We start from the raw sequence: 72089 nt of genomic DNA, 5'->3' as shown, positions 1-72089 counted from the left end.
ATGAACAAAAGGAAAGACAAAAAAAAAAGAAAGAAACATGGTCATCTCAAAAGATGCAGAAGAAGCATTTGACAAAATTAAATATTCATTCATGATAAAGACTTTCACCGAAGTGGGTATAGAAGGAACATATCTCAACATAATAAAAGACATTTACAACAAACCCATAGCCCACATAATATTTGACAGTGAAAAGCTGAAAGCCTTCTCGCTGAATTCAGGAACAAGACAAGGATGCCTGCTCTCACCATTTCTTTTCAACATAGTATTGGAAGTCCTAGCCACAGCAATCAGAGAAGAAACAGAAAGGTATCCAAACTGGAAAGGGAGACGTTAAACTGTCACTATTTGCAGATGACTCTAGAGAACACTAAAGTCTCCACACAAAATTATTAGAACTAATAAATTAATTTAGCGATGTAGCAGGATACAAAATTAATATATAGAAATCTGTTGCATTTCTTTACACTAACAATGCAATATCAGAAAGTTAAAAAAAGTGCCATTTTAAATTGAGTCAAAAACAAAATAAAACAAAACACCCTAGGAATAAACTTAACCAAGGAAGTGAAAGACCTATATGCTGAAACCTATAAAACGTTGATAAAGAAAACTGAAGATGATTCAAAGAAATGGAAAGACATCTCACGCTCTTGGACTGGAAGAATTAATACTGTTAAAATGGCCATGCTACCCAAAGGAATCTACAGAGTTAATGCCATCCCTATCAAAATACCCATGATATTTTAATCAGAACTAGAACAAATAATCCTAAAATGTATACGGAAACAAAAAAAAACCCCAGAATTTTCAAGACAATCCTGAGGAAGAAGAACAAAGTTGGAGGCATAACTCTTCCAGACTGCAGGCTATACTACAAAGCTACAGTAATCAGAACAGCATGGTATTGGCACAAAAATAGACATATAGATCAATGGAACAGAATAGAGAGCCCAGAAATAAACTCACACACCTAAGGTCAAATAATCTATGGCAAAGGAGGCAAGGATATACAATGGAGAAAAGACAGTCTCTTCAACAAGTAGTGTAGGGAAAGCTGCACAGCTACATGTAAATCAATGAAATTAGAACACTCCCTCACACCAAATACAAAAATAAACTCAAAATGGTTTTAAGACCTAAATATGGGCTTCCCTGGTGGCACAGTGGTTAAGAGTCCTCCTGCCAATGCAGGGGACGTGGGTTCAAGCTCTGGTCCGGGAGGATCCTGCATGCCACAGAGCAACTAAGCCTGTGTACCACAACTACTGAGGCTGCGTTCTAGAGCCCGTGAGCCACAACTACTGAGCCCGCGAACCACAACTACTGAAGCCCATGGCCCTAGAGCCTGTGCTCTGCAACAAGAGAAGCCACTGCAATGAGAAGCCCGTGCACCGCAACGAAGCGTACCCCCCACTCGCCACAACTAGAGAAAAGTCCTCGAGCAGCAATGAAGACACAACACAGCCAAATAAATAAATAAAAAGAAAAAAAAGACCTAAATATAAGACATAACACTATAAAACCCCTATAAGAAATAAATAAATAAATAAATAAAATAAAAAATAAAACCCCTAGAAGAGAACATAGGCAAAACATTCTTGTATGTAAATCATAGCAGTATTTTCTTACATCAGTCTCCCAAAGCAAAAGAAATTAAAGCAAAAATTAAAAAATGGGATCTAATCAAACTTATAAGCTTTTGTACAGCAAAGGAAACCATCAACAAAAGAAAAAGACAACCTACAGAATGGGAGAAAATATTTGCAAACAATGTAACTGACAAGGGTTTAATATCCAAAATATACAAACAGCTCATACAACTCAATATCAAAAAAACAAACGACCCAATCAAAATATGTGCAGAAGACTGAAATAGACATTTCTCCGAAGAAGACATACAGGTGGCCAAAAGGCACATGAAAAGATGTTCAACTTTGCTAATTATCAGAGAAATGCAAATCAAAATCACAATGAAGTATCACTTCACACTGGTCAGAATGGCCATCATCAAAATGTCTACAGATAATAAATGCTGGAGAGGTTGTGGAAAAAGTGAAACATCCTACACTGTTGGTAGGAATGTAAATTGGTATAGTCACTAGGGAAAAAAAATCTAGAGGTTCCTTAAAAAAAACTAAAAATTGAGTTATCATAAGATTCAGCAATCTCACTCCTGAGCATATATCCAGAAAAGATGAAAAATCTAATTTGGTAAGATACACACACACCAATTCTCATAGCAGCACTATTTACAATTGCCAAGACATGGAAACAACCCTAGTGCCCAACAACAGATGATTGGCTTATGAAGATATGGTGTATATATATATATATATATATACACAATGGAATATTACTCAGCCATAAAAATAATGAAATATTGCCATTTTCAGCAACATGGATGAACCTAGAGATGATCATACTCAGTGAAGTAAGTCAGACAGAAAAAGACAAATATTATATGATATCAGTTATGTGTGGAATATAAAAAATAATACAAATGAATCTACATACAAAGCAGAAACAGACTCTGGACATAGAAGGGTAAAGGAACCAGGGGGAAGGGATAAATTAGGGATATGAGAGTAACAGATACAAACTACTACACATAAAATAGATAAGCATCAAGGAATTACTGTACAGCACAGCGAATTATACCCAATATCTTGTAATAACCTATAATGGAAAATAATCTGAAATATACATATATATATGTATATATGTATTTGTGTATTATGAATGGAATCATTTTGCTGTATACCTGAAACTAACACAATATTGTAAATCAACTATACCTCAATTAAAAAAAAGAAAGGCTACCAGTCTACTTTGAGCTTATTAATCAAGAGAGCAAGAGAGACTGTTAGATCAGGCTATAGAAAGACACGGGGGCCAGATCTTGACCAGACTCTGTTGGAGGCCTTGAAAAAGTATTTTTGTTTACTTCTTATATTCATGGGAAGTCATTAGTTTTTAAGTGCCAGAGTGATATGATGTAATTCTTAGTATGTAAGATCATTTTGACTTTTGTGTGGAAAATGAATTATATGAAGGAAAAAGTGGAGGCGGGGTGACCAATTAGTAGTTGCTTGCAGGTTTTCAGGTGAGAGTTGACGACAGCTTTGATTGGGGTGATAATCATGGAGGTGGTGAGAAATGGACAGATCCAACATGTATCTTGATGGTGGAATTTACAAGATTTGCTGACAGAATGGAAGCTGAAGAAAAGAGAGCAAATCAAGAATGACTCTCAGGTCTTGATCTGAACAACTGGAGGAATTGTGACACCATTTATCAAGATGGGGTATGCTGTGGGAGGAACAGATTTGGGGGAAAAATATCAAGAGTTCTGTTTTGGTCGTGTTCTACTTGAGGGTCCCATAAGACCTAAGTGGAGACATTGAATTGGCAATCAGGTAAATGAATCTGGAGTCCCAGGGAGACATCAGGGCTGGATATGTACATTTAGGAGTCAGAATATAGATGGTAAATAAAACCATGGAGCTGGATGAGATCACTTAGGGAAAGAGTCTGTTAATTGTGTCTTTTGCCTGCTCCAGCCCCACACTGGAATGTAAGCTCCATGAGGGCAGGTATTTCTATTTACTGGCAATTCTTTAGTGCCTATATTTGTTCACTTATTAAAAGTTCATTGAATGTGTAGAATGAATGATTTTAAGTTTCTCATTAAATACCTCTCAATAGATGGCACTTGGGCCCACCCTAGCCTCCTATCATTTGTTTCTTATTTTTTTTAACTATATAAATTTCAGGTAACAACACTATAATTTGACATCTGTATACACTAATCTGTTTTGAGTTTGTTTTTGTTTATTTGTTTTGTTTTGTTTTAGATTCCACATATGTGTGAAATCATACAGTATTTGTGTTTCTTCATTTGACTTATTTCACTTAGCATAATACCTTCAAGGTCCATCCATGTTGTCAGAAATGGCAGGAATTGATTCTTTTTTATGACTGAGTAGTACTTCACTGTGTATTTATACTGCATCTTCTTTATCCATTCATCCATTGATGGACACTTAGATTGTTTCCATATCTTGGCTATTGTGAATAATGCTGCAATGAACATAGGGGTACATATCTTTTCGAATTAGTGTTTTTGTGTTCTTTGGGTAAATACTCAGAAGTAGAATAGCTGGGTCGTATGACAGTTCTAGTCTTACTTTTTTGAGGAATCTCCATACTGTTTTCCATAGTGGCTGCAGCAATTTACGTTCCCACAAAAAGTGCACAGGGTTCCTTTTTCTCCACATCATTTCCAACATGTTATTTCTTGTCTTTTTGATAATAGCCATTCTGACAGGGGTGAGGTGATATCTCTTTGTGGTTTTGATTTGCATTTCCCTGATAATTAACAATGTTGAGCATCTTTTCATGTACCTGTTGGCCATCTGCATGTCTTCTTTGGGAAAATGTCTATTCAGGTCCTCTGCCCATTTTTTAATCAGGTAGTTTGATTTCTTTGTTGTTGAGTTGTATGAGTTCTTTATATATTTTGGACATTAACTCCTTATCAAATATATGATTTGCAAATATCTTCTCCCACTCAGTATGTTTCTTTATTCTTTCTTGTTTCTCTCATAAGGAGTCATATTCAGTCATGGTAATAACAGCCATCACATCTCCAAGTTTCAGGGAAAGTTATTGTCTGGTCACATCTGCCTCTCGTGATGTGTTCTTCTCTGTGAGTTTCCTTTGCCTAGGCCTTGTGACTTTTTTACTTGCCACCACTCCCAATTCTTTGCCCTATTACCCAAACGTAGAGGGAACTTGAAAATTGAACTCCTCACGGGGCTATCTGAATCGAGGTCAGGTTGAGAATTGGCAAAGTTTGCCTGGAGAGGCAAAATAGGATAAATGCACTAATGCTTGATTTTATCACACTCCTCTAGGCAAATCCAGCTCACTGCTTGTGCATAGACTGGGCTGCTTAAGTTTATTATCTAGAACTTGTAACTCCAGTAAACATTCCCAGGATCCTTGTAATGCAATTGCACTGTATAATTTTCTTCAGATACTTTAAAAACAAATCCTCATTGCATGTCCAATCTGAGTGCCACCAAGCATGATGTGACATTAAGAATGCTTCAAAGCAGACCTATGTTGGTTCAAGACAGTACTCAGTGACAGTGCTGTTAGAAGCTGCCTTCCCTGGGCTATTTCTCTTCATAAGAAACTCACTGAAGAACCTAAAACAGTCAGATGGCTGGTTTTACTGTGGACTAAGAAAGTTATTTGCTTTAAAAATGGATAGCAGGGGCTTCCCTGGTGGCGCAATGGTTGAGAGTCTGCCTGCCGATGCAGGGGACACGGGTTCGTGCCCCGGTCTGGGAAGATCCCACATGCCGCGGAGCGGCTGGGCCCGTGAGCCATGGCCGCTGAGCCTGTGCGTCTGGAGCCTGTGCTCCGCAACGGGAGAGGCCACAACAGTGAGAGGCCCGCGTACCGCAAAAAAAAAAAAAAAAAAAAGAAAGAAAAATGGATAGCAGTTTAAGAGGCCATACAGCCTGCAGTGGAGTGCAAATAGTCATTTTCTAGATTGGTTGGTCCGACCCAACTCAACAGGGACTAAGTCACATTAAATAGAAAAAGGAAGAGAGACATGCCTCTGACCTGGGTTAATGCAATAACTTCTTATATGGACTTGTGGACTCTCATCTCTTCCATGTGTGTGTTCTCTAGGTCACTGTCAGATAAATTTCTTACTGGGCTATTCACATGAGTAAAAACCTCTAGTGGCTTCCCCACAGCCTACCAGCTCCTGAATTCCTCTGACAGCCTTTCAAGACCAGCATCATCTGACTCCACCTTGCTGCCTAGTAAAATCCTATCCCTCTCAACACCACCATCACTCACACACACATGCGCGCGTGCGCGCGCGCGCGCGCGCACACACACACACACACACACACACACACACACACACACACACACACACACCCCTCTTCTGTTTACATAGTCAGGCTGCTCCACTACCAGTCCCTTTCCTCCATCCTGGTGCCAATGCTATGCTCATTCCCACTTCTGTGACTTTGCTTACCCTGTAGCCTCAATCTGGAGCACTTTCTCCTCTTTGTGTCAGCTGAAATCTTGCATTTCTTTTAAGACCTACGTTAAAGCCAACCTTTTCTGCGGAATCCAGCCCATTTTCCTTCCTCATGGTTCCCTGGTTCTCTCATATATCTTTCATGTATACATTTTATTGCCCATCTTAAACTCTGATCTACCCATAATAAAGCTTTCTACTCCTTTTAAATCTTCCAGAATGCATATGAGACTGGGCAAGCCACAGATACTTAATGAATCCTCACTGCCAGAATCTTAGCATTCTTGACTCTTTCCCATAGGAAATAGTGAAGGGAAGACAGAGGCATAGCTCTGCCCCCCTCCCCCAGCGCCAGTATAATTAGCATGGTTCTCCTTTTATCCATTCTGTATATTGAGTTTCAGAGTAAGATAATATTTGGAAAAAAAGGGTTCTGTCAATTTTTTAAGTATGAAAACCACCAATATAGACCATTCATTGAATGTGTCGAATGAATGCAAATGTGGCCAGCACTGTGCTAAGCATTCCTATGTGCAGTTAGGAAAGGGTTGGAGTTATTAATGAATTCTACACACCAAGGATTTGGAAATGTAGAGGCAATGGGGAAGGACTTTCTGGGAACTAGAGTAACTCATTACCTAGTGTTTGATGTACTGAGAAGGTGCAGGTGTTGGCTGTCCATCCCTGGACATCCCTGCTTAAGTTTATTATCTAGAACTTGTAACTCCAGTAAACATTCCCAGGATCCTTGTAATGCAATTGCACTGTATAATTTTCTTCAGATACTTTAAAAACAAATCCTATTTCTATTGTTTAATCTCGGAATCAAGCCAGACATATTGTGGTGCCGAGTTGGTTGTTTTATGTTTTAAGCACCCGGCTCCCCTGCGGGCACTGGCATTTTTGCGTCTGCTCACATAGCAGGCTGCCTCTTGACCCTCCAGGTCTACTGGGAAACTGAGTTGGCATCAGCAAACTGCTTTACCCATAATTCATTTCTGTAATACTGCACGCCAGGCACCTGAAGCAAAGTGTCCTGCTGCCACCACCACCAGGCAAAACTGAATCATGTGCAGACACCAACGCCCCAGGCTGCTGGCTAAGAATAAGATAAGCTCAAAATAACCTTCACTATCCCCAGCGGACCTTGTTGCCTGCCAGCCTCCTCTTTATCACTGCCTACGATTGGCTGAAGAGTCAGGTAGACAACTAGTTCCTGAGCCCTGAAATAACATTGACAACAGAGATAAATCTCCTGCCTGGGTTAGAGGCTCATCAAAGCTGAAGGAAAAGATGTTCAATCATTCTGGCACTTTCTCAGCTGCACTCAGGATTTCTAGTATGGGCTTCAGATTTTGGACCTCCCCAGTTCAGATGGGTGGTGTGTGGATGTGAGTAGTGGAGGTTCGAACAGGGTGGGAGAGGTAATAGGCTTAGTGGCAGGGAAGAACCAGGAGGTCTGTGCCCATGAGCTCAGAGCTGCATTCTTGTACCCAGGTCCCTGGTCTCTGTGAATAGACCTATATTCAGGCTGTCTGAATGACAACTACAGCTAAGACATGCCTGGTTAGTGGGAAGCAAAGGTTGCTAAGGATGGGGGGCACCTCTCTGCCCATGAGAAGTCACACTACTCTATACCACCTCCTTCAGATCTGGGGGTACCTTTTCTAAGAGTGAACATAAAGCAGGAGGTGAAGGCTTTGGTGTTTCCTGAGTCCCACATATTGAACAATCTGACAGCTGAGAGCTCCCAGGGCCCTGACTCACCACTCTCATGGTTCCCCTCAACTTTCACCTCAGAAGAGGTATTTTCCTCTCTCGTAGCAGCTAATGGTGGTACCATAGGATGGATTAAGTACTTGACTCTACCCAGCTAAAAGGAAGCTGTTACTGGTTCTTCTAGGATTAGAAGACTTATCAATAACAAGAAGTAGGGATGTATGGGTAGGGATGTATGGGTAAGACAGCAGACCTTACTGACCTTAAATGACCTGTGATATCAAAACCAGGGATTCTCAATAGGAACAGGGAGCAAAGCAGTAGAGCATGAATATTATGAAAAATATGCCAAGGTTATTATGATCCTTACCTTTAACTTTATATCCATGCATTAGCAAGTTACTCTTATTAATTTCCTAATTCACTAAAGAGACAAAAATGGCCCAGATAAGTAACATGACCTACAAAAGGTCACCTAGCTAAGAGCCGTGCCAGAACCTGCCTGTATTCTCAAGTTCTTACGTACCTATCACTGTTGACCCACTTAAACCTTTGACCATGAGAATAAGTGACTTAGAGCAACCATCATCCAGCACTGAGAACCAGGGCTTGCAAGCAATCTTCCTTGACATGAGTATTAATCAGCTCAGGCTACCATAACAAAATACCACAGACTGGGTGGCTTAAACAATAGAAATTTATTTTCTCACAGTTATGGAGGTTAGAAGTCCAAGATTAAGGTGTCAGCAGGATTGATTTCTCCTGAGGCCCCTTTCCTTAGCTTGCAGATGACTACCTTCTTGCTCTGCTTACGTGGTCTATTCTTTTATGCACATGCCTCCTGGTGTCTCTTCCTTTTTTTTGTAAGGACACTAGTCCTATTGGATTAGGGCCCTACCCCATGATCTCATTTATCCTTAATTACCTCTCTTAAGGCCCTATCTCCAGATAGAGTCACATTGGGAGTTAGGGCTTAAACATATGAATTTTGGGGGGACACAAGGTCAGTCCAAAACAACATGAAAACTCTGTGAAAACTGGGTACAAAGAATATTTATCCCCACTCACCCTGCATCTATGCAACTGCATTTCAATCTTCCTTCCTAACCGCATGCCACAAAGAACCTTCCTCCACACCTCTATAACCATCACTGCTGCTTCCACAAGTCACATTCCTTCCACTCTTCTCCAGCCCCAAAACACACTGTCCCCAGTTCTTCTGTCTGGTCCTGGAGCTATGTCTTCTCATGTATTTTTCATATATGGGTTCTGTGCTCCCCAGAAACCCTATTAGCTCCTTAAGGGCATAGCCCAAATGTCCTGTTTCTTTTGGAGCTCAGGTAGCAAATATCTGGGCACACAAAGGGCACATGTACTAAAACCATGTTATGCCCTGTTTAATGACATTACATGAAATGACAGTAAATGTCACAGCACTCCAGAAATGTTGACTAAGTGACTGCCGAGGGACAGGAACAGGGTCACCTCATCCTCCTTTCTGCTCCCTTTTTTAGTCTTTTCCAAACACCATGGAAAAGGTCTTGCTCTCTGCTTCTGTTAGACAGTTCTATTTTCTGCCCTTACACTCTAGGCAGTGAGAAACTCAAATAAGAATAAAGGGCATTTATCTCACTCTGAGAGGCTGAGGTTTTTTTTTTTTTTTGCTGCTGCAGCTCTGGGGCTCTTACCCTCCCAAACCAAACAGCTAAATAACAAAAAATGAAATTAGGAATAGGAAGCAGGGGAAGGGAAGGAAGAAGGAAGGGAAGGAAGGAGTAAGAAAGGGAAGGAATGGAGGTAGAAGGGAAAGCCAAGCCAACATTCCAGCGCCATGCTGCCCTGTCTGCTGAGAACAGGAAGGGAGCTACATTTTACAAAGCACCTGTAAATAGAGCCTTTGTCTGGACGAAGATCCTAATGAGACCTGAAAGAGGAGTGAGCCCTTTTCCATTCTCATGATCATGTTAAAAGTGTAACTTCATCATCTGACTTCTCATCAACCCAAGAATGAGGGCAGCAAGTGCCTAGTGGTTTATTTTTATCTCTGATATCACAGCCCAGATCCCAGAGGGAGCCCAGCCTGGCTTATTTAAGACCACACAATGTTGCTATTAAACTCGTGTGTGCCTGAGGGACCCTTCCTATCTGCTGTAGGGGAAGAGAGAACCAAAGCTGAACCTTGGCTGTCTGGCCCTTGTCTTCCAGCCAGTAGTTTAATAGTAGCACTGAACCAGAGAAGAGGCTCAGTGACACTCCGAGTCTGGTGAGCACATTGAGCAATTGCACCTGGCCCAGTGAGCTGATCTGTCACCAGTTAACAGGTCTGGAGTACTTACTGGACACGAGACTTTGCATTAGGGACAGTGGGCCTTTTCCACGGAGATGACATGATCTATGCCTTCAGCAGCTCCATGATCCTGGGACAAAATGAATTCATTAATATATTAGTTTTTATTGCTGCCTAACAAATTACCATTACTTTGTGGCTTAAAATAATACCCATTTATTAGTTCACAGTTCTGCAGGTCAGAAGTGCAGCATGGTGTGACGGGAACCTCTGCTCAGGGTCTTACACGCTGTCAGCTGAGCTGCATTCTCAGCTGGAAGCCCCAGGCTCTCTTGCAGAGTTGAGTTCCTTGCAGTTGCAGGACTGAGGTCCCTGTCTCTGTGCCGACTGTCAACCAGGGGGCCACTCTCTGCTCCCAGAGGCCCCTTCCATATTCAAACTGGCAACAGCATTTCACATCCTTCTCATGGATGTGAATATCTCTAACTTCCCCTTCTGCCTTTCCTTTCTGCCACCAGCTGAAAAAAGTTTTCTGCCTTTATGGGCTCATGTGAGTAGATGAGGCTCACCGGGCTAATCGCCCTAATTGAAGGTCAGCTGTGCCATATAATAATATAATCACAGGAGTGATATCTCATTATACTAGAAGCTCAAACTGGATGTATTTTTAGAATTCTTCCTACCACAAGTAATAAAAGGACACTTGTATATGTGTGTGCACCCACATACACTCTTTTCCCTTCCCTCTTCACCATTCACAGTTTTGCAGACCTGTGAGTCCATAAGTCAATACATTTCCAGGATCTAGCAATAGTCAGAATTTTCCCCAACCTCTCCTTTCTTTTTGGTATGATTTTGGAAATAGATCCTACTGTTCCCATCACTTCAGATACTAGTGCAGTCCTTGACTTTAGACCACAAAAGGGTGAGTTTACAGTTATGGTAGAGCACTGCCTTGAGAGCAAATTCTCCCTCATGGTTGGTCAGAAGAATGGAAACTGTTTTGTTGTTGTTGGTTTTACAGAAGTGCTCAATGGTGTGTAGCAGTGGGTGGTGACCATTTACATTTCACAAGTTCCCTGAAACCCCAAATCTCTTTGAGCTGCTGATTTTGAAAGTACTTCCATTTATCTAAATGCTCATGATTTTTCTATTATTTAGAAATAAAATAGGTTTCTGGCTATTGTCACATTTGATAGTCTAAAATACAAATTCAAAGAGAAAACTGTGCACAAGTGAAGACGTGAAAGCAGGATATGTTAAAGTTATGGTGCAGCTGGGAATCAGGTTGAACAGAGGGCTACTGCCCATGCATTGCTGTGATTTCCAGAAGAAAAGGGACGTGCATTATTCTTCAGAACCCAACCCAATAGAAATATGATTATGTTTGAATGGTAGTATGCCAGCCCTGCAAATGATAATAGTCCTTGAAACTTAAGGTGTAAGAAGATTCTAGCCTAAAAGCAACCAGGGAAAGATCAATTACTGAGGATGGCCCTCATATATACCTTCAACCTATATCTGAGTTATTCTTTATACTTATGCATATATACCACGGATATTTACATGGATTCTTTTGAGCTTCCCAACTACCCTGTAAAAGGAATGGCTATGCAAAAAACGGGGAAAGAAAACCTCTTTCTAAATGTGCTAATTGAAAACAACCTTAGTCTGGCAAGAGTTTAGAGTTAGGAAAGGCAATTTTGTTGTTAATGAGTTAATATTCTACACTACTGCTGACTCAGACCTAAAAGTATGGTGTGGAGATGTGCTCGTCCTGGCTGAGAGAGCAAAACTGTGAAAGAGCTTAGAGATCTGTGGGGAAGTATACTGTCAGAGAAAGGAAAGCTTGCATAACAATGAGATAGGTCCTTTTTCCTAGGTTGTATTCCAAAGAGTTTAGAGTTTGGTTCAGAATCCTAGAATGCTACTGAGTCAGAATTTTGTATAAATAATGAGAGCGTGTCTGACCTAGAAAAGAGAGATGAAGTGTATAAAGTTCAGCCAAAAATAACTTTGCATTTGGGCGCAGGGAGCAAGGAAGCTGAGACAGAAATGTGGCATTAGACTGGGGGAAATAGAGACTTTACTCTTAAATGGCGCACACAAAAACTCACATGTTCCAGGACCCAGGGCAAAAGCAGTAATTGGATAGGAACCTGGGTCAGACCTACCTGCTGGTCTTGGAGGGTCTCCCGGAGAGGTAGAAGGCAACTGCAGCTCACCCTGGGAACGTAGACACTGGCGGCAAACATTTTCGGGAGCTCCTTCTACCACGGGGATACTGGTGCTCCTCCCTCTAGCTTATTAGCCCCAGGACCAAGCCCTACCCTGGCCCAACAGCCTGCAGGCACCAGTTCTGTGATGCCTCAGGCCAACTAACTAGCTGGGCAGGGACACATCCCCAACCAGCAGCAGACAAGCTACCTAGACCTCCTGAGCCCACAGCCGCCAACTCTGACGTGGCCCTGCCCACCAGAGGGCCCAGGACCCAGCTCCACCCACCAGGCCAGAATCCCCTGGGCCCCGGCCCCGCCCTCCAGGAAGCTTGTTCTAGCCTCTGGACCAGCCTCACCCACTAGGGGGCAGACACCAGACGCAAGAAAACCACAGTCCTACAGCCTGTGGACCCATCCTGCTTATCAGTAAGCCAGACCCTGCCCTTAGACCAGCTGGGCCCGGATACCTTTCATTTTGGCCAACTAGCAGGCCAATACAAGCTTCGGGACACTCCAGACCCCATACCCAACTGTGTCAAGAAGTTCCCCCTCCCCACCACCAGTGATCTGACACCTACTCTGGTTACCCCAGGCCCTGCAACCAGACTTTAGGACCCAATTCTGCCTGCCAGTAGTCCAGCACTAACCCCAGGACCTGGCTTCACCCACCAGCGGGTGGGCAACAGCCCCAGAGTCTTCTGAACACTGACTCTGCCCACTAGTAAGCCAGCACTAGCCTAGAGTTATTACTTTGGGAGTCATCAATATTTAAGTCAGTGGTTCTCAATCACAGCTGCACATAAAAATCACATAGTGACCTATAAAATTTATATATGTCCAGGCCTTACCCTAAACCAATTAAATTAGAACCTCTGAAAGTGGGCCTAGGCATTAGCAGTTTTAACTCTCCAGCTAATTCCAATTTGCAATCACCGTTCAGAACCACTGGCATAGATCAGTGCTTCTCAAACTTTAATGAATATGAATCACCTGGGGATTTTGCTAAAAGGCAGATTATGATTCAGTACACCTGGGGTAGGGCCCAATATTCTAAATCTCTAATGCACTCCCATGTTTTTGGACTATAGCTCACACTTTGAGTAGCAAGGGTATAGATAATATTTAAAGCCATGGAATTGCATGAACTCATCAAGGGAGTGGGTATAGACAGAGAAAATGCAAGAACAGTTATTGTTTTTCTTTGTCAACAGTTGGGACCAGGCAGATTATTAAATTTAACAAGGATTAATTAAGATTTTGTCAGACAGGGCTTCCCTGGTGGCGTAGTGGTTGAGAGTCCGCCTGCCGATGCAGGGGACGCGGGTTCATGCCCCGGTCCAGGAAGATCCCACATGCCGCGGAGCAGCTGTGCCCGTGAGCCATGGTCGCTGTGCCTGTGGGTCCGGAGGCTCTGCTCCACAAAGGGAGAGGCCACAACAGTGAGAGGCCCGCGTACCACCAAAAAAAAAAAAAAAAAAGGTTTTGTCAGACAAATATATTACAGGGTGAGCAGGGGGCAAAAGAGTGGTACATTTATTCAAGAGGTGATTACATTGATGAACTATGGACTTTGGATTGGGTAAGTAGGATGGGATCGAAGAGTTGATAGAGTGGGGATATTAAAAAACATGAGCTGAAAGAATAAGAAGTGTGGTCAGGAATGGGAGGCTGGAAATCTGGATTTTGGTGATGGTGCACTTATGGCCAATGTCAAAAGTGGGAGCAGCAGAGCTTGAATGGAAGAAAAATATCATCGGAGGTAAGGAAGTCAAAGAACTGAGAGTCCAAGAAGTTGGCAGAGTGGTTCATGTGGATGTTAAAGTTTCCAAAAGGATGACAGAAATAGGAATGAAAAACAAAAAGAAAATGAGCCAGGTGCTGAAGTCTTCAGTGAATGAGAGATGACAAGGGGGTCAGCAGATGATGTCAACAATAAAGATGGGATACTATGGTCTAGCAGCCCCCAGAGTCTGACTCAGTTGGACTGGGGTGGGACATAAGCATCAAACTTTAAAAAAAAATCTTCTCGGAGCAATCTAATGTGAACCAGGATTCAAAATTACTGTGTTAGAATAATCAGTGCGAAATGAAAGGTATTGGGCCACTGGATGGTACATGCCTTCTATAGATCCTGGGGTGTGCAAAGGTCAACAGCAGATAGGAGATGCTGTCTTAGAAAGTTTTGTAAACTCAGAGAAGTAACTTGCCCAAGGACACATAGCTTGGAAATGTCTGGGCTGGGATTCAAACTTTGATCTGACTGACTCCAAAACCAAACCTGAACTGTTTTCACTTTACCATGTTGTCTGGGGCGGGGAAGGGGGGGCAGTATTTTAGCTCGATATACGAAGAGATATCTCGGAAAAAAATTGCCAAGTTTCCCCAAATGGGATTCTAATAGGCCACAGTGGAGGGAGGCAATGTGTCTCTGGAATGATTACCATGTCTACCTCTTCATCTACCCCTCTTTATTCCCCTTGATCTTTCTACCAGCTTTGTTTCCTTTCTGTAGTTGCCACCACCTCTTCAGGAAGTAGAGGCACTACATGAAAAGGAGGCAACATCATGGGCTGCCCTCATGGATGCCAGGTGGCCTTGATGCCCTCCTCTCCCAAGTACTGTTCTCTGGAGCCTCCTTTCTGGAGAGGGAGGAGGAACCAGGATACAGTGCTGCAGTCAAAACCAAGCATTTTGTCTCCCCCTACTTCTGCCTCCTGACATATCGGCAGCCCTGTATAATGAAAATCTAAATCATTTGTGTGCACACAGAGCAACTGTTTATTTGCTGTTAGCTTTGAAGACTCAGTAGGGGTTCGATGCCTTTAGAGAAGACATCAGCACTGGGAGAGTCTAATCTCATAAGTAGACGAAATGAAAATTGAAGCTGAAAATACATCTCTCTATATCTGAAAGAGAGGCCAGTAATAAATATCCTTCAACTGCAGCCCCCCTCCAGATCAGAAAATGCTTTTAAACCAGGGACACAGAGCAGAGATGACTCCTTGTAAGGGTGCTGCCTTCTGTCTGCTAAGAAAGCTTTACTAGGTCTGGGTAGAGATTGATGGTGAGTTCTAGAAATAGCAGAACTTTCCCCTCAAGCCACAGAGTGTGTTGCTTGCCATCTTTTACAAAATGCATTCACTATTAGTTTTCTTGAAACTTCCATTTTTTTTTCTCACCAACAGACTGCCTTGGGACTAAATACAATCCTGAAGCTTCTGCACATTAGTATTTCTACCAAGAGTGAATGCGAGATTGAAGACAGTGTCCTTAGCACATTATGAAGGGGCCAGACCTCCCTCTTAGTCCAACTTGTTGGACAATTTATAAAACCTCTGCTTGCCAGCAGCTTCTTCATCCCCTCATCCTCCTAGGGTTTCCCCTCATCCAACCTAAATCGCATATTACCACCGACTCTTGCAGAAGCTCAGAGGCCAGAGCCTGTCCATATTGGTTCAGGGCACACGTCCTTGCAAGGCGGGAACCCACTGCCTGGAAGTCATCAGCATGTGAAAATCAATGGCGGCAGCTACTGCTCTGGGAACAGGGATAATGAGAGGTGACATTAGGGAGAAGGCATCACTCAAGATAGACCTGGATGACTTGACACTTGCAGTATACCAAGGGCCACCTAAGGTGGAGAAATTGTAACCCTACAGACAGAGAGACATGCCAAATGGGTGAGTGCTGTCCATCTGACATTCTTTCCTGAAGGAATATCCTGCTAAATAGACTCTTAAGAAATAATCCGTTGGCTTTGAGCTAGCCTGGGTGAATAGCCTCCCACCTCTCACCCCTCTACACACAAGATCTAAGTGGTTCCAAGAGTCAGAAAGGACCCATGGTTAAGCACTCGATCTGTGTGCACAGGCGGGGAGCAGACCAGCCAGCCTGGCATGGGACAGACCACCATCTCTGAGATCCTCACTTTGCTCCTTCAGTCCTCCCCCGACCCATGGGCTCTCCTTCCTCTCTGCTTAACAGCAGCCAGAGGAGGCAGCCTTAGCTTCCAAGAGTCTGCTCTAGGCCACAGGGGAAAAAAAATAGGCTAGTCAGACATCTATGCAAAAACAATGCTTGGCAGGAAAGAAACCAGACACAGGCAGGGAGGAATTTAAATTCAAATTGAACAAGGGCCTGGATCCCTCTTTGAATATAAGCCCCTGCAGGCCTGGTTTCTTCACAGGAAAAAAAAAATCCCTTTTAAATCCTCTCCCCTTTCCCTGGAAGAGGAGAGGAAACATGCCAGCTAATACCTTATACAAGGTGACAGTCATTTAAAATGGTTCTTTTGAATTAACCCCTTCCTGCTCAGTCTCCTCTCTAGGGTATAACTACTTTACAGTGTGTTCAGGTATCTGGGTCATGGAGGGCAGCAAAGCATTGACTTCCCGGGAAGCAATGTGTAAGGGAATGGTAGCAACGGGAGCTGAGAAAACTCACTGAGCTGTTATTTTCCATTTGCCACTCACACCCGCAAGGTCCATTCTCTGCCCTTCTACTCCATGCTCTGTGACAAAGGAGGCTAACCTCAATGGACTGTAGCAACAGCCTTTTTTGCCAGCTGGCATCTGGCTGGGTCTGGCTAATGGTGAGCATTGGGAGGAGATCAGAGAGCGGGAAGAGAGGGAGATAAAGATTTTGTGCTCCTGTCTGCCTCCTAGCTGTGTTACATTTGGGCAGAGTTCACACTGTGCTACCTAAAGACACAGCTCCTATCAGGCAGCCCTTCTTGCATGGCTACAGTTCTTGTTGGGTTCCAATAACACAGTTACTTCCCCTTGTCCCTTCAGTCTTTGGGGTGATAACAGCTCCCCGCCATGCATCGCCTCTGTATGCCTCACCATCACTGTAGATTCCCTGAATTTTACCCACACCACCATAAATAGCCCCTTCATTAAGCTCAGCTAGGAAAACTCCTTGAGTATACCATCTCTTTCCTGCCAATACCCTGACTTAAACGCTTATATCCCTTTCACAAATCCTATCCCGCAGAATTCCAGAAGGTTCCCTACCCTGAGAAGAAAGATCACCTGATCCGATTGCCTTTTCGAAAGAGACTGATCTGCATTTCCTCAAACACCTGACATATTCTCCATACATTGAGCTCTCCTAATTTAAGGTTGCATTATTGTGCCTACACAATAAAAATGAAGTTTGAGCCGGTTCCATTTTTGTTTTACCTGTTCTTAGTCATCTGTCTTGGGGAGAGGGGATGCTGCAAACCTAATTACATTGCTTTCCTCCCAGTGAGATATGTTCAACTTGCTTTACCTTAAACACTTAATCCAGTTCCATGGGGAAGATGATACTTGACATGAATCCAATCATCAGTTCCTTACTATCTGTTATTCCTACGGTATTCCCCATCTCGGTGATAGCCCACATCTCAGAGCGATCATGCCAAAATTTTCACTTGTCCTCACCTACCATATCCATTAGACATCAAGTACCATGGGATCTACTTCCTAGATATCTTTTTGAAATTTTAATATGCTCTATTTAACCCAATATACCCAAAATATTATCATTTCAACATTTACTCAGTATAAAATTATTAATAAGATATGTTAATTCTGGTAGGTAACAAAATATTCTAAATATCTTCTTTCAAATTCATCCATTTGCTCCAGCTCCACAGTCACTATCTTAATTCAGGACTTGATTTTCTTATACCTAGATTATTGAAATATCTATAGTCTCTCCCTATTTTCTTCCATTCTCCTCACATTAGTCAAACTGATCTTTGAAACACAAATATGTTCACGTCACTTCCCTTTCAATGGCCCTCCTTTAGGATAAAATCCAAACTCCTTACCCTAGTGTAGAAGATCCCATTGGTATTTCCCTTTTCAGCTTCAGCTTCTGCCTCCTCCCTTTTCACACCTCTGTTCATCATTCTTGTGATGGGGTCGTGTTTTCTCATGTCTCCATGCCCTGCTTTCCACATTCCCTTGTATGGTACACACTTAGCCTTTGCTGACTAACTCCCCCTATTCATCTCTCAGACTCATCTTAGGCATCATCTTTTCTAGAAATCTTTCCCATGAACCCCTTCACCCCAAGTTGGTTTAATAGCCCCTCTATGTGATCCTTTAGCCCCCAGCCCTTCACTTGGTAGCATGTAACACACTGTTTGGCAATATTTATCTACATGTCTGTCAATACCCTTTCACTTTTAGGGTGAGAAACTGTATCTTTTTTTTCCCCCAGTGCTTAGCACAGAATGTGGCATACAGTAGGATATTCAAAAAGTGTGTCCTGAATGAGTGATTAAATGAATGAATGAGCTCATGAATGGAGTGTATGCTTGAATTCACTTACCTGCATAAGGCCGATATATGGACCCTGACCCTTCTTGGGATGGCATATAACTAATGAGAACATTTTTTGCCATTTCTCTCCTTCCAGGTAGGGCTGTATCGGGCTGTACCGAAACCACTCTGGAGTGATTAAGAATAGAAAGAGATGAGCTGGCCTTTTGTGTCACAGGCCTTCCCTACTCCCTAAAGCTATAGTTATGGAGCAATAGAGCTAGCCTGAATTAATTAGGGAGGAGTGGGGGAGACAAATTCTGTCCCTGAGAGACACCAAGTTCTTCTACACCATCCATCAGCCTTGAGCACAGATGGGATGGAGGCCAAGCCTAAAAATACATCAGCCTTAGGTGACATCAGGACTCTGTTCTTTTATGTCTAATTCACCCCAGATGGAAGGGAAAGCACTTGATGAATAGTCTTTGAAACAAGTAGAGAAATGTGTGTCATGCTAGGAATGACTATAGGGGCAAAAGGCCACTGTGGATTTCCTTGTCAATAAAAATGAACTCTAATAGGAATTTCAGTAAGGAACCAGCAGAAACATCCTTGTCATCATCATTCTGAATTTGTGTTTATTGAGCACACAACAAAGGCTAGTCTCTGCTCAGAACATTTGATGAACACCATTTCTGTATCTATAAGGGACTAGGGAATACTTGCCACTATTGTGATGCCAGTCACCCAGCCAGAACACAAAATGAACTTTTATGAATATTCTAAAGCATTATGAGGAAGGGGTCTTAGACTATATGCAAGCATCCTTGATTAGTGTTTTCCCCATTGGGAGTCACCCTCCCCATAAGCTTGCTCACAACCGGCAAGGAAGAAAAACAGGAAAAAAGAGGACGAGTCAAGGTATAGTCCTGAGAAAGTCACAAAAATTGGGGCAGTGGCACTCCATAGATGTTTGGAGATGGCAATAAGTATCAGGGGATGACCAAAGGAATGGAGTGGTAGGAACCATCCCTGTCCATCTCATGGCCCCTTCATGCACAAGTGTTTTTACCCAAACTTTAAGCTTTGGGGTAAGTGATAGGAGCTGTAGAGCTCTGAAGAGCTGCTTGACTGTGCAGTTACCTCTCAACTGAGGATCTTTCTTATCATTTTGTATGAAGGAGCACTTTGGGAGTTGGGGGCTAGTGGGCACTCACCAGCTAGGTAAACATTAGAGAGAATTATTTTTCTTTTTTTTGGCCACACCGTAGGATCTTAGTTCCCCGACCAGGCATCGAACCCACGCCCCCTGCATTGGAAGCACGAAGTCTTAACCACTGGACCGCCAGGGAAGTCTGAGAATTATTGTTCTTGATGAATTTTGTAAATAGCCACTGACCCACTGGTTTAAGGGAAACCGAAAATGAATGACTGGGGAGTTAAAAAGCATGCAAACACTGGGTTACACTACTGGCAAGTGGGTAGGAACTGGCCTCGTCTTAGTACCTCTTTTCAAGGCTCCCTTCCCTCCTCTTTCCCACCCTCTCCAATCTTCTGCTAAAGCTCAAGGTTTGAGGCAGTGGTCAAGCTCCATGGCATAAGAATTGGTGTTCCTCATGATGCTCTCCACCAACATGACAGGCTTGGGGTGTCTTCCAGCAAAGCAAGAGAGCCAGGTGCAGATCAACATGGCTGCAGCTGCGCCACCTCCAGCACAGTAGTATGCCCAGCCAAGCCGACAGGTACCTGTGGAAACAGGGACAGAGACATGAGGGTTAGAGTGTCTTCTCATACATTCTCTTTGAGACGTTAGGGTTAAAGTGAGAGTAGGAAACATTGAATGCGGGTGGGCTTACTCTTTCCTCCCTTGCTGATGGCTGGTATTAGCTTCAGCAAGAGGTTATAAAATTTTATTCTGTTACAGTAGGAACCTGGGGGTGATGTTGGTGGTGGCAGTGGTGGTGATGCTAATGACAGTGATGACAAGAACAACTTGATCAAGTGTCAAGAACTATGCTAAGCTCTTTAGACATATATTTCATTGATCATTATAGTAACTATATGAGTTAGCTACTCTTATTATCCCTGTTTTAGACAAGATGAGGCAACCAAGGTACAGGTTAAGTTAATTGTGAAAAATCACACAGAAAGTGGTAGGGCCGGGATATAAACCCTGGCTCATCTTGACTCTGAAGCTCCACAGTTTTAACTACACTGATATATTACAGTTCATGGACTGTTTTCAGAGAACTATATCCTGTATCATCAGGAAATTTGCAGGCAAAATCAAATCCCTTGCTCCGTACCACGTGTCTCTATCCTAACCTAATTTTTCAACATCCAGGGAGGAAATATGCATGGGAATCAAGGCCAAGCTTCTAAGGGGTAGCTTCAGTTTGAAGGATAATGGGAAAGGTCACCTGCTCAAAAATATCCACCCCACAACTTATCATTCATTCTACCAGAGGTAGATTCTTTCCTTTGAAGTGTTTGAGTTTTTTCAGAGATCCGTCAGAAAAGGTCAATGCCCAAAGAAAGAAAGCTATTATATTACAAGGGATCAGAGTAATAAATAACTGCTAAAATCAAGTGCTTAAGCAAATAGGACTCCAGAAATTGGAGTAGATGTCCAGTGATACAAAATTGCAAAGGAATTCTGAGAAAAAAAGGTGGGCAGTGACTTTCACCTACCTCACAGTCTTGCAGAAAGTGAGTCCTGACTATAGTCAGTCAGGTGGGGATGTCAAGACTGATCTTCATGACAATGTACTTTTTTTAATTGAAGTATAGTTGATTTCCAAGATTATATTAGTTTCAGGTGTACAACATAGTGACTCAGTATTTTTACAGATTATACTCCATTAAAAGTTATTATAAGATAATGGCTATAATCCCCTGTGCTATAGAATATATCCTGTTGCTTCTCTATTTTATACACAGTAGTGTGTATCTCTTAATCCCATACCCCTGTCTTGTCTCTCCCCCCTTTCCTCTCCCCACTGGTAACGAAGTTGGTATTCCATATCTGTGAGTCTGTTTCTGTTTTGCATGTACGTTCATTTGTATTATTATTTTAGATTCCACATATAAGTGATACCATACAGTATTTGTCTTTCTCTGTCTGACAAACCACTAAGCATAATATTCTCTAGGTCCATCCATGTATCTTCAAATGGCAGAATTTCATTCTTTTTTATGATGGAGTATAAATAGTGCTGCTATGAACATTGGGGTGCACGTATCTTTTTGAACTAGTGTTTTTGTTTTTTCCTGATATATACCCAGGAGTGGAATTGCTGGGTCATATAGTAGTTTTTTGAGGACTCTCCAAACTGTTTTCCATAGTGTCTACAGCAATTTATATTCCCACCAACAGAGTACAAGTGTTCCTTTTTCTCTATATCCTCACTAACATTTGTTATTTGTAGACTTTTTGATGATAGCCATTCTGACAGGTGTGAGGTGATGTCTCATTTTTTGTTTGACTTGAATTTCTCTGATAATTAGCAATATTGAGCATATTTTCATGTGCCTGTTGGCCATCTGTATGTCTTCTTTGGGAAAATGTCTATTCAGATCTTCTGTACAATTTTGACTGGGTTGTTCCTTTTTATGATATTAAGTTATATGAGCTATTTGTATATTTTGGATATTAACCACTTGCAGGCCATATCATTTGCAAATACTTTCCTCCATTTCATAGGTTGTCTTTTTATTTTGTTGACAGTTTCCTTTGCTGGGCAAAAGCTTTTAAATTTAATTAGGTCCCATTTGCTTAGTTTTGCTTTTTATTTCTTTTGCCTTGGGAGACAGATACAAAAAAGACATTGCTACAATTTATGTCAAAGAGTGTTTTACCTATGTTCTCTCCTAGGAATTTTATGGTTTCAGGTCTTACATTTAGATTTTTATCCCATTTTGAGTTTATTTTTGTATATGGTATGAGGAAATCTTACTGTTTTACATGTAGCAGTCCAGTTTTCCCAGCACCAGTTTTTTTTTTAACAGTTTACATCTCTTTATTCTCAAAACAAGATCACAAGACATTTGTTATAAGTTACTGGCTAGATTAGTTTTTTTTTTAACATCTTTATTGGAGTATAATTGCTTTACAATGGTGTGTTAGTTTCTGCTTTATAACAAAGTGACTCAGTTATACATGTACATATATCCCCATATCTCTTCCCTCTTTCATCTCCCTCCCTCCTACCCTCCCTATCCCATCCTGCTAGGTGGTCACAGAGCACCGAGCTGATCTCCCTGTGCTATGTGGCTGCTTCCCACTAGCTATCTATTTTACATTTGGTAGTGTATGTATGTCCATGCCACTCTCTCACTTTGTCCCAGCTTACCCTTCCCCCTTCCTGTATCCTCAACTCCATTCTCTAGTAGGTCTGTGTCTTTATTCCCGTATTGCCCCTAGGTTTTTCATGACCTTTTTTTTTCTTAGATTCCATATATATGTGTTAGCATACGGTATTTGTTTTTCTCTTTCTGACTTACTTCACTCTGTATGACAGACTCTAGGTCCATCCACCTCACTACAAATGACTCAATTTCGTTTCTTTTTATGGCTAATATTACATTGTATATATGTGCCACATCTTCTTTATCCACTCATCTGTTGATGGACACTTAGGTTGCTTCCATGTCCTGGCTATTGTAAATAGAGGCCAGCACCATTTATTAAAGAGACTGTTGTATACTCTTGCCTCCTTTGTCATAAATTAATTGACCATAAGTGTGTGGGTTTATTTCTGGGCACTCTATTCTCTTCCATTAATCTATGTGTCTGTTTTTGTGCCAGTACCATGCTGTTTTGATTATTGTAGCTTTATAGTATAGCCTGAAATCTGGGAGGGTTATACCTCCAGGTTTGTTCTTTTTTCTGAAGATTGCTTTGGCAATTTGGAGTCTTTTGTAGTTCCATATGAATTTTAGGTTTATGTGTTCTAGCTCGGTGAAAAATATCATGGGTATTTTAATAGGGATTGCATTAAATCTGTAGATTTCTTTCTTTCTGTGGTATGGCCATTTTAGCAATATTAATTCTTCTAATTCAAGAGCATGAAATAGGTTTCCATTTCTTTGTTTCATCTTCTATTTCCTTCATCAATGTTTTATAGCTTTCAGAGTATAGGTCTTTAACCTCTTTGCTTAAGTCTATTCCTATGTATTTTATTCTTTTTGATGCAATTTTAAAACTGATTTTTTTTACTTTCTCTTTCTGATAGTTCTTTAACAATGTATAGAAAAGCAACAGATTTCTGTATATTAATCTCATATCCTGCAACTTTATAGAATTCACTTATTAGTTCTAATTGTTTTCTGGTGGAGACTTTAGGGTTATCTCTACGTTGTATCATGTCATCTGTAAGTAGTGACAGTTTTAGTTCTTCGTTCCAATTTGGATGCTTTTAATTTCTTTTTCTTGTCTGATTGCTGTGGCTAGTACTTCCAATACTATGTTAAATAGAAATGACAAGAGTGGGCATCCTTGGCTTGTTCCTGAATTTAAAGGAAAGGATTTCAGCTTTTCACTGTTGAGTATGATATTAGTTGTGGGTTTGCTGTAAATGATCTTTATTATACTGAGATACGTTCACTCTATACCCACTTTGATGAGAATTTTTATCATGAATGGATACTGAATTTTGTCAAACGTTTTTTCTGCATCTTTTGAGGTGATCATGTGATATTTATCCTTTCTTTTATTAATTCATGTATCACATTGAATGATTTGTGAATATTGTAGCGTTCTTGCATCCCTGGAATAAATCCCACTTGATCACAGTGTATGATACTTTTTATATATTGTTGAATTTGGTTTGCTGATATTTTGTTGAGGATTTTTGCATCTATGTTCATAAAGATATTGGCCTATAATTTTCTTTTTTTTTTTTTTGTATCTTTGTTTGCTTTTGGTATCAGGGTAATGGTGGCTTCATAGAACGAATCAGGGAGTGTTCCCTCCTCTTCAATTTTATGAATAGTTTGAGAAGGATAGGTATCATTTTTCTTTATATGTTTGATACAATAGAATTCCTATGTGAAGCCATCAAGTCCTGGACTTTTGTTTGCAGGGGATTTTTAAATTACAAATTCAATTTGACTACTAGTGATCAGTCTGTTCAAATTATCTGTTTTTTCTTGATTCAATCTTGGCAGGTTGTATGTTTCTAGAAATTTTCTTTCTTCTAGGCTGTCTAATTTGTTGGCATATAACTATTCATAATATTCTCATTATTTTTTGTATCTCTGTGGTATCAGTTGTTATTTCTCCTCTTTCATTTTTTATTTTGTTTACCTGGGCCTTCTCTCTTTTATTCTTGGTGAACAAATTTTATCAGTTTTGTTTATCTTTTCAAAAAATGGATCTGGGTTTCATTGATCTTTTCTATTTTTTAATCTTTATTTAATTATTTCCTCTCTGATCTTTATTATTTCCTTCCTCTGCTGACTTTGGGCTTTTTTTTTTTTTTTTGCGGTATGCGGGCCTCTCACTGTTGTGGCCTCTCCCGTTGCGGAGCACAGGCTCCGGACGCGCAGCCTCAGCGGCCATGGCTTACAGGCCCAGCTGCTCCGCGGCATGTGGGATCTTCCCGGACTGGGGCATGAACCCGCGTCCCCTGCGTCGGCAGGCGGACTCCCAACCACTGAGCCACCAGGGAAGCCCTTTGGGCTTTTTTTTGTTTGTTTGTTCTTTTTCTAATTCCTTTAGGTGGTAGGTTAGGTTGTTTAATTGAGATTTCTCTTTTTTCTTGAGGAAGGCCTTTGTTGCTATAAACTTCCCTCTTAGAACTGCTTTTGCTGCATCTCATAGATTTTGGAGTGTTGTGTTTCCACTTTCATTTGTCTCAAGGTATTTTCTGATTTACTCTTTGATTTCTTCATTGACCCTTTTTTTTTTTTTTTTTTTTTTTTTGCTGAGCTGTGTGGCATGCGGGATCTTAGTTCCCTGACCACGGATTTAACCTGTGCCCCCTCCATTGGGAGTTCAGAGTCTTAACCACTGGACCACCAGGGAAGTCCCAACCCATTGTTTTTTAGTAGCATGTTGCTTCATCTCCATGTGTTTGGGCTGGAGATGGAGGGGCTAGAGCTGGAGCCACTGTGAGGTGGGACTTCCCCTCTGCTCAGTGGCTGTCACCACCCTATCAAGGGTGGGATCTGATCCCATGTTGCTGGAGCAGAAGCCCTGAAGTTTGAGCCCAAGCTGGCTCTGTTGCCTTTATGTGTGTCTTTTCCCCTCTCCCCAAACTAGGATCCTTGCCCCAGAGATGGGGAGTGCTGAAGCAAAGGGGCCCTGTGCAGGCTCTCTGCTCAAGTCAGCCACAGACAGAGATCCAAGCTGTCTCCGATGTGCTGCCTGTACAGGCGCCTGCAATTGTTTCCTCTCTCTCCTCAGACACAGCCTCAGGTGCAAGTCCCCTTTGTCTCTCATAGCTGCCACCCATACCTTGTTGTGGAGCCACACCACAAGACAGGCAGGGCCCATGTGAACTGTCAGTGTATACTTGGGGGTGAGCTATAGTGGAATGGCCACCATCAGAGGTCTAGGCTGCTTCTGATGCACTGCTTGAGTAAGCGCCAATGGTAGCCACTGCTGTTCCAGCCACTGCTGTTCCACCGAGGTTCTGCCCTGAGACCTGATCACCTCTGTATCCCATGGTCAATTCTTCTCCTCACTTGTGGCTGCCCCAGATCCAGTGCTGCACTATGATGTGGAGTGGGTGGGGCTGGAGTGTTGTTTAGCTTGGGCTGGGAAGCAGTGGGGCAGTTGTGGGAAACTCAGCAGCCACCAGAGCAGACCTCTCTCTGCCCCACTTAGGGGGCAAGCAAGCATGCATACACAAGCACATGCTCCTCAAGAACAGAGTCCAGGCTTCCCACTAGCCCTCCTGCTAGTCCCTTTGGTTTTCCAACCAGCCAAGGTGGCTTGTCTCCTATGCATAAGACCCCGGGACTGGGGCACACAATCTGTGTCTCTCACTGGTCAATCCTCAAGTTGGGTCTCCATCTTTGCATTCTCCCTTTTCCTCTGAGTCCCTTCCCAGGGACGTAGGTCCTGACCCGATCACTTTTCTTCCCTTCCTACCCAATTACATGTGTATCTTTTGTACAGACTTGGTTGTGCAGGAGTCCTTCTGCCAGTTTCCAGATGATTTTCAGCGAGAATTTTTCCCCATATAGATGCATTTTTGATGTTTGTATGGGGGGAGGTGAGCCTCATGTCCTCTCACTCCACCATCTTGATTGATCTCCCCTCATGACAATTTATTTTTCAATAACCAATTATTTCTCTTCACATGGTTCCCAGGGAACCTAATTTTCCTTCTTTTAATTGTCTGGTTGCCATGTTATATAAAGAGTCTAAGATGCCCCCAAGTCAGGCTGCTTTGCTTTTTCATTAGGGCCAGGCTAATTTATCCCAAATTTCCTACCTCAGAAATAATCTTTCTACCACCAAGTCATCACTCATGCTGTCTCTCCTGACATAAACATCTTCTTTCCTCTTATTCACCAATTCATATCTTTCCTCTTATTCACCAATTCATATCTTCCTCAGAATACTCTTCAGGACTCAGCACCTCCAGGAAGTCTTCCCTAACTAACCCCAGTGGGCTCGAGTCACCTCAACCAAGTAGCCCTCCAGAAATTCATCTATATACCCCTTATGTAGGTGTACTTGTTAGGCAAAATGTTGGAAGGAAGATTTTTATATCATGCAGTTTTCACCTACTCTTTACCCCCTTCCAGATTGTTGGCTCAACAGAGTGAATGTATTTGTTTCTTTCTTGATAACGCTCCCATGCTCTGTCAACACTGGGTGCTCAGTATGATTTAGCCTAACAATACTTCAAAGATAGAACCTAGGGGTAACACAGGAATAAAGACACAGACCTACTAGAGAATGGACTTGAGGATATGGGGAGGGGGAAGGGTAAGCTGTGACAAAGCGAGAGAGAGGCACCGACATATATACACTACCAAATGTAAGGTAGATAGCTAGTGGGAAGCCGCCGCATAGCACAGGGAGATCAGCTTGGTGCTTTGTGACCGCCTGGAGGGGTGGGATAGGGAGGGTGGGAGGGAGGGAGACGCAAGCGGGAAGAGATATGGGAACATATGTATATATATAACTGATTCATTTTGTTGTGAAGCAGAAACTAACACACCATTGTAAAGCAATTATACTCCAATAAAGATGTTTAAAAAAAAAAGATGGATACACTTGCATTTTTAACCCTTAACACCCAAACTTATGACTTAAATTTTGAATTAAAATTATAAAATCAGCTATTCTATTTGTTTCTGGAATGTGCTATAAGGCCTATGCACATTCTGTTCCCTTTGCCTAAAATGCTTAGTGCATGTACACATGTACACATACACTTCCCACCACTCTCTTTGCCTAGTGAATGTTCAACCATTCTTCAGAGCTCAACTCAATCATTAATTCCTTAGTGAAGCCTTGCTTGACATCCCTAAGTCAAATTCCATCAAAAGCCCTCATTAGTACAGTGTACCTTTCCTTCTGTACCTGAATGAATTAATGAATTCCTTATACTCTCCCATGGCAAGTGTCAAATCTTAGTTCTTCAGAGGAGATGGTACTTTACCAATAGACTTAGGCAGTCATATGATTTCCTGAAGTCCCATAGCCCCACCCAAACTCATGGTGAGAGCAACAACAGTAGCTATTGAAACAATGCAATCTTCAGAGAGAGGGGGTAAATCTGAAAGAGAAGCCTTCTTTTTTTTTTTTTTTTTTTTTTTGAGAAGCCTTCTTAAAGAAAGGAATCCAACTATCTACAAAGTAACCTCAACGTGAATAATAATAGTGGAACTCTGGGAAGAGTGAACTGAAAAATAAGATGTTGAAGCAAGCAGCCAATAGATCTGGATTCCCCCCCTCCAACCTTGTCATACCTCCTTTTAGACACTGACTCACTCACTCAGTAAAAGTAGGAGGTTTTATATAATGCTTTGTGTATCACAGAGTGAAAATTCTAGAGATGGGCAAACCTTCAACTTTTACAATCCTTGGAAGGAAGGCTACAGGCTGTATTGCACCCACTTCACAGACAAGAATGTGAGGCTCAATCAAAAGCCCTAGGAACCCTCTCAGAAGCAGAGGTTAGAGGCAGGGATCCAGACCAAGTATCTTTACTTTCAATCTGGTTCTCTGCCCTCTACTCTTTTCCTCATACTCCCAAAAGCCATTTTCCTCTTATAGGACACTTAACCTGTAAGCTCTAAAGAGGGAGCTCCTAAATCAATTTGCAATAGGCTCACCTGAGCTTCTCTCCTAGCCTCCTCCAACAAAATTCTGTGCTCACATAGCAGAGTAGACAGGCGCTAGCTCTTGGGGTGGGCCCACTGTTGGGAAGCTTCCTCCTCTCTCGCATGCTCCCAGGCTAGTCTAGAGAGGCATCAGAAGTCTCATTCTGTTTCTTCAGTTGCCTGTCAGTTCATCCCCCCACTGGAGCAGCAGGGCGTTTTCTATTAGGTACATGCACCCTGGGACCAGGGAAAGACTTGTTTCTGTAAATGAAAGGAATAAATGCATAGCATGCCATTACTCCAAAGCCCTGAGCAGGAAGAAAGCTGACACAGTGGGCAGCTCAAGAGTGAAGAGCTAGCTAGAAAGGCCTTAATAAACCTTACTGAAGTCAAGTCAGAACCAGGTATCACTGGGCTAGGAACCAACACCAAAGTGCCCCCTTTGCCACCCCAAGTGCAGAGCTTCCTCTCACAGAGATGCCTATTAGGCCACTGAACAGCATCTAAGGCCAAGGCTGCTGCCACACAGGAAACCAAAGAGAAACAGAGGAAATATATCTTCTATCCAGTCCCCTCCCTACAACCCTACCTGTTATCTGCTTGAGGGAACAGAGATGTTACATGACTAGCACTGCAAAAGGGAAAAAAAAAGCAAACCTTTTAAGGACTACATTTCCAAGTTGAGAGCTGCTGTCATTACTCACCTACTCCACAGAAAGCTTGGACACTGGTCTGATGGCTTACAGAGGAACTCGTGTTTTCTATGGAAGGATGCAAATGTAGGGAGTAGTGGCAATGAACTACCACACTTTACCTCCAATCACCTTTTAGTGAAGTCCCATGGACCATCACCAATCCCTAACTTCTATTCCTTGAAGTATAGTTGATCCTTCTATTCACCTGACAAATATTTATCAAGTACCTACTATGTGCCATACATTCTGAATACACCATCTTATTTGATTCTCACAACAGCCATAATTATTTCCATTCAGAGCTGAGGAAACCGAATCTCAGAAAGGTAAATTACTTTACCAACTTACGAATGTCAGAGTTGAGATTTGAATGCCAAGACTAAGTCCATGGTCATCCGTTTCAACCATGCCAGGAGAGTGGAGTCAAGGATACAAATTACTATGGTCCAAGTTTTATGAGACAGTATGATACCTTCAACTAATCACTCCACCTTTCTTGGTCTCAATTTCCTTTTCTTAAAGTGAAGGGAATTTTACTGGAGAGATTTCTAAAAGCAACTTTTAATTCAAATTTTCCATTCTACTATGAATGTGATAAATGCTTTAAGAGACATCTGAGTAAAATAGTCCAGTAACATCCAGGGAAAGAATTATTTGTAGCTGAGAGGATTCAGGCTCAGATAGGACTTTATAGAGGAGATAGCATTTCAACCAGACTTTAATAGTGGGACGTGGGCATTCTGTGCAGGGGGAGAGGTTGGTGTGAGCAAAGTTATATAAGCGAGAAAGCAGATCACATGTTTCAGAAAAGAAGCTGTAGATGGCAAATAATAAGTTGAATCTAGACCAGGAAGGACCATGAAATCTGTCATCTTTCCCACAAGGAGTGGAGAACAATGGAAAGTTTCTGATCAGAGAATGGTATGATACAGCAAGGCTTCTCAACCTTGGCACTATTGACATTTTAGGCCAAAAAATTCTTTGTTGTAATGGGGGGGGGGAGTGTTGTTTTGTGCATTGTAACACCCTGACCTCCACCTACTAGATGTCTGCAAATTACCCCTCCACCACTGAACTGTGGAAACCAAAAATATTGACAGACATTGCCAAACAGATGTCCCTGGGGGTGGAGGTGTGGGGTCAGGGTAGGGGGTGGATTGCTTTCCATTAAGAACCACTGAGTTGGACGTACAGTTTGGGAAGATTAACCTAAAAGCTCTGTGTAAAAGGGATTGGAGGTAGTTTTATGCTACAGGCAGGGACCGGTTAACCAGAGGCCAGGGATGCTGTTGACACATCCAACAATACACAAAGCAGCCTCCCACAACAAAAAATGATCTGGCCAAAAATGTTAATATTTTCAAGGTTTATCAACCATCATTTAGGCAAACACCACATGTTTATACTTCGAATTACCTCCAAAACGAATCTTAGTGACTGAAAGATTACCAGAGCAGAATGGATCCTTCTCCCTTAAGAACAGCTGTGCATGTTTCCTTACTGACCTGGGAAGCTGGCTGAAAGTGGGGCCTGGTCAGCCTTGAGCATTCTAGTGTGCTAGCCCAGGGAGGCTGGAGAAGGTCAAGGAGAGAGATCTCACAAGGTATTGAGAAGGACCTACAAATTCCCTGGGAGTCAAGAGATATATGACGTTTCTTTCTTTGAAGAAATCTCTTAACCCTACTGGATCTCAGCTCTCTTGCCCTTAAAATGAGAGAAAATAATTAAGTACCTGTGTAAAGATAGAGCAATAGGACCAGATGAGGTTTTGAGATCCTCTTCAGAAATAGCCAGGCTCACTGCTGCCTTGCCTTTTAGATAGAATGCACTGAATGCAATTCCATGCTAGAATTGTTCAAGGACCTGTGTCCCCAGAAAATACTTCAGTGAGCTGACATCACACCTGGGGATTGTGTCTACATACATGCATAGGTGTCTGTGAAGAGAAAGATTGGGTGGATGGGGGAGAGAAAAGGTCCTAACTGCAGATTAGCTTTACGCAAAGCTTTTGGATAAGCCCTGAGATAAGCCTGTTCCTTTTTGTGCTCTTCTGTATCATTTCTAACACCCTATCTGTGAGTCATTCTATTCCAGTGTTGAATTTGCTGTGACAAGATCCCTCATAAAAGTTATTAAATCATCACTCAGCAGTGGGCCTGACATTTAAATCAAGACACGTTGCTTTTATTCCAAGTTGCAAATCAAATTGGCTTGGAGTTTGACTCTATTTCCTTTGATTTAGCATTAAGTTATCTTATTATATCTCTGCTGTTTAGAGAACAAATTATCACTGTCTGCTACTTAAACTGACCCTCCCCCTAGAGCCCCAGTCCTATGCTCTTCAGGGACTTGGTGTCTGGCCAGCTGTCAATGGTTCATTAGTGGGAAGGGTTAGCCACAAGCCAATGCTTTTTGTGGGGTCCAACACTGGTGTGGGTGTCAGAGTTGGGAATTAGAGTAAGAATGAGTCTGACAGAGAATATTTCTCTGCAGGAAGCATGGTCATAGTTCTAGCTCAGAAGCCATAAATGCCAGAGAAGTAATCCAAAGAAAAGAGTCCTCCTTGAAGGAAGAGGGGAAAGGCATAAAACGAGAGTGCGCCCATTTTGGAAGACAGTTTGACTGTTTCTTACAAAACTAAACATATTCATACCATATGACCCAGCCATCATGCTACTTGGTATTTACCCAAATGAGTTGAAAACTTATGCCCACACAAAAACCTGCACACAGATGTTTACAGCAACTTTATCCATCATTGCCAAAACTTGGAAGCAACCAAGATGTCCTTCATTAGGTAAATGGATACATAAACAGTGGTACATCCAGACAATGGAATATTATTCAGTGCTGAAATGAGCTCTCAAGCCATGAAAAGACATGGGGGAACCTTAAATGCATATTACTAAGTGAAAGAAGCCATTCCCAAAAGACTACATACTGTACAACTCCAGCTATATGACATTCTGGAAAAGGAAAAACTATGGAGGATCAGTGGTTGGAGGTATGTAGGGAGGAATGAATAGGCAGAGCACAGGGGACTGTTAGAGCAGTGAAAATACTCTGTGTGATAAATACTGTAATGATGGACGCATGTCATTATACATTTGCCCAAACCTATAGAAGGTACAACACCAAGAATGAGCCATAATGTAAACTATTGACTTTGAATGATTATGATGTGTCAGTGTAGCTTCATCAGTTGTACCATTCTGGTGGAGGATGTCGATAATGTGAGAGATTGTGCATATGTGGGAGCAGAGGGCATATGGGAAATCTCTGTACTTTCCCCTCAATTTTGCTGTGAACCTTAAACTGTTTTATTAAAGTCTTAATTAAAAACAAGAGTGAGGTAAGTCTGTCTTTGGGGTTTCTCAGGTCTTACATTTTAGAGAATCATCTGATGGAATTCTAGGCTCCTGAAAGGTTGGAGGAGGAGACAGAGAAGCAGGGATATAGAAAGAATAATAACAACCACTAACACCTTGAAAACTGACTATGATTAGATGAAATGTAATGGAATTTTCAGATACATGAAGTTTTGATTTGATGCAAGAGTGGCCAAAAGTCAAGTTCTGAGAGCTAATACTCCAGAAAAAGGCTTACTTGTGACTTGGGATCAGTGGTAAAAGCCAAAGATATTAGTGTGCTAGGGGAGAGGCTGATAGAAGCAAGCCTTAGGGTAGGGCAAGAAGGAATAAAGCTGTTTTAAGGAGGTAAACAGCTCAAGGGTGTAGAGAGAAGACTGAATTCCTATACAAAGATGAGATACAAATTCTAGGAACTCATGGAGTCAGGATGTCGGGAGGTGGTTGAGGTAGAATGCAGAGAGTACCATATTAACATCTGTTCTTTTCATCTAAGATACTCCAATAATCAGGGAATTTGAGAGACACTACTCTAGCCTTAGAGAAGCAAGATAAGGGAAGGAGTGACTACATGGACAGAGGAAGACCTGCAGTGGGAACCAGCATATTGCCCTCAACCTCAGCACCCAGAGCAGAGGGACAGGATAGATACGAGATATGCCGGATGTCTGTCTGGGAGCCACCTGGGGGGCCTTCACAGCCTTCATCATATCAAATCAGGCTGATTGCACTGGCCCTGAGGGCAAGATACTCAGCTAGAGAGACACCCAAGGTTCCTTTGGAATTCTACAGAGTAGATCGAGAGGGGAAGGACTAGAGAGAGATCAAAGGAGAGAAAGAGACTAAAGGAGGGTCAATGCAGTAGGTGGAAGAGGATGAGAATAAAGGCAGGGGGAGTTTGTGGAGATAATATTAGAAGATTAGAACACTCAGAGAACACGAGACACACTGAGGAGTGAAGAGATTAAAGAGATTGAGCTCTTCAACAGACTTCTTCTTAATGAGAGTCCTATTTTTTCCAAAGCAGACCCAGCTCAGAAAAACCAGGTGCTGCTCCCATTACTGTGGCACCATCTAAGCTTATGAAACCAGAGCTCCAACCCACCACCGCTTGCTGTTTGGTGTGCATGGTTGGTGCGGGGAGCGGGGGGGGGGGCGTGGTGAGGAAGAGGGCAGGTTGCTATTTGCTTATTCAACATATTTTTTGCCACAGGGACCTGAATTTAGTGCTAAGCAGACAGTAGGGTTTTGGAAGAGGCTGGTGGTCCCATCTGTTCTGAGAAATCCTGCTGACTTTAAGGTCTACATAGGTAGCAGCACAAAAACATTTTCAATGTAGCCAAGCCAAGGCCAAGCTAAATGAGCAGAGAACTTTCTGGATTCAGTACAGATGAATAATTGTTAATGATAAAGCAAAGCCAATGAATTCAAAGGTAATTGCCGAATACCCTTCCCTCCACACCCACCACAGACCCCAGTAAAAAGATAGCCAAAGCCATGAGAATGGGCTCTCTTCTCACTCTCTAGGCTGGATATGAGTGTCAGGAAGAGCCCAGACTGGAGGCGCAGAACCTACTGAAGATTCCAGGAGCCTATCAGGCTCCCTTGCCAGAGAAGAAGGAAACAAACAAACCACAGACCAAACAAACAAACAAACAAACTCCTCTGAAAACTTCAGTAGTTCAGGTAACCATATTATTGCTAGTAGCCACTAGTTGGCTGGCTCAGTCAGGTCTGCTAGGGAGGCAGGACATTGTGAGTTGCCAACTCTGTCTTGGTCAAACCCAATGCTCTAAAGGGTAAGGGCAGACCAGGGCACTTGCTAGAAAGTCAGGGCAGCACTCACTCAGTAAAGTGTCAAATCCTCATGGTGACAGAGATGCCCTGATTTGATTGATTTTGTTCTCTCTCTTACACAAACTTCTGCTAAACAAATTGAATCCTTTTACTGAAATCTTCCTCACCACTACTGAGCATTTGTTTCTGACTTAACTTCATACTTTGCCAGCCTGCCTTTCCTACTTATATCGTTTCTTGCATAACTAGCCTGAGGTTTAGCTACTCTGCTCATCTTTTTATTCCACTGGGGGTGAGGGGGAGGAATTATGTCTCAGGCCAATTTAAATTATGCTACTGGATCTTTTCCAAGATTGACTCCTACTTGCCCCTGAAAAAAACCTCCATGTCACTCTGTGTTGTCCTTCATACTGCCCATCAACTACCCTTGGAGCAGCTCCTCAGAAGATCTTTGGGAACTGCCATAGACTAAAAGTCCGCGTTCCCCCCATTCATATGTTAAATGCTAACGCCCAGTGTGATAGTATTTGGAGGTGGAGGCTTTGGGAGGTGATTAGGTCATGAGGGCAGAGCCTTAATGAATGGGATTAGTTCCCTTATAAAAGAGACCTCAGACAGCTCCCTTGCCCCCTTCTGCCATGTGAAGACACAGAGAGAAGATGGGCCTGTATGAAATCAGGAAGCATTTCCTTACCAGACACATTGATCTCAGACTGCCCAGCATCCAGAACTGTGAGATAAACATTCTGTTGTTTATAAGCTACCCAGTCTTTGGTGTCTCTATAGGAACCCAAACAGACTAACACATACTCTCCCCAAAGAGACAGGTTTAAAAAAAATATCTAATCAAGTATTGGACCTCTCTGACTCAGCATGAGTTCTCTAGGATACTTGACCTCTAAAAAACTGGCCCCTCTTCTCTAACATCTGCTCAATAGACCTCTTCTTGCATCCATTTGAATTTTCTCAGCTAATTAAGTCTGTAACTGGAATAGAAATAGCCAATATTGGTCAAATGCATCTATGTGCCAGGCACTGTGTTAACTACTTTAAACATGTTGTTCTCAGATATGTAAGATCAACAAACCAGATGAGTGAAAGGGCGCCAGAGACAGACGTGAAACAACTAAACAGAGTATTGGTGTGACAAGTGTTATAGCATAGAGTGATATAAGGATACAGATGAGGGGCATCAAATCCAGTTTCAAGGGAGCAGGGAGTTTTCAAGAAAAAGTAAAAAGTTAGGTAGGTGAGGAAGGGGAAAAAGGTATTTCTAACAAGGGAAGAACACATGAAAGGTTGCAAAAGTTTGAAGGACCATGGTATTTTCAGGGTGACTGGGCAAAAGCAGCTTGAGTGGTGATGGAAATGATGGCCAGGGTCCCCATAGACCATGCTAAGGAGTCTGGACTTTATCCTGAAGGCAATGGGGAACCATTGCTAAAAAATGAGAATGACATCAGATTTGCCCTTTTGAAAAGCCACTTAGGCCACAGAGCAAGACAGCAGTGTGCAGTAACTTGAGGAACAGAGAGAGAGAGTCAGGAACTGTTGTCTGTTATCCAGATAACTGATACTAAGGGAAAGAAGACAGATTATAGAGTTCTCATTGTATGCCTTTGCTAGCAGTATTTATTCCTTCTGATGACTGACATCATTATGGTTTGGGATTGACATTATTATGGTTGTATTTGTTAGATGTCCGTTGTTTTATATATATATACACATATATATATGTGTGCATATGTATATATATATCATGCCTCCTCAAATAAACTACAAGCTCCTTGAAGACTGTATTCTTGAATTCTATGAATTATGTACAGTTGTCCATTTAGCAGCTTGTATATAGTAAGTGTCCAGAATATGCTTATTGAGTGACTGTTATCTATTTTTGACATACTATTCAAAAACTTACGAGTGTTAAAAGGCCAGACCTGGCAAGCTAACCTACCTCAGAACTCAGGAATGAATGCACCCTCATTCCAGCCATTGACTTTACCCCGTATCAGCAACGCCAGCATTGAACATCAGCTGTTTCTATCCATGCTCCGTTGGTCAACACATGTATCTACACCATAGAGACTTTCCTGGGACCCAAGTTACCTGAGCAATAACCAATGCCACAAATAATACAATATGTGTATAGCACTTTACCATTTTACAAGGTAATTTTTCCATCCATTATTTCATTTAGTCCTTTTTCATTTATATTATTCATTTATCAACTCCCAACCAGAGACAGAAATATTGTTATAAGGAAGCAAATGAGCAGCCAGATGAAGTGTTTGACCAAGGTTCCCACTTAGTCAGAGGGTAGAGACAGGACCAGGCACATGTGTGCTCGGTAAGTCATGTGGTGCAGGGAGAAGGGCCTGGGATGAGGGTTACAAGGAACTGCATTTGAAACCATGCCCTGTCATTTATAGACTAAACCTCTAGGCAAGTCATTTAACCTTTCTGAGTTTCAGGTCCCCCATGGGTAAAATAGAAGTGACACCACCTACCTCTCAGGGTAGCTGTGAAGATCAAATGAGATGACACATATAAAGCACTTAGCATGGCACCTAGAATGATCAGTACTTCTCAGCTCCTTTTTCTCTCAGCTAAACACTTTTCAACTAGTCCACCAGTTCCCAAAAATGTCTGGGGAGAACTTTGCAATTCGGATTCCTAGGCCCTACTCCATGCCTACAGAATCACTGTCTCTGAGGAGAGGGCCCAAACGATTTTGATGCAGAGCACAGTGGGAAGCCACCTGAATCAGACCGTATCATGAGCCCAAACTGGTCTAGCTTTTAGATGAAAAGTAGAAGGGAATCAACATTTATTGGGACCTACCTAGCTCGATGCAGTGCTTGAAAGATACGTCTGATGCAATTCTTCTCAATTCACCTGGATGGGGCTTGGTGAAGATGGTTTGAAAAAGTCATATGAAACAACACAGAGACATATATTTTCACCCCTGTAACATTAATTTAGCCAGAGAATTGCTCCTAGGATGTGAAGGAGTTGTCCCTGGTTTTCTTTCTGGCTCCTGACTTTGAAACCCATTTCATTTTACTTAAAAAAAGAAACTTCTGGGTCAGTCTAAACTATAAAAATAATAACAGTAATTATAATAGCAGTTATTGTTAACATTTATTGAGTACAGACCCTGTACTAAATGTTTTAGGTATATATCATTTCATTTTATCCTCACAAGAGCCCTGTGAAATGGTTGCTGCAGTATTAACACCTCCAATTAAAAAATGATTTCTGATTTTAAAACAGAGGCTTAGGAGATAGTATCATCCCAGAATAGACAGGGAAAGACACTCACTCACTAAAGGTGAGGGGAACAAAGAAAGCTGCTGCTGAAGTTTATAGAAGGAAATTGTGTGGAGGAAATGGAAGCAAGGAAATTAAGCGTGAATCACGTTCTTTGACCTGAGGACCAGGCAGGACCGAGAAAGAAACAGAACAGAATGAATCTGCCTGACTTTACTGCCATCGCGTGGTGGTCTGATGTATAGACAACTGGTTCACAATTCTGCCTTCACTGTATCAGTCAGTGAGCCCACTAGACCCTCTGCGGGACACTGGGTGGGGAAATAAGGCCAAGTAAAGCTGAGGACCTGCCCTTGAGGCCTTTTTAGAGCCTTGCCTCCCTCTGGAGTCACCAAGCTGGAAGTCATCTTAGGGATCCACTACTCCAGGGGTATGCACCCTCCTCTCATATGGGGAATTTCAGGAAAGACTGAAATGTTTATAAACACCATTATTTTTTCTATTCAAAATAAAAATAGTTTAGCATTCCATGTGATGTATAGAGTCTCATTACTTTAAGTTCTTCTCTATTTTTTTTTTTCGGTACGCGGGCCTCTCACTGCTGTGGCCTCTCCCGTTGCGGAGCACAGGCTCCGGACGCGCAGGCTCAGCGGCCATGGCTCACGGGCCCAGCTGCTTTGCGGCATGTGGGACCTTCCCAGACCGGGGCACGAACCCGTGTCACCCTGTATCGGTAGACGGACTCTTCAACCACTGCGCCACCAGGGAAGCCCTGAGTCCTTCTCTCTTTTTAACAGGAGATGGTCAGTGAGAAAACTAGCACTGAATTTTAGCTACTGAAATGATAGGGAGGAGGAAGTTAATGGTAGATCAGCTTTCTCATTTTTTACCCCTTACACCTGTTGGGCATTTTTTTCATCAAGCACGTTCATGTAAACTTTGTCATTTCATGGCCAAAACAATCTCTGAAGGTAGATAAAATCATCCTCACTTTAGTCATAGGGAAATAGGTCGAAAGAGCTGAAATCTGTATGTAGAATCTAAAAAGGCCAAACTCGTAAAAAACAGAGAATAAAATGGTGGTTATCAGGGGCTGCGGGGTGAGAGAATAGATGTTTAAGGATACAAACATTGCAACAAGTACTAGATAAGCCCTAGAGATCTAATGCACATTACAGTAAATATAGAAAACAATATTGTATGATAATCACCAAACTTGCTAAGAGACTAGAACATAATAATTCCAACCACTACAAAGAAATTATAATTACATAATGTAATATGGGTGCTAATGATCATATTACAATATATAAATGTATCAAACTAACATGTTGTACAGCTTATATTTATACAATGCTATATACCAAATGTATTTCAATTAAAACACACAAAGAATAAAGAACTGAAATGACTTGGCTATGGTCACACAGTAAGATGGCAACAGAGCCACCCTACAATTTGTTCATTCCACTCAATGCAACATTTAGAGAGTGCCAAAAGTGTGCCAGGCACCAGGGATCTGCAGTTGAATTAAGTTGCTCCCTCACCCACTGATTCCCTCCTCCAGCTTAGCCCAGCTTCTCCTCTGGGTGGAGACTTCTCTCTGTTTAGGCTAGGAGGGCAACTGAAAAACCTTAAGCAACACCTGAGCCGTAAGTTTTCCAGAAGGATTGGCTGCCCAGGGCATTCTAGCTGATGTTGCCCAATGAATGAGTTGCTTCTGGCAAGCCCTTTGGCTAATCCCTAGCCCCACCGCATGGGTGAGTGATACTAAAAGGCTCCTATCCTCTAGGAGGGTTGCCTTAAGAAGACTGGTTTATTTCTTCACTATCCTTCTGGTTTTTAAGAACAAAATAAATATGAAATTAGATCAAGGGCCTCACCACAAAGGTAGGTAGGTCACGACAGGGAGTTAGGTAGGTATCTGTGGCCTCTAGTTGTTCATCAGTCTAGTCCAATGCTCTCTATGTAAAAACGGGGGAACCAAGGCTCAGAGTGGGAAAGTGACATGCCCAAACAAGCTTAGGAAAATTAAAACCCAGCTGTTCTGATACCCAGGCGAGGGCTGTTTCTACCACACTCTGCTGCCCCTCTGTGGACATGAGAATGTATTAAGCTGTTTTATTATGCTCTGGTGAGCACAAGAAAACGTCCATGAAGAAGGAAACTGACAGAGAGGAAAGGTAACAGGAAACGCCTGTAAACTGAACCCATAAAGGCCAAACCCCGAGTCACCATAAAAGGCTTTGAACTGGCAAGAATGAAAGGAAATGATGGGAGAAAAAAGGAAATGGGCCTCTGAGAGAGGAAACACAGGGCACATACACAAGGCCTTTAGGTAGCCTCTGTTGTGGGCCTTTGTCAAGTGGAGTGGGTCTCTCCCTCCCTCCCTCCCAGAAGTCCAGCCTGGGGCATCCTCTCCAAAGAGGCTCTTGAGAACTGGGCTGAGTACCTACTAACAACAGGTTACATTTAGTGCAACCTAGTGTGCTAAATATTTTTAGGTGTGTCTTACTTCACTTAATCTTCTCAATAACCTTAGGGAGGAAAATATTTTTATCCACCCCATTAATGGAAATGCAGAGAGGCTGAGTAGTGTGCCCGAAGATGCACAAATAGTAAGTGGCTGGGCTCACATGTAAACCCAGGTTTTTCTACTATTAGCCTGTGTTGTTATTCATCATGCTATGTACAAGTGGTTCCTTGCTTTTTTCTGAAAACTAAAGTACTGGGGACCTTTTCATTTCAACAATTGGTATCATTATAATGATGATAATACCAGACAACAAATGTTGACTGGTTACTATATACCAAACCCTGGACTAGGGGTTTTGCATGTGTGATGTCATTTGATCCACACAACGACCCAGGAAGTAGCAATAAGCTCCAAATGCTGAAAAACTTGCCCAAGGCCACAGAACTAAGGGTGTAGCTATGATAAAGCCCACTCTTACCACTAGGCAATCCTCCCATGGGTTCTTCCCTGGCTCCCATTCTTGTTGAGGCCAATTAAAGGCTTGGTGAAGTAACTAGAATGTGGAGTTAAATGCATCCATTTAATGTTGAACTGAGATAGATTCATTTGTGTGGGATCAAGTCCATGAAATCTTCATTTGATGTCTAGAGTTCAATTAACAACCATCAACGAAACAACTTTCTCAGCTTAAATCTTTCATTTACTTAATCAAATTAAAGTGTGGGAAAGTTGGCACTTGGCCATTGCTGGGAGCCTTTGTCTGACTTTCCCCTTGTTACTGAATAGGTGATTTATTCAACAAACAGATATTGGATTGCCATTGAGCAACATCTCAGTGTGCGTGAGAGTCAGTGAGCTAGCCCCAAGTCCCTAGTGGGGAACTGAGATAGTCACTGTGCTTACTGGGTCTCAGTAGCTATAAATGAGACCACTGATTGATCTACAAGGTCCCTCCCATTGTAGCTTTCAGTTCAAGTTCATGATTATTGTTTATTTTTTCTCTTTAAAATATTTGTTAATTTCTTATTTTTATTGAGATATAATTGACATATGACATTATATTAATTTCAGGTGTACAATATGTATGATTCACTATATGCATATATTGTGAAATGATCATGACAATAAGTCTAGTTAATATCCATCACCACACATAGTTATACATTTTTTTCTTACGATGAGAACTTTTAAGATCTACTCTTTTAGCAACTTTCAAATATACAATAGAGTATTATTAACTATAGTCACCATGCTGTACATTACATCCCCAGTACTTATATATTTTATAACCAGAAGTTTGTGACTTTTGACTCCTTTTACCCATTTCACTTAACCCCCACTCTCTGCCTCTGGCAACCACCAACCTATTCTCTGTATCTGTGAGTTTGTTTGTTTTTTTCTTTTGTTGTTGGTTGTTTTTTCAGATCATACAGTATTTGTCTTTGTCTGTCTGACTTATTTCACTTAGCATAATGCCCTCAAGGTCCATCCATGTTGTTGTAAATGGCAATATTTCCTTGTTTTCTGTGGATGAATAATGTTCCATTGTCTATATATCCACAGTTTCTTTATCCATTCATTCATCAATGGACATATAGGTTGTTTCTATGTCTTGGCTACTGAAAATAATTCTGCAATGAATATAGGGGTGCATATATCTTTTCGAGTTAGTGCTTTTGTTTTCTTTGGATAAATACCCAGAAGTGGAATTGCTAGGTCATCTGGTAGTTCTATTTTTAATTTTTTGAGGAACCTCCATACTGTTTTCCATAGTGGCTGCACCAATTTACATTCCCACCAGCAATGTACAGGTGTCCTCTTTTCTTCACATCCTTGCCAACACTTCTTATTCCTTAAATATATATATATATATATATATATATATATATATTTAAACATCTTTATTGGAGTATAATTGCTTTACAATGGTGTGTTAGTTTCTGCTTTATAACAAAGTGAATCAGTTATACATATACATATGTCCCCATATCTCTTCCCTCTTGCATCTCTCTCCCTCCCACCCTCCCTATCCCACCCCTCCAGGTGGTCACAAAGCACCGAGCTGATCTCCCTGTGCTATGTGGCTGCTTCCCACTAGCTATCTATTTTACGTTTGGTAGTGTATATATGTCCATGCCCCTCTCTCACTTTGTCCCAGCTTACCCTTCCCCCTCCCTGTATCCTCAAGTCCATTCTCTAGTAGGTCTGTGTCTTTATTCCCGTATTGCCCCTAGGTTCTTCATGACCTTTTTTTTTTTTTATATTCTATATATATGTGTTAGCATACAGTATTTGTTTTTCTCTTTCTGATTTACTTCACTCTGTATGACAGACTCTAGGTCCATCCACCTCACTACAGATAACTCAATTTCATTTCTTTTTATGGCTGAGTAATACTCCATTGTATATATGTGCCACATCTTCTTTATCTATTCATCTGTTGATGGACACTTAGGTTGCTTCCATGTCCTGGCTATTGTAAATAGAGCTGCAATGAACATTTTGGTATATGACTGTTTTTGAATTATGATTTTCTCAGGGTATATGCCCAGTAGTGGGATTGCTGGGTCGTATGGTAGTTCTATTTTTAGTTTTTTAAGGAACATCCATATTGTTCTCCATAGTGGCTGTATCAATTTACATTCCCACCAACAGTGCAGGAGGGTTCCCTTTTCTCCACACCCTCTCCAGCATTTATCGTTTGTAGTCTTTTTGATGATAGCCATTCTGACAGGTGTGAGGTGATATGTCACTATGGTTTTCATTTGCATTTCTTTGATACTTAGTGATGTTGAGCACCTTTTCATGTACCTGTTGGACATCTGTCATCTGTATGCCTTTTTTTGGAAAAAATGTCTATTTGGATCCTGTCACCATTTTTAAATCAGATTGTTTGATTTTTTGCTATGGATTTATATGACTTCTGTATATATTTTGGATATTAGCACCTTATCAGATATATGATTTGCATATATTTTCTTCCATTTGGTAGGTTGCCTTTTCATTTTGTTGATGGTTTCCTTTGCTATGCAAAAGCTGTTTAGTTTGATGTAGTTCCACTTGTTTATTTTTGCTTATGTTGCCTTTGTTTTTGGTGTAAAATCCAAAAAAATCATTGCCAAGATTTATGTCAGGGAGCTTACTGCCTATGTTTTCTGCTAGGAGTTTTATGGTTTCAGGTTTTATGTTAAAGTCTTTAACCCATTTTAATTTTTGTGTATGGTGTAAGATAGTGGTCCAGTTTCATTCTTTTGCATGGGGCCGTCAATTTTCCCCAATACAATTTATTGAAGAGACTATCATTTTCCCATTGTATATTCTTGTTTCCTTTGTCATAGATTAATTGACCATATTTGTGTGGGTTTATTTCTGAGCTCTGTATTCTCTTCCACTGATCTATGTGTCTGTTTTTAAGCCCAATACTATACTGTTTTGACTACTATAACTTTGTAATATGGTTTGAAATCAGGAAGTGTGATGCCTCTGGCTTTGTTCTTCATTCTCAAGATTACTTTGGTTATTTGGGGCCCTTTGTGGTTCCATACAAGTTAATTTCTTCTTTAAATGAAGAAAAAGAAGAAAGAGAGTCAATTACCTAAACTTAACTGATGAATCTTGTGGGTAAGAGCCAGGTAAGTGAATTTCTGGGGTGGGCAGGATGTAGAGCAGGCACTGGGGGAGGGCTGGGATGGCAGGGAACCTGGAAGATGGACTGAGAGACAGGAGATGAGATCCTAGAAACAGGAGAGGCATTGGAAAGAAAGAGTTCAAACTTTTGGAGGGCAAGGGGTCTGAGATTCCTTTTGTAACTGTAAGTTTTTGTTTTGAGATCTGTATCTTCCCCACCCCCTTCAGATCATTTATCTGACACTCCCCCCAAAAAACACACACAGTCTCCTTATCTCAGGAAGAAAGACTGAGATAAGACACACATAAGGAGTAGATATCCCAGAAGACCAGAGAGAGGCCCTAGGTAGACTGCATATGATCTTAGAACGTGGAACACAAAAACTTTTCTACACATCTTTATATCTTTCTTCTATGATCAAGTTTTGCTGGGCAACTTAGGTTCCTTTATTAGTGCAAGTCAAATCTAGAGGCACTTTAAAATTTCCCACACATATTCATTCCACTGAGGAACTCTTTGAGAATCCCATCACGTCCAGCCACTGCCTTATTTATTTGTACTCTGATTATACTAAAAGATTGACAGGGAACTCAGGCTGAGCACAGGTGTTGAGGGTGGGGGAAGACAGGATGCAATACTGGGTACTTTCCATGATGTTTCAGACATTTGTTTCTGAAAACAATAGAGCTAAAGCATATCTTAAGGAAAAAAATTCTCAAATGACTCAAGATACACCCTCACCAATAGAGAGGAAAAAAGTCATTGTAGCACACATAGGACAGTGAATTAGGAGATAAGGCTCTACTCACAGTTCTGCCCTTAACTTGCTGTGTGACCTTACACAAATAGCTGTACCTCTCCATATTTCAGGGTTTCCTCATTATAAAATGGGCATACTACCATCTGCTATGCATGTACTTTCAAGGATCAGATTAGATCATATTCATGAGAACATGTTGCTAATGTGATCCATTGATAAGGTAGAGACCTTACCTTAGAATTATGTGCTCCTGATAACACAAATGGTTTTATAAGCTTGCTTGAAAACAGCTATGTGCCATTAGAAGTATTTAGCTTCTCTAAATTCTCAGTGGGGCTCATTTGTGTGTCCGATGCTTATAGGTCTTTGGATATGAAGGAATGCTCTAATAGTTTTATAGATCTAAGAGAATTTTGAAAATCACAGTGAAGCTGAAATATGTGTATAGGAAATCAGTTGAAATCAACTGAAATCTCTGTTCACGGGTCCTGCTCATTACACCTTCACTTTGTCAAGGACCTTTCTATTCTGCATCAATCTCTCTCCACTATAGGATCATTACCATCATCATTCAACTATTTGGTCATCTTAGTAAAAGCCTCTCTTCATCCCACATTCTCCTTCAGTTACTACACAGTTTCTCTGCTCTCCTTCATAGCAAAACTTTTTAAAAGAATTGTCGGCATGTACTGCATTCATTTCCTCATCTCACAATACCTCTAATATCTATAAATCCAAAACTGCTCCTCTGGGTCCCTTCGTCTGGCTGACTCCAATGGCCACTTCTCTATCCCCAACCAGCAACTTGCAGCAACTTGATGATACTTCTGCCATACTGTATTGATTAAAGCAGTTGTAGGTAGGCCAGCCCAGATTCGGAGGATAGAGGGTAGAGATTGACTTGGCCTCTATATGAGAAGAGTATCAAAGCATTTGTGGCTATCTCTAATGCAACACATATATCAAGACTGCTGTCTTAATACAAGTCATATCTTTGATAATTCAGGCTAGGACTAAAAATCATAACTGTGGATGGTTTAGGATAACTTGACTGGGAAACTTAGGGAAAGAGGAGTTGAAGACATGAGGGTTACCCTTTCATACTGGAGGCTGCAGGATGCCATTCAAAGTATCAGAGTGAGAAATCTACTTACTCTAAGAATCAACTTCCCTGACTGGCAATGCCTGCTTCTATTGTCCTCCCTATCCCCTTCACCTCTCTCAAGCCACTCAGGGTACGAAGCTCAGGTAGGGTCCATGTCTTTCTTGGCTCTGTGTCTCTCCCTTCCCAAAATACAGAGCACATAGGAGGGTACAGAGCCTACAGCAGAATCAAAGTAATGCCATCATTTGACAGTCTACCCCCCAGCACATTCTACTCTGCTGTCTATTAAGGAAGCCCATCATCTATTTTAAGTCAAACCCTGTGTTAGATACTTCAATATACTTTTTCTTATTTCACCGTAACAACAGAACTGATATGGGTATTATTAGCATCCCCCATGTTACAGAGAAGGAAACTGAGACATAGATATCTTTACCCCATACAACTACAAAGATGGCAGAGCCTGGATACCAACCGAGATCTTTGACTCCAAACTCTATGATCTTTCAGTATACCATGCTGCCTCTCAAGGAAAAGGGAACAAAGGCCTATACACCGGACACTCAGTACTTTTCTCCTATTTCATTCATATATCCTCTTAATATCTAAGGTGTGTGAGGATGCTTCCACACTGCCAGAATCTCCAGGGTATTAAAGAAAGGTCTAAGGAGAAAGGCTATACTTCTAGCATTGGCATTCCCAAATCTTGGTATTCACAAGCTTGGCATTCCCATCACATCATGAAAGATTTCTTTTTAATTCTACTACAAGTTTTACTGCTGCTCCTAGCACCTCTACACTGCAAGGGAACAACTGTTAATAGAGTTGTCATTGCCCTGTATGTTTGGGCAGCTGACTAGAAATGGGTCAGGAATGGCACAGGTTATCTCATTTTTTCAGTACTAACCAGAAAGGTGCTAATATACAGGCATGCAATTGGAGAATATGGGCAGCAAATGTGGGCTTCAGAGGAATAAGAGACACAGGGAGTTGGAAGGATGTGACAGTGATTCAAAAAAGGAAATAAGAGGGCTTCACTCAAGCAGGATTCTTCAATTCCTTCACCCTTACAGATTCACAGAACAACACAGTGTCCAGTGCACTAAGGAGAGGGGAGCTAGAGCCCTTAGGCAAATATATGGTGTAGGAGAGAAGGGTAAATAAAGGAGAAGAATGCAGTGGAGAGGGAAACAGTAACCAAAGGAAAAAAAAAACCTGAGTAAATGAAGGAAGAGAAAAGTAATGATCCTGTGGTAAACACAATTGAAGCCCATCAACTTGGGACAGAGGCAGCCAAATACAAAATTGCCCATTTGGGAACTAGGTCCTTGGAGGTGGTGATTGGTGCAGAAAACTGCCATACGACTACATGCAAATGACATCTCCAGTTTTTCACTCTGGCATTTTACATTAATAAAAGTAGCCACTCATTTTATTAGAAAAATATTATCCTCATACCAAAATCCAATCAACACATCACAAGAAAGAAATCTACAGACTAATATTCCTAATAAATATAGATGCAAAAGTCTTCAACAAAATATGGCAAACCGAATCCAGCAACATATAAAATGGATTATACACCATGACCAGCTGTGATTTATCCCAAAAATTCAAGGTTGGTTTAACATATGAAAATCAATAAAATACATATGATCATCTTAGTAGGTGTAGAAAAAGCATTTGACAAAATCCAGCACCTTTTCATGATGAATACACTTACACTAGGAATAGATAGAAAGGAACTTTCTCAAACCTAATAAAAGCCATCTATGAAAATAGCCTAGCCAACTTCTTACTTAGTGGTGAAAAACTGAATGCTTTACCCCTAAGATCAGGGATAAGACAAGGATGTTGAATAGAAAACTCTGACGAGTTCTATTCAACATTGTCCTAGAGGTTCTAGCCAGGGCTATTACACAAGGAAAAGATTGGAAAGGAAGACGTAAAACTACTTCTCTTCTCAGATCATGTGATCTTGTATATAATAAATCCTAAGTAATCTACTAAAAGTTCATTAGAATTAGTAAAGGAGTTCAGCAAGTTTGCAGGATATAAGGTCAATGCAGAAAAATTATTTGTATTTCTATACACTAACAATGAGTGATCCAAAAATAAAATTAAGAAAGCAATTCCATTTACAGTATAATCAAAACAATACTTAGGGATATATGTCACCCAACAAATTGCAAGGCTTATATAATGAAAACTACAAAATATCATCAAACGAGGTTAAAGATAACTTAACTCACTGGAACATCATCTTGTGTTCAATGAGCTGGAAAACTTAATATTGCTAAAGAGGCAATACACTCCAAACTGATCCAACCTCTATCAAAATCCCAACTGATTTTTTGCAGAAATTGACAAGCTGAACCTAAAATCCACATGTAAATGCAAGGGACCCAGAGTAGCCAAAACAGTCTTCATGACTTTAGATTTGACAATACTGTATTCCTAGATCTGATACCAACAGCACAAGCAACAAGAGAAAATATAGATAAAAGTGGATTTCATCAAAATTAAATAATTTTGTATTTCAAAAGATGTCATTAAGAAAGTGAAAATACAACCCACAGAATGAGAAAAAGTACTTGCAAATCATATAACTGAAAGGGGTCTAGTGTCCAGAATACATTAAGAACTCTTACAACTCAACAAAAAAGGGCAAATAGCCCAGTTAAAAATCAGCAAAAGATTTGAATAGATATTTCTTCAAAGAATATATAGAAATGGCCAATAAGTAAATGAAAAGATGCTCAACAAAATCAATCATCAGGGAAACACAAATTAAAATCACAGTGAGATATCATTTCACACACATAGGGATGGCTGTAATTTAATAAATGTAAAATAAGTATTGGTGAAGATTTTGGAAAATGGGAACCCTTATACATTGCTGATGGAAATGTAAAATGATGCAGTTTCCAAAGTGATGTTTTCACTTTGGAAAACAGCCTGAAGTGTCCTCAGAAGTCTTAAATATAGTGTCCCCATTTGTCCCAGCAATTCCACACCTACCTAGATACATACCCAAGAGAAATAAAAATATATTTTCATACAAAAATGTATACACAAATTTTTATAGCAGTATTATTCATAATATCCCCAAAGTAGAAAAACCCAAGTATCCATCAACTGATGAGTGGATAAAATATGTTATATCTATACAATGGAGAATTATTCAGCCATGAAAGGCAGAAGTACTGATACGTGCTACAACATGGATGAACTTTGAAAACATCATGCTAAGTAAAAGGAGGCAGACACAAAAAGCCACATGTTATAATATGATTGCATTTATCTGAAATGTCCAGAACAGGCAAATCTAAATTGATGGTGGTTTCTGGGGTCTGGGTACAGGGAGGAATGAGGAGTGGCTGCTAATGGGTAAGGGGTTTCATTTTGGGGTGATGAAAATATTCTGCAATTGGATAGTGGTGATGATTGCACAACCTTGTGAATATACTAAAACCCACTAATTGTACACTTTAAAAGGGCAAATTTTATGGCATGTGAATTATATATCAATAAAGCTGTTATTTTAGAAAAGTAGAATTATAGAACTAACAACCCAGCACCTGCCAAGTATTTACTCATTCGTTCACCTATGGCAGAATTATTATATTTAGCAGTCAGCCCTGCCCTGAGCCAGGAACACTGAACATGCCGGGGTCTACATTTGTCATGTCTTCTATATAGCCCTTCCGTTATGTTATGTTTGTAGAGTAAACAGCTCCTTCCTCCAAAAATGAGTCAGGTGAGACTCAAAAAACAATCTAAGGCCACAGAGAAAAAAGCAAAGTATTGGAGCATAAGCTATAGGGAATGGGTGGCCTCATTGTTCCAAAATCCTCCTTCAACTGAGAATACTCAAGGAGACCTGGACATTTCTCCTCCTATTCTCTTCCATCATGGTAGGTTGGACAAATATTTTGAAATCTTCCAGGGAGAGTCCAGTCTATTCCCAATTCACAATAATGAACTTAAGCCATTCTCAGTGAAGTTGGTAACCACAGAAGAGCCCAGAGCTACTTCTGTCACCCATTTTAATATTTAACACCTCTTGTCATTAACATGCCAGTAACAATGTAAAAATGTCAGTAACACTTCCCAGCGTTTAACCTAGGTTCCTAATGCATGATGTAAAGCAAATTACCTCTTGTTATAACCTCAGTGGGGAACGAGAAGAGATACTGTTGATTTGTATTTGGAAAATAGTGCCTAGAAGGATATACAACAGGGACTAGTATTTATTCAGAGGATGACGGATTAGCAGTCTCCAAGCATTAGGAATCCCTCTGTAGATAGGGTTGTCCCAAATCGGACGCAGGACTCTGGGTAAAATTACATAAAGAGTGTGGAGAGATACAGTTAAAGAAGTAGAATTTATGTTCAACGCTTGTAAATTAGCAAGGCCACATAAGTCTGACTAATCCACCACTTCCCACAAGCTAACATAGTGAGAGACTCAGGCAAGCACCACGAGCAAGCACAGGTACCTCCAAGAGCGCTTTGAAAAACAGATTCCCACTGAGCCATCACCACCATCCTGCACAGGTCACCTTACCTAACTGAAATTGATTGGAGACATTCCCACATGTTTGCATTATCTCTGGGCTATTCCATCCCAAGGGGTATAATGCACAGCCTGAGCTTATCAGCAGTCCTGGAAAAAAAATAAAAGCATACACACAGGTAGAAAAAATATAACAGGTCTTCTATCATCCCAACATTCCCTCTGAATTAGCTCAGCTCAAATTCTCCCTCCTCCACTCAGAGCTTACCTTTCCCCTTTTACCCTAAATGTCTATGACACTACCAACTCAACAGGATTTCTTTGCTGTGCCAGAGGTGGTGAGTTGCAGTAGATAGTGGAGGGGACAACTCACAAAGAAAGGACAGTATTGGGGATTGAGACAGGCCAGTATGCTTTTCACAGCCAAAATGTTTTTGCCAATGACTTACAAAGCTGAATTGGCCTCTCCAACCAGACTCCTCTTCTATCTTGGTCTGATTTACAAAGAATAAAAAGGTAGGGGCTGCTACTCTTTCCTACAATTCATCCTTTTCTAAGAGTCAAGTCAGTCCTTACTAGTCGAAGGTAGGTCATGACTTCTGTAGCTTGAATTCAGCTGCCAGACTGGGATCTACAGAAAGCATCCACGTTATCTAGGCTTCTCCCGGTGAGCAGGGCACCAGACTCCCTCTTCCAGAAACACTTCCTTCTTCTGAGAAACCATCCCAGCTTCATGCTAAGCATTCCTACTTTCTTTGGCTTCCAAAACCTTCCACTGTGCCCCTTGCCTTCACCTCCATTTTGTTTAGGTCATTTGGTTACTACAGGGAAAATCTATGTGATCTTAGTGATAACCTTACTCTTCTGACCAGAGATACAAATCTGGGTCTGCTTGCTGACACTGTCTTTTAAGGACAACTGCCTCATCCACAGCTCTTGTTTACTGCCTAGGTTTACATTTTATAACCTATGATCACCTCCGTTGCCTTTGGCGACCATGGATTGAACTAAGCATTGGCATCTGACACAAAAGCAACCAAATTCATTGGCTGGCCAGTAATGGATGACATCATATCGTGCTCTGAAGAGAAGAGCTGGGCCAGATTTTTGTTTCTGGAAATTTTAATCAAGAAACACAGATGCTGGACTTCCCTGGTGGCGCAGTGGTTAAGACTCCACACTCCCAATGCAGGGGGCTCAGGTTCGATCCCTGATCAGGGAACTATATCCCACATGCATGCCGCAACTGAGAATCAGCACGCCACAACTAAGGAGTCAGCCTGCCGCAACTAAGACCCAGTGCAACCAAATAAATAATAAATATTTTTTAAAAAGAAAAGAAACATAGAGAAGCTGAGCTAGTTAGCAGATGGAGCAGAAGTTAGGAAAAAACACCAGGAGGTAAAATCAAGTGTGTGTCAAGCTAAAGCCAAGTTCAGTCCAAACTTATGAATAGACATCAATTCTGGGTAAGCTGAGGAAACCGATTGGTAAAATAAGAGAATAGAGAGGCAGGAAGCAGATACATCCTGAGGGGAAAACTCCATACTGCTCCTGAAAGAGCTAGAGAATCTAGTCCTTCCCAATGGCTTTCCAGTTCCATTTTTCTTGTGTTATAATAAGTCCCCTTTTCATTGGAGAACTCAAGCAAGTCTCTGCTGCTTACAGCCAAGAGAGCCTAACTACAAGAACGCTATACTTGAGTACTACACCAAAGTTCATAGGAAGGTCACCCGCCCTGAGTGTGGATGTAGAACCTAACACATGACACAGAGCCTCCACAAAGCAGGTATCTGATTAATGATGACTGGGTGGCATAGTTAGAGGTTACAGAAAGGTTTCGGACCGTGAAAAGCAAGCTGCCCCAGGGACTGCCAGCCTCACCTTCGTTTCTCTTTCCTCACCGAGGAAGACTCCATATACACTCTGAGAAGCTAATAAGCCCACTTTGCCTTCAGCTGCAGCCTTTTGGAAGATCTCAAAGTACTCGCTAAGCTTGTCAGCAACATGGCAACCAGCTGTTCTCAATACTCAGTGAGGCCAGAGAAAAAGACAAGGACCTAAAGAAAAATCAAGAAAAGTTTAAATAGGAAAACAGAGAGAACTTTCTGATGGTGAGAGAGGGTTTAGAAACCAAAAGAATGACTAATTAAGGTTAGAAATTCCCTTCAGTGGAATGCTTAAAATTAGAAGACACTCTTATCTGTCTGATAGTCTTAAAGGAAATGAAACTGGTCACTCAAAAGACTTTTCTAGGCTCTGGAATTTATCCAGTGGCAATGGAACAACACTCCTATTTTTTCTCACCACAGATAAACTGAAATCATAGGATATGAGGAGGTATGAGCCAGAGTATGTAAGCCCAGAGTATGTACAATGGGTTAAGGACAAAATTGGAAACAAAACCTCAGCCTTTTCCTGCTTTCAGTGTGTACCCTTTGAGAGAAGAGTTAATAAAAGGTGAGCTTTCCCACACAGACTAGGAAGAAAAGAACACAAGTTCGTAAAAGAACAGCAGTTCTGTATTCTAACCTCCACATTCAGATCCCTGGGACTGGCATGAGCTCTGACTTCTCAAGCAGGAGCTTGTGCTGGCTAAGTGCCTTTCCTGACATGGCAGGAGGAACCTTTCACCTTTTTCAGTCCCCCTAAAGACAGGGCTTGACTTAAAAGCTGCCTGCTTGGAGTTGTTACCTTGCAATTTTTCACAGGCACCAGGCCAGAGACCAGGAATCTCTGCCCAGGTATGTGTTTTGCCCCAGCGCATGTGGCTCCGTGCTCTGCCCAACCTGCCCTACCACACCTCCCATCCCCTATCCTCCCTCCTGCCTTTTAGACAGGTGAGCACAGTAGGTTGTAAACATACTTCACGGAGACATTGGACCTGTAACTGACAGAAGATTCATTACATTTGATCATAGATGGAGAAAGATGTCCTAGAAGATGTGTTATTTTAAAATGAAGTCACAGGATAATTTATCCTCAATTATATTTGTCCCCAACAGTTCTAATGAATTTGGGATATGAAGATGGGCTTCAAATAGCAACATAGAAGTCATTTTCCATTGACAGGCTCTGCCACCTTCCGGAAGACTGGGGGCTTATTTAAAATGTAGATTCTTGAACTTTACCCACAGATATTTGATTCAGTAATTGTAGCCCAGGAATATGTCTTTCAAAAGCACCCTAGTGATGCTGATGCTTCAGGTTCTGGCACCAACACTTAAGAAAAACACCACTAAAAATATTAAAAGCAGGAGCTCTGGGGGCAGAGAAAATTAGTTTAAATCCCAGCCCTGCCATGTATGAGCTGTAGCCCTGGCTTCTACTTTTCTACATGCCATTCCTAACTACAGGTTTTACTGCCCCTCCAGACACATACGCCCCATGGAGAAGTCTGTCCCAACTGCACCTGCCTCTAGAAAGGGAAAGCCCTTTAGAGTGTGTTACCACCCTTACTCCACCACTGAACATGTGCAGGTGACCAGTGGGCTGCCATCTTCCTTCCCTTCCTCAACTGCTCCTTCCACAAGAATCCCCTATCACAAAACGTACCAAGCGTCCTCCTGAAACACGGTTGCTATAGTTTTCATTCCTTGCTCTGACCAAACAGAGGCCTAGAGTTAGACACTTTGCTCGGGTTCAGCCCTTGTGGCAACCTCAACGCCAGTACAAACCTTTGGGCGCACAATCTCGGACAGACCTCAGAACCCTCTCTGCTGCTACATTCCAGCTGCCCTCAATCTTCCGCTGCTGCCAGAATGACTACTTCCCCATATCGCAACAGCTGTATAACCATCTCCCACATTCTCAATTAGGTAGATGCCTAGTTTTTGTCTCCGGGCAGGGAAAGTCTCCTCAGCTGGGTGTTATCAACCTCCTTTGTCCACCACAACCTCCCATTCACAAGTGCAACTGTTGGTTGGGCAGCCATCTTGTTACACTTCACACCCCACTCCCAAATATCTGTCCAAGTATGGCTGTTTGGTAGTTTGAATTTACTACCCTGAGCAGAAGTCTAGTATGGGTTAATTTGTTATTAATTTGTTCAATTTATTCCTCTTATAGCAACTTCAACTCAAACATAGTGGAAAATTTATGTCTGCCGTCCAGCTATAGCTCAGCTTTCCCTTCCCAGGGAACACTCCCACTCAACTCTGCTATTCATTTCACTGCATATTCTCTCTCAGAGTTATAAAACAGTTCACCTCTGCTAGAGATTTCTGAAGTACATCAGGAGAGGCTTCACAGAGAGGCTGCATTTGACCTGGCCTTTGAGAGAGAGAGATTTACAGGCAGAGATGGAAGAAAACAGAATTTCAGAAAAAAGCAACACTATGAACAAAACTGAGCAGAGGTTTTCAAATGTTAGTGTGTACTGGAATCATGTTGGGAAATGATAAATAACAAATCCAAGACAGTAGTTAACTTTGCTGTGGGAACAAGAGAATACTATCCGGGTATGAAGGAGATTTCAACGACATTGGTAATATTCTATTTCTTAAGCTGTATAGTGCACATATCTGAAATATTTCATACTATGCTTTCAAAAATAAATCAGCATGAGACGCCGTGTAACATGTAGAGTGCCAGGCATCAGTTCTGATTGGGTAGGCTTAGAAAGGCACTAAGGTATCTGTATTTAACAAGCACCCCAGGAAATTTCTTATACAAGGGCTTCATGGACCACTCTGAAAAACATTGTGATAGAATTTCTTCTCCAAACGGAAAAAGAAAAATCAATGACATCAGTGCATAAAGCCCAGGGCTGAGAGTCAGAAACCCTGGACCACAGTCTCTGTTCTGCTTCAAATTTGCTACATGAGTTTTTGTTAGTAGGTTAACTTCTTTAAATACCATTTCCGAAACAGAAAGCCACTTTTATAATCCTTGTTCAGCATGGTAAGGCTAAGTTAAATTATGCCTGATGAAACTTTGGAAGACTTTCCAGGAAATGCTTGGTTTCCAGAGAAGATAATGGTTTTTAGAAAACAGCACTCTTTCCTTGAATCAAGTTCTCAGTGATCCATCTCCAGTGGCAACTTTCATTCAGCTTGAAGCATGTAGCATTAGGACCTTCCATGGAGAAAATCATTAGTGCCTGTCTGGGTGTGTTGAATTCCATCTGCTTAACCAAAAAAAAAAAAAAAAAAAAAAAAGTCCAGAGTGGTAGTTCTCACTTGGGTTGGGGAAAGGGAACACATCAGAGTCACTGGAGAGATCTTCCAAAACATGCAGCCTTCCACCTGTTGCTGTGTGTATCAGTATGGGAAAGAGGACTGGAGAGTTGGGTCCACATTTTTTAAGCACTCCATTTGATTCTGATACATTCCCTGATCTAGAAAGATTCTTGGCCTCCCTCAAGGAACCTGATCCAAGATCTTACACTTTTTCTTGCCAAGAGTTCCTTATATTTACTTCTCACTTATTTCTTCTTTGGTTAGCTCTCACTGAAGGTAGAGGATAATTCACAAGCATCTTGCATATGTATACACAGGGGAATGTAAATAATGACCTTGTTCTCAGGGACTGGGGGCCAGCTGGTTAGAAACCTCAGCATCCCCAGGGTTGAAATAATCTCCTGGCCAGATGTTTCCTTCACCGGTTAGAGGAGGGCATGAAGGTCCCAGTGGAAGGCTCTCTGGACCTACACTTGTCCAGCTGGATCAGCTGCAGGTGGAGCAAATGGGACCCAAGGGTCCCATCAGGTCACCTTGCCGAGTATGACTCAGGCCAGCAGCTCTTTATTTCTTCCTGTCTCTCCCACTTCCCACCACTCATCTCTGTGGGCAGCCGCCAAACGGGGGAACAAAAGTCAGGCAGGGGGAGGGAGTAGTTCTTAATGGATCCTCCATCTCTTCAGTGGTTTGGGGTCTGGCAGAGATAAACCAGACCTGAAAAAAAATGGCTCTTCCCCCTGATGTATTTTGGTTAATGCGCTAGCTGCCGAGAAGCAGCCAGGCCTGGAGCAACAAAATCAATTTCCCTCTGCTGAACAACAAGCTTAAACTTAACCCTCACAGCTCTTTCTCTTATGTCTTTTATCCACGGAGCTCAAAATGCTGTTCAGGCTTGGCTTTCTGCCACAAGCAAAGCCCATCTCTGAGGAGTGAGACACCAAGATCTCTGAAGAACCTTGGATAATGATTGTATGCCAAGGGGTGCCTAGAAAATATGATACATTCAAGCAGCCTTCACCATTCCTTCACATCTGATGCAACTTTGACAGGCACCAGTTTCTAAAAAGGAAATGAGAATGACACTTAGTTGGCTGGTATTACAGGCGGGGAAGCTGTATAAATTTAGCAATCTGTCCAATATCCCCAGGGATAACCCTTGTAGCACACCTTGGATCTTGATTCTTTCCATGAGTACTGTCAAATGGCATTTTATTCTTGAACTTTAATGACCCCCATCTAAGTGTAAACACTGTGACTATGTTCCTATGAGCAATGGTTGATGGGGAATATAAAATAGCAGAATCATATGAGATTAACATGATACTGATGTTTCTATTGCCACTGTATTATATCTGCTGCTCAATTAAAGCTCTCCCCCACTCAGTCCATGAGTGTCTAAATCTCCATTACCTACCCACATCTCCCTTCAACAATTTCCTTTGAGTTTCTGGACCTAGAAAGTGAGATCAACCAAAATGTATTATATGGAGAACCATAAACATTTTGTGAAAGTCTCACCACTCAAGCCTAAGATAGGAGGCAAGGTGGGTGTAGGAGCCAGTGTTAATGCTTGGAGTCAGATGGAGGCTATTGCTACTGACGTTCTGATTCCTAACAGTTAGTCCCTGTTCACCCTCTGCTGGAAATTCTTAGAAAAACAAGTGAAGCTAAGTTATCACTCTCAAGTCAGAAGAGAAGAGAACTCAGGGTGCTAATGCCTTTGAATGGAAGCCTGGAAAAAAAGCAAAGGATGTGAATGAACCCAGCTTTCACATGACCAACTTATCCCAAAATACACTAACATTGCCTTAACCATATGTTCATTCTTTCTACCATTACTGAATACCTGCTCTGTGCCAGGCACTGAACTGGGCTCTGGGGCTATAAATATGAGTTGTAAGGAGCACCCCTTTCACCTGCCAGCTAAGTGTCACTTCCTGAAATAATGTGCCCATAGAAGTACCAAGCTAGCCATAGTAAGCCCAAGAATGCAGGTGAAAGGTGAGCTGACTTAAGGTTCATTTGTAATATCTGTGGAGCCTCCAAAGGGAGATAAAGTCATAGGCTTAAACCAGCCTTAATAACTGGTTCTGTACCATGGTTTTGAAGCGGAAGAGAGAAATTAATCCAATGACTTTCCAATGTGGCCAGAAAATCATTAGTAGCTAAAGAGTGGGATTATTCAGAGATAAGGGAGGTTAGAATGTGAATTCAAATAGGAGAAAAACCATATGATCATCTCAATAGTTGCAGAGAAAGCTTTCGACAAAATTCAACACCCATTTATGATAAAAACCCTGCAGAAAGTAGGCATAGAGGGAGCTTTCCTCAACATAATAAAGGCCATATATGACAAACCCACAGCCAACATCGTCCTCAATGGTGAAAAACTGAAAGCATTTCCACTAAGATCAGGAACAAGACAAGGTTGTCCACTCTCACCACTCTTATTCAACATAGTTTTGGAAGTTTTAGTCACAGCAATCAGAGAAGAAAAGGAAATAAAAGGAATCCAAATCGGAAAAGAAGAAGTAAAGCTGTCACTGTTTGCAGATGACATGATACTATACATAGAGAATCCTAAGGATGCTACCAGAAAACTACTAGAGCTAATCAATGAATTTGGTAAAATAGCAGGATACAAAATTAATGCACAGAAATCTCTGGCATTCCTATACACTAATGATGAAAAATCTGAAAGTGAAATTAAGAAAACACTCCCATTTACCACTGCAACAAAAAGAATAAAATATTTAGGAATAAACCTACCTAGGGAGACAAAAGACCTGTATGCAGAAAATTATAAGACACTGATGAAAGAAATTAAAGATGATACAAATAGATGGAGAGATATACCATATTCTTGGATTGGAAGAATCAACATTGTGAAAATGACTCTACTACCCAAAGCAATCTACAGATTCAATGCAATCCCTATCAAACTACCACTGGCATTTTTCACAGAACTAGAACAAAAAATTTCACAATTTATATGGAAACACAAAAGACCCCAAATAGCCAAAGCAATCTTGAGAACAAAAAAATGGAGCTTGAGGAATCAGGCTCCCTGACTTTGGACTATACTACAAAGCTACCTTAATCAAGACAGTATGGCACTGGCACAAAAACAGAAATATAGATCAATGGAACAGGATCGAAAGCCCAGAGATAAACCCATACACATATGGTCACCTTATCTTTGATAAAGGAGGCAGGAATGTACAGTGGAGAAAGGACAGCCTCTTCAATAAGTGGTGCTGGGAAAACTGGACAGGTACATGTAAAAGTATGAGATTAGAACACTCCCTAACACCATACACAAAAATAAGCTCAAAGTGGATTTGAGACCTAAATGTAAGGCCAGAAACTATCAAACTCTTAGAGTAAAACAGAGGCAGAACACTCTATGACATAAATCACAGCAAGATCCTTTTTGACCCACCTCCTAGAGAAATGGAAATAAAACCAAAAATAAACAAATGGGACCTAATGAAACTTCAAAGTTTTTGCACAGCAAAGGATACCATAAACAAGACCAAAAGACAACCCTCAGAATGGGATAAAATATTTGCAAATGAAGCAACTGACAAAGGATTGATCTCCAAAATTTACAAGCAGCTCATGTGGCTCAATAACAAAAAAACAAACAACCCAATCCAAAAATGGGCAGAAGACCTAAATAGACACTTCTCCAAAGAAGATATGCAGATTGCCAACAAACACATGAAAAAATGGTCAACATCATTAATCATTAGAGAAATGCAAATCAAAACTACAGTGAGATATCATCTCACACCGGTCAGAATGGCCATCATCAAAAAAACTAGACAAAATAAATGCTGGAGAGGATGTGGAGAAAAGGGAACACTCTTGTACTGCTGGTGGGAATGTGAATTGGTACAGCCACTATGGAGAACAGTATGGAGGTTCCTTAAAAAACTACAAATAGAAATACCATATGAGCCAGCAATCCCACTACTGGGCATATACCCTGAGAAAACCATAATTCAAAAAAAAGTCATGTATCAAAATGTTCATTGCAGCTCTATTTACAATAGCCAGGAGCTGGAAGCAACCTAAGTGTCCATCATCGGATGAATGGATAAAGAAGATGTGGCACATATATACAATGGAGTATCACTCAGCCATAAAAAGAAACAAAAAGAAACAAAAATTGAGTTATTTGTAGTGAGGTGGATGGACCTAGAGTCTGTCATACAGAGTGAAGTAAGTCAGAAAGAGAAAGACAAATACCGTATGCTAACACATATATATGGAATCTAAGAAAAAAAATTGTCATGAATAACCTAGGGGTAAGATGGGAATAAAGACACAGACCTACTAGAGAATGGACTTGAGGATATGGGGAGGGGGAAGGGTAAGCTGTGACAAAGTGAGAGAGTGGCATGGACATATATACACTACCAAACGTAAAATAGATAGCTAGTGGGAAGCAGCCGCATAGTACAGGGAGATCAGCTCAGTGCTTTGTGACCACCTAGAGGGGTGGGATAGGGAGGGTGGGAGGGAGGGAGATGCAAAAGGGAAGAGATATGGGGACATCTGTATATGTATAACTGATTCACTTTGTTATAAAGCAGAAACTAACACACCATTGTAAAGCAATTTTACTCCAATAAAGATGTAAAAGCAAAAAACAAAACAAAACAAACTTTGCATAATGAGTCTAAGGAAAGAGGGACACAGAAAACATCACCTTAACTGGCACAGCAAAGAGAATCTGGTGCTTTTCCTACGAAGGCCAGGAAATCATGATACCTTAGCTCAGTGTTTCTCAACCTTGGCACCACTGACATTTGGGACCAGATACTTCTTTGTTTGGGGGAGTGGTCAGCTGTCTTGTTCTTGTGCATTGTGGGATATTTAACAGCAACCCTCACCTTTATCCACTGATTGTCAGTAGCACCCTCCCCAATTTTTGATAACCAAAAACATGTCAAAGACCTTACCAAATGTCCCCCGGTGGGGGATGAGGTATGTAAGAAATCAGCCCCTGTTGAGAAGCACTGTCTTAGCTCATCACTAACGTCTCACCCCAAGGCCACATAAATGCAGTCATTGGAGAGAAGAAAGAAAATTAGGATCTGGGTTATCTTGCCAATGAACAAATTTAAGGAAAGAAAGGAAGTGAACAAAAGAGAGGTCACTGTCATTTGCTTACAGCCACAGGGCAACTTAGTGAAAGAGCCAGAAGTGGGATCCAAGTTTCCTGGCTCCAGGCACCCACACTGTGCTGCTAATGGAGATGACAGTGATAATGAATAGTGATTCTACGACTTTAGGAACAACAGCAACAAACTTCAGCAATAGGTTCTACCAGCGCTTTTTTCCACTGCCCCAACTAGGTGTAAAACATAGCTCACATGTTCACACACACATTTGCCTGTCTGTCTTAAACTTGCTTTTTCTTCTCCGTTCAGATTAAACTGCTCCCCTTGCTTTCCTACAGTCTGCCATTTTTGCATTTTGCTCCTTCCTAGCCCATCCACACACTGCCAGCATCCAGGTCTCCTGCATTAAATTTAGAGGGAGGCTGAATGAGGGAAAAGCTAAGTAGGGTGCGTCAGGGCCATAGGAAACCTGGATAGTCTGTTAATGGCTACTAGACAGGGCTAGCCTTAGATGCTGTCAAATAAGCAGTCACCTGAAGTCTGCCTGGTACCTAGCATTTCACTATTAGAGATGTATTTTTTGGTGAGGACTGTACATTAAATTCTTATTAGTAATTAACACCTGGGTGTATGTGTCTATCAGATCACTGTCCTCTGAGATAACTACCAGAGATCAGGGCTCTTAGAGGTCAAGTTTATTTTGGAGCAGTAATACTAGAGTATAAGTTGCTGCCCCTGGAAAGCAGACCTGGATAATATTCTTCAATGGGCACTCTGCAGGGAGAAGAAGGTGATGAAAATCAGGGCTAAAAAAACCAGATATCAACTCTGCCTACTAGCCAATCTTGCTGAGAATAAAACCCTGATGTAGATTGCACTTTGGGGAGTCCCAGGCTAGGTGTTTCAAACGAGTCCCCATTCATAGCCCTAGAGATGGACAAAGGGGAGAAGCTGAGAGTGGATTTCCCCATGAGACAACATCCCCACTACCCACACCCCTGCAAAGCTCCCCAACCTACCCAATCCCAGCAACACCGTCTTACCTCCCACGAACTGTGCGGCTCCCATGCAACGTCCCATCATTCTGGAGATGAGTTCCTCCATGCAGCAGCCTAGGACAGCAGCCAGTGCCACCAGGAGCAGCAGAGCACAGCCGGCACCTGTCACTACTGTGCACATCTGCCAGGCCAGGCTTGGGATGGCATTGAAGCTGGCATAACGCCCACACTCTTCCACCATGATCAGACTCTGCCCCTCTCCCCTCACAGGGTAGTTGCACCTCCGGAATGTGCTGAATGACACTGGCTTCCCCAGCTGGGATCCAAAGAGCCAGTAAGGCAGGAAGTAACTGGTAGAACTGGCCACAGCGGTAACAAGGGACAGGAAGGCCCAGAGGGTCCCCGCCAGGGTCAGGCTGCTCCGCATGGTCCCAGGTTTCTCTGCGGGGATGGGGAGATGAGTTGGGTCACAGCACCAAATGTAGAAAGTTATCACGTAGGCTCCATTGGCCTAGTTTTCATCTGCCTGGCCAGTCCTGGGGCTCAGTCATGTGCTTCTTGGCCCTTACTTCTGGATAAGATTATTGTCTCAAGGACCATTTGGGTCCCTATGGGATTCTGCTCTCCAGCACTTTTCCCATCTTCCCTTCCTTCCGCCTGATTCAGAGTTCTATGGTCTCTAGGCTGCCATGGAAGAAGCGTAGAACTGAATTAGTGACTGTTCTGCCCACTCCAATGCAGCCTGAGCAGACAGCTTTTAGCTCTTGACATCCAGCATGGAACAAGTGACAGGAGGGAAGTCTGAATCAAACCAAGGCTCTCTGGAGAGCCCCCAACTTCTGGTGGAATGGCCTTGTTGACCTGAAGGCCTGGAAGGAGGCAATATCTCAAGAAGGCCAGGAACCAAGTTGTTTTCAGAGAGTTAAGAAAGAAGGAAGATAACTCACAGGGCCTGCCTCTACTCCAAGGGAGAAGAGGGAAGGAGAGCTCACCATGGAGTTAGAGGATGTGCCCATTTGACCTTGGTAGGATGTCCAGGAGAGCATTAATGTGGGCTTTCACAGTACTACATCAGCTAGGTTAAAATGGGTAAATAAAATAAGGGGTGCCTAGTCTCATACACTTTGCTTATCACTGAGTGAGCACTGTTCAGTCACTTTTTCCCAAAATCAAAATGGGAGGCACCTTTCCAACCAGTGAGGGTTGTCTAACACTAGGCTATCTACTAAGAAAACCTGCCTGGTCCTTTGCTGAATGAAGTTAAGAAAGCATCTCATCTCTCTGAAATGGATCAGGTACCCCCTGCCTGGCATCAGGAACATAGATCTATAGCTGTAAGGGCCTTTCAAGGTGCCTTTTGGAACAAGTCATCTCAGATTCAAGACAGTGAGAGTCTTTTTAGATCTAATCTCCTCAGCCCAGCTCACAGATGGTTTTCACAGACCCCTCTGTCAAAAATCCACCACTTCCCTCCCAACTCCATTAATCTGCCATTGCTTTCTGGCCTGTTTCTCAATGAGGGCAGCCAGAGACCACACTGAAGCTTGCTGACAGCACTGTGAACATCTCCAGCAAGCAGACGGTGGAGTTTGTTTCAGACACTTCTCCATGATTCATCACCACTGCGTAAAGTTACAGGTGGTGGGAGAGGGGTTCAGCTGTGGGGGACTGAATGCATGGGAATTACAGGAACTGGCTATATTGCCAGTTTGGGACATTGTCAGGAGGAAGCAGCAGTTGTACTCAGGGTCTCAAGGACCTTGTCCAGCCATGAGTTCTGTCATAACCATCATCAAACAGTACCTGGCACAGAGCGGGCACTGCAATCCATATTTGTTTAATGAAACCCATTTTATAGAAGCATCCAATTTCCAGGCTGGCAGGGATCTTAATGAATCACCTAATTCAACCTTCTTGTTTTACATATGGGGGAATACACCCTTGTAAAGGGGGAAATAATTTTCCCCAAGTCGCAGAGTAAGTTAGCAAGCAGCCACACTGGAATAAGAAACCCAATGTGCAAATTCCTAGGTCAGTACTTTTGTACTACACAGAGCTAATCACCCCCCTGCGCTATCACTTTACAGATGGAAATACGGAGAGGAAATGATTTACTCAAGGGTAAAGAACTAGTGAAGTACACTGGCCGGACTAGAGCCCAGTTATTTGATTCTTAGTATAATGCTCTTTTTTCACTCCACCACAATTCCCCTCTTGATACATACGTATTGTGTGCTATGTGTTTCGTGCAGGAAGGGAGCAGAGATCATAAATTGCAGGTGCTTACTTTGGAATGTTAAGGCTTTGGGAAGAGAGTGCCCTGAGCTGGGCCCCAGGGAATGAGGCTTTATGCCTGGGAGTGGAGGGAATGAGAGAAAGATGTGATGAGGGATTGAAAGCCAACAGGAGGAGAAGTGGAACTAGTTTTGAGTAATTGCTGTTAGAAAGCAGGTACGCTTGGACGCAATGAGGCAATGCCTCTGCTTGCTATATTAGAGCATGTAAGATTATGGAAAATGCAAGCAGCCCTCTTTTATGAACTTACTTCTTCGTGAAGAAGCCCAGGCCAGAGGATGAGAGGAAACAAGCTGATGAACAGCTGCTGGCTGTAGCATCATATTCCCTTCCAAGTCCATTATTTCATGTGCTCTGCCCAACAATCTTCTTAGGTTGGTAAGAAAGGTATGAATAGTACCCCCAGTTTACAAATGAGCAAATTGAGGGTCAGAAAGCTAAGTGACTTGCCCAAGGTTACACAGTGATTCAATGGCAGAGTCATAATTTCCCACTTCTCCTTCATCTGCAATTTTCCCCCATATTCTTCCTCATCACCCCAAAACTGTTTCAATGAAAAGCCTCCGTGGTTTCCCACCCATGATGCCAAAACTGTTTAAGGATGGCAAAAGAATTAGAGGGGAAGGACAGGGAACGTAGGAGGAAGGCCACTTTCTCTAAGCAGCATGTAACCGTTAGGACCCGGGTATTCACTGTTTCAAGTTTGTAGTCAGAACTAACCCCATATGTCCCCCACAAATGTCATCACCTTGAGATCAGAAGTACCAGTATGACAGCCAGTAGAAGGGCAGAGAGCTTAAGGCAGAGAAAGGGACCATATCAGTGAGTGGTACCTACAACTATACTAAAATAGGAGGGGGGCTTCTGACATAAGGTTATCACCATCTGTGACAAAGCAGGATGTTTAAAAAACTACAAGACTGCCAACCACTGTTACCATAATTTCATTAAAAAAAAATGGCATTTCGAAGCCAAGAGGTAGGAAGTCAGGATTACAAAATTCCTTTTAAATAAAATAGGTTTAGCTTTAGAAAAACTCATTGGCCTTCAGAATTTAAATACTTTCAACTTCAGGAAAAACTCATTGTCCTTATTTCATTTAGAATGAGGGTGTCCAACCATGCTAGTTCACTTGGGACTGAAGGATGTGGGACTGTCAAGGATGAAACTAGGAAAGTCCCAAACTTGGATGGGTTAGTCATTCTCTTTAGGACTAGAAGTGTGGAGAGCCAGCACTGTCCATGGACAGCATGTTGAGAATCACTGCCACAGATAATTTTCTCATGTTATCTCTCCAGGACCTAAACAATATAAAGTTAAAAGTGACCATGGAATTAAATAATGGAGAGATGAAATCTTTATATTTTGAAGGTAAACCTTTCTGAATCATAGGCTTGACTTCATGTAGACAAGAGAGGTCAGGAATCCAGTTGCTCAATATTTTCTGTTCACAAAATAAGCCCCAGCCCAGCTTCACCTGTGGCCAGATAAGGAGGCAATGGGCCATGTGGAGTCTGCGTGTACATTGCTACATGTTCACATGTACAGACAGGGAAGTGCATTCACGCAAATGCTTTGAGTTACTGCACCACCTGCAATGGAGTAACCTCCCTTCATGACAGCCCTCCAAAGCAATCCAAGTTCATTCCCAGGGGCTATCCAAGTCTCTTTACATTCACATTAATAAAAGTCACACACAATGCTATACTTCACTCTATCTTTATTCCTCTTGTGTATTTCATGTAGCAATCGCTTTTTTTCCCTGTCCTGGAATGCCTAGCCACAGAGCCACACCGGATTTCAGAAACCAAGAACTCACCCTGGTGCTCCTGCTAAGTGGTCCAGTAACCAGGTATTGATAGGATTGCTATTGACCCCCTCTCTTTGGTTACATGGTCCCTCACCCTTAGTTGCTCTATCTCATAAATGGGTCACATGCCTGTTTCTGAGAGCAGTTGTATGAGATGCAGTGAGTCTGGCTAGAAAGTTATAACGACCAGGGTGGAAGTATGAGGTCTGTTCTAAATTTGTTGTTTTTACTAAAGACTAGTGGTAAAGATACAGTGGTCATTCTAACACAGACTCATGGATAGAGGTCATTTCAACCTGTAAGATGCAGGAAACCCACCTAAGCCATACATGTCAAACAGTTATCTATATTGCTTTCAAAGAACTCTAGAGAAGAGAACTCTACAATTTTTCTCAGTAGCTTGATAATTCTCACTGTCAATAAATCATTTGTTACATCTCATTTTAAACCGTTTTCTAGTGCAACTTAAGGCCAATTCCTTTGGTCGGGGCCTCAGAGGGAATAGAGAATAGCTTGGCCACTGTCCTCCAGACGAGAGCCCTTCATCAACACAGATTAATTCAGATTGCTGGTAGCTTACCTTTAGACTTTTTCTCCCCAAATGAGCACTCCACATCTCCCTGTGGTGTCTCGTTGCCAAGACTGTAATCATTTGTTCTCACCTTTTCACTCCCATGTGTACCTACTCATATGTGGGCACGCACTTAGTATCAGTGAAACTGGAAACATTGCTCTTATATTTTTCTTGGTGGAGAAAAACAAACCAAATTCTTCCAATACCTTACCTCCTCCCCAGTCCCCACAGAAAAAGACTCAAATCCTTTTGTTCCCACTCAAGCTTGTCATACAATTTCTGGGTTAAGGACAGTGCTATCTTGGCTAACAGGGTCCAGGTAAAGAAGCCAACGAGTTAATGACCAGAATATGAAGTGGTCAGAAAGGGAGTCTCTGACTTGCATCTGCTGAGGAAAATGTGACTGCAACACTACCGGTTTTGGACTGCTTTGTGAAGAGCAGCTCTGTTGGCAAAGGAATATGAACGGACTTTCGCCTCATGCCCCTAGACTGTGCGCATAGCCTACCTGCCAACCCTTTTACAGATACATCATGCTCAGTGTTGAGACTTTAGGAAATAAGCAATATGCACAGGCATATGGTTCCAGTGGGTAAATAGAGTCCTACTCCAGAGAAATGTCTTGCCATTGTATCAAATTGGATATATAAGCAACCTGACCATTCTAGATCTTTCTGCTTCAGACACAGCCTCAAAAAGAATCTACGACCACTTCCCAAACATTTCTCTCTTTATTTTCTGCCACCTGAGTTCCCCAGAAGTTTCTCCTCCTCTGTACGTCTCCACAATGGGAGTGTCTCCAGGTTCTCCTGTGCCTGAAATCATCTCATGATTTATCTACTCCCAGAACTTTGTTTCCCATTTGCATCCCGGTGACTTGAGGAAGACCTCACTTTTTGTAAGCTTTATTGAGGTATAATTGATATATGAAAACTTGTACATATTCAATGTATACATCTCTCTGAGTTTGGACATATGCCTACATCTGTAACACCATCACCACAGTCAAGGTATTAAATATATTCATAAACTTCAAAAAGTTCCTTGTATTGTTTTGTGGGTTTGTGTGTGTGCTAAGAACACTTAACATGAGATCTATCCTCATAATGAATTTTGAAGTGCCTATTGTTAACTCTAGGTACAAAGCTGTACAGAAGATCTCTAGAAGTTATTCGTGTAGCATAATTGAAATGTAAACCTATTGAGAAACAACTCCTCGTTCCCCCTCCCTCCAGCCCCTGGCACCCACCATTCTACTCTATGCTTAAGAAGACCTTGCTTTCAGTCTAAGTCTTGTCTGTCAAATCCTCAGCTTTCTTGCTTGCTGATGGTCTTTCTAAACCTTCTCCCTCCTTCCATCCTCTTTTAGTCTGGGGTAGAAAGATTAGCAAAACTAGCTGTGTTGGGTTTGTTTATTTATTTATTTGCATTGCTCCATCCTGAGGTGAAGATGTCCACAAGCAGGTAAGGCACGAGGAGGCAGGAAGCCAGGGAGTGAGTGCAGAGACAGGACCAACCAAGTCATCAACAACCTAGAAGGCCAATTCTAAATAATCAAGTTGGCCAGGCAGAGACAGAGAGAGCTCATAAAAAGAACCTCCATGTCAAGTCCTGGGCTATTCCCCTTCTCCTGGGTCTGAGGTTAGAAAGGTGGGAATTGGAATGATTTCCCTAAATTTCATATGAGCTTCTCCCTTCTTTGTAAATTAAAAAAAAAAATACTGCTCACTGAGCTCTCTGTCTTGTCTTCTGCTTTGGAAAGTGGCATATCAATTAGAGATCTTCACCCCAGTTCTTATTCTGGCTGGAACGATGCCACCACCTTTAGTGAGCAATTGATTGGCTAGGAGTCCTATCTCACTACTCCAACCAGCCTGCTCTGGCAAGACACTGTTAAGTCCTATCAACAATGGACTAACCGGTAAAGCATTTCCTCACACGCTTAGGTTCATAGCCCCAGGCCTGCTATTGTTGCCCAGGAGTCCCTCTACCCATGGCCTCAATAGTGAATAAAATGCCACCATAGCCAACCTCCCCCATTCAGTGAATCTGGCCAGTGTAGGAAGAAGGTGGGCTGAAGGCTTCTCCTCTCACTTCAGCAGACATGAGAGGCAGCCTGGCATATGAAGGGTGTTTTTCAAAATGGGGTCCCTAACGCCTCTGCATCAGAATCACCTTCGATGCTTGTCCAAAATGCAGGCTGTGACATCCTTTTAGGATTCACTGAATTAAATTTTATGGGATTTGCATTTTTCAAAAATCCTCAATTGATTCTGATGGAAATTAATGATTGAGAAATACTCTTTTAATGGACAAGAGTCCAGATTTTAGAATCCAGATCTGGGATAGGGTCCTAAGGTCTGCCCCTTGCAGGTTATATGAACTTGAAAGGATCAATTAAAACCTCTGAGTTTTAGTTTCATCTATAAAATGGAGATGATGGAACATAAAGTTCAAGTGAAGTAACATCTGTGCTATGTATACCTAACACCAGGATAGGTGCTCATTCCCCCACCTATCAGAGAAGACTCCATTCTCCCATAAGTAATAGAGAAGACTCAAAGTCACCCAAGAAGTAGAATATCATACCTCTCCCCTTTCTCTGCTAACCAGTCTTTCAGTGATTTCTCCTCACCCCTAGACTTCTTTCTGTTTTCTGTTTCCCACCACAAAACAGAATCATTTGGCCCAGTGTTCCTTTCAAGAATGGATTTATAGTTAAACTATTTCAGGTTTTTCTGGAAATCGTCATGCTTTGGCACACAGTAGGAACTCAAATATTTACTGAGCTAATGCAATCTTTTATTTCCAGCCCAACTCACTTTAACATCTGCATTTCAGTTTAACCCCAGCACCCCATTTTAGTACCATAACCCCAATTTAGGCAAGTCTAAGAGATCAACCCAGCATATCAGCAAACCCAATCCACTTTTATTTCAATAGATAGGTCAGAACAAAATCCTTCCCTCCACTCCCAGAGACATGGACTTCCTCTCCTCAAATTACCAACTCTCCTGGGGAAACCAACTAGCATTTAACCCTTCGGTCTTCACACCATGTCAGTATGAAATAGGAATTCAGCCCTGATTCCTCTTAGCCTCTGTGCAAACAACAGACTTGAGGAAGTAAAAATGCACCAGGCTGCCTTTGGGAAGAAAACAGATTCTCTGAGCTGTGAGATGAAAGGACAGGAAGCCTGAGAAAGGAAGGGGAGAAGGGGGGGTTGAGCAAGGGGAGAGCAAACAGTTTCTTATCCAGCTGTTTCAATTGCATTTGGCCCAAGTTGCAAATTTACCTTCTGACCACGAAGGCTGATTGACTTGTTTCCTCTCTTCGGACTCAAATCTGAGAAACAACTTCTCCTTACAGCTTGTCAGAAGGGGATGGGAATCCCAGCTGCTCTTTGCAGTGATGCCTGAAAATCTTGCTTTACCTTTGGGAGAGAGGGGCGGAGTCCAACCTAATGGGAATTAACTCCAAACACGCTGGAGGCTTCAAAGTCAGCCTCAGACATGCAGGTACTTGAAGTAGCTTAGCGGGCACTGAGTCCTCCACCTCCATCCTCACAGCTGTCAAGTTAGCTGTGTGTGAGTGTGTGTGTGTGTGCCTGCCCACACTTGAACTGCATATCTCTCTCACTTCCTCACCTGTTACCCAAATGCCTGCTGAGGAATAGCGGTTCTCCCTAACTTCCAAAGCCCTAAATAATCTCACCATGTATATTAGGTATATTAGGTTCTCCCTAACTTTCAAAGCCCTAAATAATCTCACCATGTATATTAGGTAGCACCTAATGTGGCTGGAAACAACTCAGAAGACACATGCCTGAAGGGAGTAAGACAGAATAACCTCTTTTTCCCAAACTGATTTCCACTATGTGATAGGGAATGTGCTCCCACAGAGCAACCTATGGCTCAAAGATATGACAAGTTTACATTTCAGAAACTTAAAATCACACATTGAAAAAGCTTAACAATACCTTTAAAAAAATAACAGTACTACCAAAAGTCAGTGTCTAACTTATCCCAAAGCACCAATAACTGTTTTTGTGTTTGAGAAAAGAGCTGAGAAGACTGGAGATTAATGGAGCTTTGCCTAACACTCTGCTCCAACCTGATGTCATCTCTCCCACCTATAATGTCCCTGGCACTCCATGTTTATTTTGGTAAACGTATTACCTTCTACCTTGTATTAGTTTTTTGCATATATGTCTCATTTTGCCTCTGAGTTGCCTTGTGAACAGGGAACTTTGCTGAACAAAATGAGTTAGAAGAAGGAATGGTAGTTAACTTAACTTAATAGAGCATACTAGATTGATCCAAAACATCTTCGCTTCCATAATGGTCCACTTGCCTTCTCAGAATGCAACGAAGGTTATCAGGCTTGTTATCTAGCATTTAGTGGTAACAATTCAAAATATGAGAGTAAATGAACCAGCAGTTTAGCACATTCATTGTACCCTGATAATTTAATACAGTTGCTGAAGTTTTTTCCTGCGGGCATCCTCTCTTTTATCAGTGATAAAGCCTTATATTCTTCTATGCCTACTTTCCATCAGTAGTTTCTAACCATTTTTTTCTGCCCCAACACACTGATAAACCACATTCCCATCTGTAATAATGGCTTACTATGTCCTTTTCTGGGGGAGGAAGAGATGACCCCATAGGTGGAATGTCAGACGTTCAGCAATATAAGCTCCCGATATAAGTTTTATAATCTCCCTGATCGTGTCCCCTTAAAAACGATGGCTTCAGATATAGGGATATATAAAAAGAAATGCTACGGGCTTCCCTGGTGGCGCAGTGGTTGAGAGTTCGCCTGCCGATGCAGGGGACACGGGTTCATGCCCCGGTCCGCGAAAATCCCACATGCCGAGGAGCGGCTGGGCCCGTGAACCGTGGCTGCCGAGCCTGCGCGTCCGGAACCTGAGCTCCGCAGCGGGAGAGGCCACAACAGTGAGAGGCCCGCGTACCGCAAAAGAAAAAAAAAAAAAGTAGAAATGCTAGACCCTCTGTCATTAAAAATAAGTCAGTATTAACAGACACATAATAACTGTGTGTGAAACATGGATGAAAATTTTGTCATCAGAAAGATAGTGATTCCACTCTATGCACTGATAAATATTGCCTTTTGCTTAGTGGCTACACCTGACATTTGGGTAACTGACTCCTATTTGCAACTCTAAGAGCTCATTTTTACTTACCTCTTCTTATCCTCTTTTCCCTGTGCCTCCAGTTTCCTTAAGTAAATACTATGGAAACTGAAATGTATGCTAAATAATGATCAAATTTATTGGATAAAGTTTTGCTTTCTGTTAATTTAACAGTTGATAGTGGTCTCAGAAAAAAATTGCTGGTATCTTGTGGCTCTTGATATATTTTCATCTAAAAATGCTTTTCAGCCCTGCTTCCAGAAGATCATATGGGAAGGATTGAGAAGGGAACACTTCTTGTTATTTATTTAAGGGATAGGATGATATATAATATTTTAATAATGCTAAAATAGGCATTGGTCAAGGACCCAGGGAATACCTACATTCTGCCTTTGATCAGTATGGAATAAGAGATCTTGCAAAGACAAGATATGGTGATAGGTGATTCTGATACATATCCCCACCCCCCACTCCTAGTTCGCAAAACACTG

At 41.8% G+C, this 72089-nt stretch overlaps 1 protein-coding gene across 1 annotated transcript; it reads right to left on the bottom strand.

The window, feature by feature from the left end:
• Positions 1-19216: 19216 nt before the first annotated feature.
• Positions 19217-62316, bottom strand: LHFPL1 (LHFPL tetraspan subfamily member 1). The gene is made up of 3 exons (XM_067722986.1): positions 61813-62316; positions 50509-50607; positions 19217-20298 (listed from the first exon to the last, which is right to left on the bottom strand). Exons 1-3 carry the CDS (start codon positions 62192-62194, stop codon positions 20117-20119), a joined length of 663 nt encoding a protein of 220 aa, XP_067579087.1. The 5' UTR covers positions 62195-62316; the 3' UTR covers positions 19217-20116.
• Positions 62317-72089: the final 9773 nt, after the last annotated feature.

Source organism: Pseudorca crassidens, chromosome X, assembly GCF_039906515.1.
Source record: "Pseudorca crassidens isolate mPseCra1 chromosome X, mPseCra1.hap1, whole genome shotgun sequence".
Lineage (NCBI taxonomy): Eukaryota > Metazoa > Chordata > Mammalia > Artiodactyla > Delphinidae > Pseudorca > Pseudorca crassidens.
The sequence above is the reverse complement of the archived record's forward strand: the minus strand, read 5'-3'. Positions and strand labels throughout refer to the sequence as shown.

Excerpts from the sequence above, each read along its gene's own strand:
- LHFPL1 (XM_067722986.1), bottom strand. The coding sequence starts at position 62,194 with ATGCGGAGCAGCCTGACCCTGGCGGGGACCCTCTGGGCCTTCCTGTCC. Across the intron at positions 50,608-61,812 it reads AGCCGCACAGTTCGTGGGAG|GACTGCTGATAAGCTCAGGC; the intron begins GTAAGACGGTGT and ends TTTTTTTTCCAG. Across the intron at positions 20,299-50,508 it reads CTCCAATCAATTTCAGTTAG|GTACCTGTCGGCTTGGCTGG; the intron begins GTAAGGTGACCT and ends CTGTTTCCACAG.